Here is a 56,320-nt window from a genome sequence, read left to right as displayed (position 1 = left end):
TTGCAAAGGTAGTTTCTGAGGGACTGCACTGGACACTTGTTAAAAACATGAGACAGATTTTATTGTATGTACTACAATAGGCAAGAGAGGCCACCAGAGAACTGAGCTCAACCTCAAATACAGCAGGAGAAGTTGAAGATTATAGCCAATTGGCAAGATAAGAAAGTCAGTGGATGGAAAATTACTAAGAGGAACTTGATAAGCTATCAAAAGTGGTTAGGAGGACTCTTGCTAAACTAGACTCAACAGTATTCTTTTCTAAAACTGGACTTGGCAGGCCAAGAACTAACAAAGAAAAGGGCTCAGAGGAAATTACTAAGGTGTGGTGAAAGATGGAGTCCTTGTGAACTCTACACTGAAGCTTCTGCAAATAAACAAAGACCAACCAAATAGAAAAAAGCAAAGGCTATTTATTCCGAGCTTGCTATAGCAGGGAGTCAGTCACTGTGACTTGTGTTTTGGCAGAGACTTGAAGGCAGTCAGAAGGGTGGGAAAGCTTTTTAAAAAGAAAGACTTCAGGTAAGCTTGGACTGCAGGCTGTCAGCATGGTGAAGCTGTAGATAGATGAAGGAAATAAAAATATTTTATCCCAGAATGTATTTCTTTGGCATATTTTAAGATGGCTGTCAGAGAGCCAGCAAACAGAAGTAACTCTGCAAAACTGTCTGTTGTAGGGAAATTTACACCTGCAGAGAATCTGTATTAATCTAGCCTTACCTTGTCAGGATTGAGAAACAAAAATAAGCCCTAGGCCCTACAACCAACTGAACAGACTCCCTCTTGGCTGACAGTACCGCAGAGAAACCTTGAAAGCTGTTTCTGGCTGTGGCAGGCTAGGAGGTCGCACATGCCCCCTAAAAACCCCTCCCTCACTAACTGCCATTATGAGGCAGGAGAACAGCAGAGGGAATTGGAAGTTGGATAAAAGGCAGAATGAGTAAAAGCAGAAACAGAAGCAAGGTGATGGGGTGGGAGAGCAAGAAGCAAGATAAAAGGAGGAAGTTGAGCAGCCAAAACAAAAAGTAAGATTAAAGAAAGCAAGCAAGCCCGGGCTCGGTGGCTCACGCCTGTAATCCTAGCACTTTGAGAGGCCAAGGCGGACAGATCACCTGAGGTCAGCAGTTTGAGACCAGCCTGGAAAACATGGCAAAACCCCATCTCCATTAAAAATACAAAAAATTATCTGTGCATGGTGGAGCACTCCTGTACTCCTAGCTACTTGGGGTTCAAGGAGCATCGCTTGAACCCGGGAGGCAGAGGTTGCAGTGAGCCGAGGTTGCACCACTGCACTCCACACTGGGCAACAGGGCAAGACTCTGTCTCAAAAAGCAAGTAAACAAACAAAAAAACAGCAAGCAAGGACCCCATGGCCGGCAAGTTCCAAACCAGTAAAAGGGCAGCTCCTGAGAGTCAGGCATTGAGAAAAAAGTATCCTTAAGATGACTCCATATGATAATCAACTCATTACAACTCATGCATATGGACTGCATATCATGCATGTACTTAAAAGTATGAGACGGAGGCAACCTGCAAGCACACAAGGGCCAAAGTAACTAAGCAACCGACCTATCAGTCAAAAGACAAACACTGGCTAATGATTGGGCATCCCTGTGAAGAGAAGAAAAACAACCACACATAAAAAGACTCAAAGTACACCAAACTCATACGGATCTCATCTCCCAGAGGCCAGCCCACTCTCCCCAGTCCCGGAGTGTTACTGTGCTTAATAAACTTTTGCTTTGCTTTGCTGCTTTGTGTGTGTCACATACAGTTCTTTTTGGGACACCAAGAGCCTGGAAATGCACGGCACCATCTGGTAAGAATTAGGATGTTTTTCCTAAGGGTTAACAAACCAAGCCTTTGAAAAGACTTGCTTCACTACTGTTATCAACCAACAGCCTGATGCTTTCCCTCCCTTTCGTGGTTTTGACAACACAAGCAAGCAGCATTCCCTCCTAAGAGGCTGTTGACCTAGGAATGATTCTAGCTAGACTACAGAGGATGTACAGTGAAGGTTTTCATGTCCTCTACTTCAGCTTTTGACGTCAGAGGGCCACAAACTCCACTCTCAGATGATTGCTAATGCCACCATTTTATGAACATGGGCCCCACGGAGAGGCACGAAGCTCAACTGCACATCTGCACATTGTTCCTCTTATAAATATTCATATTGCGATATGATTTGGTGCTGCTCCCTTGAAAGATGCATTTGCAGAATGGACTCAAATTAGAAGCATTGTAAGCACTATAATGTAGCAATGGCGCACCCAGCTCTCTACACTATAGAAAGATCTGTGGTGTAGACATTTCCACAATGACACAAGATATGTGTACAAGAATGGTGACTGCAGCATTCTTTGTAATCCTAAAACCATGAAACCAACCTCATCTCAAAAACAATTTTTTTTTTTTTTTTTTAGATGGAATCTCGCTCTGGAGTCCGCTCCAGGCTGGAGTGTAGTGGTGCGATCTCAGCTCACTGCAGCCTCCGCCTCCCGAGTTCAAACAATTCTCCTGCCTCAGCCTCCCAAGTAGCTGGGATTACAGGTGTGTGTCACCATGCCTGGCTAACAAAAACATTTTGAAAAGGGTTAAATAAATCCTGCACAAACTGAGGAATAATACTGTTTTCAAAAATGATGGAGAGGATCCCTATCATGATGAATGATTCCACTGGTCACATTATTGATAGAGCAATCAGGAAATCCAGGCACGTCCTGGAGGTAATACTGGACTCCTACTACTAAAATATGAAAAAATGGAGGCATGTAAATTACTCGTTTAAGCGTATAACAGACTGAATTAGAATTTTATCACACCAGAAGTGGGTTCCTAGGTCTCTGTTTCAGGATTCCTGAGTTACAGCGGTATAAACCCGGTATTTCAGGAGATACCCGGTTAAGAATCTGGTCGGGGAGGTGGGCTGGGCCTTGACATGGATCAGTAAAAAATGAGTGTCTTGGGACTCCGGGAAGATAAAATCCTCTCCATTTGTTTAGTGACTGACAATGCGTGAATGCTTTAAAAGTTCCAAGAGTCGTCCCTGGGTGGGCTCGAACCACCAACCTTTCGGTTAACAGCCGAACGCGCTAACCGATTGCGCCACAGAGACAACCGCTCCCGACTTTACTGGGCGATACAGGAAGGGCCACTCACTAAACTTGCTCCTTTCCATCCGTTCTCAGGGCCTGCCGGGCAGGACGACTGAGCAAGCCCTTGGAAAACTAGAGAGATGAGAGCGGTGAGTCGCGCTGGTCACGTTGGACACCTCCGCGTTAGGAGATTCTGGAGCCGGAGGAACAGCCGAATGGCCTTCGCCCGCCCTGCCCCTCGCCTGCTTCAGGAGCTTCCGAAAACTCCCCGGTGGGCGACCCAGCCCGAGCCGCCTGGGGGCTCAAGGGAAGGTGAACGCCCGGTGGGCTCCCGCGATGGTTCTTCCCGTTCTTTGCGCCGCCTTCACCCAGTGAAGGAGCCTGTGCCCACCCTGCCTAGTCGCTTTCGGGGCTGCTGAGGAGCTTCCGCTGCCATCTTCGGATCCTGTGTTCCGCACGGGGGCTCCACCAGGGCAGGGATGGTGGTGAGGGTCGCTCGTGGGTCCCCTCGCGGGGAGCAGGGTCTGGCACTCGCCAGGGCGCACGACTAGGACATGTCGAATGAATTCATCGTCGCCTTTAGCTTTCAGTCCTTTGAAGAACCCTGAGAGTGGAAATCAAGAGATTTTTTTCCATGGGGAGGTTCTTTTTACAAAGCGTTGATGTCTGGGCACCCCGCAGGGCGGGCAACTGGCAGGGCCTCCGGCGCATCTTCTTCGCGGTGGAACCGCGGGGGCTCAGCTGGGCAGTGGTCGGGCCGTGGGGCGGCAGGGCGAGAGCAGGGGAAGGGAAAAGCAAAAGCTGGGAAAGAAGCCGGGGAGCGGTGGACCAGACATCCAGACCTCCTGAAAGGCTCGTGCAGAGGCACCAGCGGGATCTTCTGGAAGTGAGAATTGTTTTTGTTTATTGTAGTAGAATCGGGAAATGGAGAGAGAGCCTGAAAAAGCCCCAAACTCGAGGACCTACTGCTCCCCGAGAGTAACATCTTCCAGAAGAACTAGACAGAAAACTAGGCATCTGGGAACCCTGAAATCCCTGGAGTAGAAGCATCATCATGACCCTCTGTGTTCCTTTTGGCAAAGGACTTGCTTCCATTGTTTGTTCAATTATCTGTTTGTTAAATAAATAAAACTCTTTTCATATATCTTTAAAATTACCTTGGTCATATTATTTTATGATTACAAATAATGCTGCAGTCATCATTCTACAAGCATGCTTCTCATTGGCCAGTGGTGTGGAGGCCTGGAGAGTAGTTGTTCCAGCACAGTGTTTACATAGCTTTTATTTCATTCCGTTTTCTCTCCTTTGTTGCTTTATTAGGTATAACCCTTTTCTTATTTCAGAAGCTGCTTTAGGGTTTCTGGGATACGTCTTTAATTTATCGTGGTCTGCTTTCAAGTGTCATTTTACCTGCCTTTCTGGCCTTTATCCTAGTGTTACGTATTTTTACTTTATACAGTATAAGCTTTCTGATTCATTATTATTACTTTTACTTTTAGGCGATCCTCCTGCCTCAGCCTCCTGAGTAGCTGGGACTACAGGTGCCCGACACTACGCGCAGGTAATTTTTTTTTTTTGTATTTTTAATAGAGACGGGGTTTCACCGTGTTAGCCAGGATGGTCTCGATCTCCTGACCTCGTGATCCGCCCGTCTCCGCCTCCCAAAGTGCTGGGATTACAGGCATGAGCCACCGCGCCAGGCCTAGGTCAAAATTTTTTTTAAAGATTTAAATTGTCGGCCGGGCGTGGCCTCCCAAAGTGCTGGGATTACAGGCGTGAGCCACTGGATCCGCGGAAGCATTGTCATTTAAAATATCATCTTTCTTTCCTATGTTTGTAAATATGGCATAAAGCCGGTGTCTTGTGCTGCTTATACAATTTTCAGAATGTGTATTTAAATTTAAAATATTAAATTTTACTAAAAAGCTAAAAATAATAATCATGAATGTCCTAGATTCATCTTAAGTTCCAACAGTCCACTTAAAATGTGCCCAACCTGAGGGTCAAACCTACCTGCTGATGTGTAATTTGTGTTTGTGAGACATTCTCAACAGCATTTACTTTCCCCAGCCTAGTGATTTTCCTCACATCTGAATGTCTTCAGTGCAAAAAGAAACATTTTTCTTTGCAAAAATACTTTAAAATATTCTTCCTTCAAGTAAGTGCATTAAAAACAAATTTCCCAGTTGCATCCCTGAAATGCATCGAAAGCGCGGGAGAGACAATCAAGTGCTTCAGGATCAAGAGCTAAACAGGGGAGGACAAAGGTGGCTTCTTCACTAGGAGTCAAGCCAAAGTCAACTGATTTGGTCTCCAATGGAGACCGGAACTCGGTTCACCTGCGTCGTGAGGAGGCGCTCCAGCGGAGGCGGGACTTTCTCTTCATGGTGCCTTCAGATAGGAAATCTCCTAGGATTTCCTTCTTTCCCTTTGATCTACTTCCAACTGTCCCTTTCTACTTCTTCAAGACGTTTTTGGGATCCCTACTGCGAAGGGCCTAAGGGGCCGGTGCCCTTCCCTACTGGTCCCTCCCTGACTGGGTGTCTTCGGAGCCCAAGCTCACCCGGAACATTACTGCCCGCTTGAGACAGCGAGAGGACCAAGGAGGGCGGCGGGTGTGCTGGAAACCACAGAGTCACCGCGCACCTGCGCCTCGTGGGCTCCTAACAAATTGAATAAATGCCCCCTGAAGCTTCTCTGCAGGTCAGAGGGAAGGGGAGGGTGGCTGCCCACCCGGCGGGAGAAGCTTCAAGAAGCGTCGGGAGGACCTGGCCCTGCCCCTGGGCCTTGAGGCTGATTTTGACGGGTAGGCCCCCAAAAAATGTTCAAGGGCGGCCCAAACCCCGACCCCGAGATTAAGGCTCTGAAATGTCTGACGGGTTTGAGAATCCTCAGTCGAATCGATCCCGCCTGTATCTATCAGGAGACTCCTTTGCCAAAATTCAGAGACCAAGAAAGAGAAAGATTGGGCAGATCAAAGTCTGTAATTAACCAAACAGGAAACATAATTTTTCTGACACATTGGATGTGTGCTGTGAGAAAAAGACTAACCTCAAGGAGAATCTGTTTTTCTGGCTTGAGTGTAGGGAAGAATGGAGTTGCCACCAACAATGGTGCGTTGAAACGGCAGGTGCATCAGGCTGTAGATGTGAAGGAATTAAAAATATTTTACCCCAAAATACATTTCTTTGACGTATTTTGAGATGTCTGTTCAGAAAGCCAGCTGCAGAAGTAGCCCTGCAAAGTTGTCTTTTGGTGGGGAGATTTGCATCTGTAGGGAATCTGCATTGACACAGCCAAGTCTTTCCTTGCCCAGATTTAGGGAAGATTAACTGAGAGTCTGACACCTGTAAAGGTCTGAAAGAAACTTTGAGGGTTTATTCTCTCTGAGAGCTGCTACCGGTAAGGTTTCATTTACATATTACATATCAACAAAAACAGAATACACTTCTTCTCGAGTATACATAGGACATTCTATAGGATAGAGCATATGCTAGCCCTTAAAATAAACCTGAATAAACTTAAAAGGACTAAAATCATATAGTTTCTGATACAACTCACAAACTAATACTATCACAGAGTCTAGTTTCAGGTTACCATGTAGGATATGCAGTTTGTTGGTCTCCTCCCTTCTGTTTGTCATGAGTGTGGAGGTGACCATCGTTACACATGTGTAGGCCAGCCAGGAGCCCAGGAAAGATCAGGCAGCTGAAGGGAAAGGACAGATATTCCATAAGAGTCTCCCTATCTCAGTCTCACAAAACCGAAGAATTGATACATAGGAAGTGAAGAGGAATATCAAGGGATCACTTCTCTTCTGCCTATGTATGCCTGTCTTTAAAACTTCAGTTTCTCTCCAACTAAACCCCTTTGCACAGGAATGCTGTCGATCACCACCAACCAGCACAGACTCATGACATTGATTTTTACTATGCTCTGTCTGAGAATATATCCTCAGGCCAATGACTTTGGCTCAGTGCAAATCATTAGTGTTCCATAAAAACTGCTTCAAACATAGAGTAACATTTTATAAGTCATTCCAAATTGGGTGGCCCGTACGTGTATTTAAAGAGACATACCTAAGTTATTTCAGTGATTGTGACAAATTGGAAAGAAAACCTGTGGAGTTAGAATGAAAATCATAAGTGACAAGGACAAAATATGTATATAGAGATTATAACACAAAGCAACCCACACATAGAAGAGGAGAGTGGGGTTAGGAGTTATGAATATCAAACTTGTCCTCAAGTTAAGTGAAAAGCCAACTTTTCACTTAAAAGTTGCAGGTGTGGTGGCTTACACCTGTAATTCCAATATTTTGGGAGGCCAAAGTGTGAGAATAACTTGGGCCCAGGAGTTTGAGACCAGCCTGGGCAACATAGTGAGACTCCATCTACACACACACACAGACACACACACACACACAATAGCTGAGTGTGGTGACATGTGCCTGTAGTCCTGGCTATTCAGGAGGCTGACGCAGGAGGATCCCCTGAGCCTGGGAGTTTGAGGCTACAGTGAGCTCTGATCACGCCATCGCACTCCATGTTGAGCAGCAGAGCTAGACCCTGTCTAAAAAGAAACAAACAAACAAAAACTAATGTGCCTTCCCAGTGGGGGAAAAGATGCCAGTATAACATTGGTTTACAGCAAGAAGTATATTAAGACATTGACCAAAATCCTTTTATTATTTATTTTGTTTTTATTCTTTGAGACAGGGTCTCACTTGGTCATCCAGAATGGAGTGCAGTGGCATGATCTTAGTTCACTGCAGCAACAAACTCCTAGACCCAAGTGACCCTCCCATCTCCCAAGTGATCCTCCCGAGTAGCTGGGATTACAGGCGTGTGCCTCCATGCCCAGCTAATTTTCATATTTTTCGTAGAGACAGGGTTTCACCATGTTGGCTGGGCTGGTCTTGAACTCCTAGCCTCAGGTGACCCGCCCACCTTGGACTCCCAAAGTGCTGGGATTACAAGCATGAGCCACTGCACCCAGCCTAGCTTCTTTAATACAAGGAAAATAGTTATATTTGTTTCAATGTCCTTGTCTACAACTCTGTCATCTGTGTCCTTTCTAATGTTTTTTAATCCTCATCTGACGTGTCCTTACTACGTCAGTTTAAGTAGATTGATTTTTTCCCCCTGTCTCAGCATGGATTATAGTTTTTCTGTCTCTGCATTCTTAACATTATTTGATTTGGTGTTAGACATTGCAAATTGTAACTTATTGAGTGCTGGATTTTTTGCATTTTGTGTTAAAATTCTTTTAGCTTTGTTTTGGTATACAATAAAGTTACTTAAAAACATTTGCATCTTTTCAAGCTGGATTTTTAATTTTTTTAGGCAAGATAAGAGCAGCTATTAGTCAACAGCTATCTTTTTCATACTATTAAAGACGTGAGCCACTGCGCCCAGCCTTTCTGAAATATTCTTGATAATTGTAGTTCTTGAACAGTTTTCCCAAGCTGTTCTAGCCATCCCAAGAATGTTGGCAGGCTTGTCCGTATGTTTGAAGGTGCAATTGTAATGGTTCCTGGGTTTGAAGCTCCAGTCTCCATCTCCCCTCAGGTGCTTGCTTTCCCATAATTCCATCTGGCTACGAGAATATCAGGGGATTTCTATAGAGACAAGACTTTGATCTTGGCAACCTTTTGGAAATAGCCAGGGTTCTCAATCTTTGTGCAGAACTAAAGTATTTTTAAGATCTTCGTTAGTTTAGTCTCAATGTTGTAATTCAATCCACACAAACAGCGAGGCTATCTGCTAGAGAAAAGGCTGAATCTAACAGCAATGCCACCAGCATGCTCTTTTCCCAGAAGAACTCCACGCTGGCCATTGGAGCTTCTCCAGGTATATAAGAGCCTTTGGGTTGGTAGCGTCACTGATGTGTGTGTAGATTAAAACCTTGACCTATATCTCCTGTCTCTTACTTGAATGTTTGACTTTGGGGGCAAAAGTTTGGATTATTAGGGGACTATATGCCTTACATACTCTTCTAGGCAATAGGAGGAGACTATATTAATTCATTCACTGAGTTTTCATGTAATATAAACCATATTAGGCTTGTCATTTTGTCAGTGATGGGTATAAGTATGTGGCTTTTATTACTCATACCATCCTCTGACAAATGCATCCTTATTTCTCTTTCGAATTTCACCATAAGGTGCAGAAGAAGGTCTTTCCCATCCGTAAAGGATGTTCAGGGCCGGGCACGATGGCTCACACCTGTAATCCCAGCACACTGGGGCCTAGGTAGGTGGATCACTTGAGGTCAGGAGTTCGAGACCAGCCTGGCCAACATGGGGAAACCCCGTCTCTACTAAAAATGCAAAAATTAGCCTAGCATGGTGGTGCATGCCTGTAGTCTCAGCTACTAAGGAGGCTGAGGCATGAGAATCCTTTGAACCTGGGAGACGGAGGTTGCAGTGAGCCAAGATGGTGACTCTGCACTCCAGCCTGGGTGACAGAATGATGCTCTGTCAAACAACAACAAAAGACGTTCAGGAGAGATATTTTATAGAGAGGAAGATACTCCCTAGTACCTATAAGTCAGCTCAAGGAGGTGCTCCCACCTTTCCTAATGCTAGAAAAGCCCTACTCAGAGACCTTCTGAGTTTCCCCGCCTCCTGTCAACCTGCCTTATACTTCCCATATCTTCATGTGGGAGGCATCCCTGTGGAGTTTGCTCAGCACTTGGCCCTGCTTTGTTTGAAACTGTAAGAGCTCTTAAAGTTGCCTCATGTTCCCCGATGAGAAGATGAAGTTGGTAAAAGAATGGTGAAAGGCAGGGATCTTGATGAGAGGCCCCTGACTACCGCTTTAGTGACTGACATTCTTCATTTCCCATCTCATTCCATGTCTGTGGAAGCCCTGTGGCCTTCCCTTGAGGTGCTACAAATTGAACTGCAGCCTGTTATTGGGAAAGTAAGTCTCTTCCCAGTAAAGGAAGAAGGCACTCAACAAGAAGTAAAAATCTGTGGGAAAACATATGGTTCCCATAGTGCAACTAAAGGAATGGGTGAATCTCCTAGCTTTTAGCTGGTCATCTATCCTCATTACAGTACAGGAGTGGGAAGACAGTGACCGCAAGAACTAAATCAGAACTGAGAAGGTGGTTCTCATATCCAATAACTCAATATTTTTACCCACCATGTCAAGAGTTACCCAAGGCTCTTTTGCAGAGATGGTAAGGGGTCCGTTAGAAGCTTTGGGGACCTTGGGCCCTGTGAGTCCTCTGTTCTCCTAGCCAACAGGGGTCCAGGGAGCTCAGACTCCCTTTGGAGCCTGAGGCAGTCTTTCCTGCAGTGGCCCTCTTGCTGACAGAAGGCACACTGATTCCGGGCCAGGGGCTGACGCGCTGGCTTTTGTCTGGGCATCCCAAAGCCACTCTTGCAACACTTTCCCACGATGGGTAGCTCAAAAGCAGTAAGAGGCTGAAAGCAGCTGCTAACAATTGCACTTTTTGGCTATTTCTTTGAGTTTTCTCCTCTTTCTCTGCCCTGTCCCTATTGTTGTAAACTCCAAAGGCCACGTTTAAAGTTGGCTGCTGGAGGTTGGGGCCCTATTCCTGCCTTTTGTAACTTCCTCCTTATGTCAAGGGTAGATTGAGTAATAAAATGCATGCCCAGAAGAGCCCGCCCTTCTGGGCTGTCTAGGTCGACGTTAGTATATTTCCTGAGTGCCTCAACCAAGCAGCCCTAAAACAGAATGGGAGTTTCATCCTTCCACTGAGTTACTTCTCTATCCTTGTCATAATTAACTGGCTTAATCACACACCTTTTCATACTTTCTATTAAACAAGTTAGCATGTGATTTCTACATTCAAGTTCTTGGGAACCCTTCTGATAATCCCACTGAGGGTCTCTATGTGGAAGTGCATCTCCTCCTACATAAATGGCATGGCCTTGGATATGAGCAGCTACTCTATCTGTACAGTCACCGGCCAGTACCCAGAATCCTTTGCGTCTCCTCTATAGTACAGCAAGTGGACAATAATATTTGAAAGTTGTGCCAAGTTAAATCAAAGGACACGATCAACTAACAAACTGCTCTATAAACTTCCTTGGAGCCTTCAAAAACCAGCCAAATTTCTCCTTGAATAAAGCCAATTTGGACATCGGAAATGGCACATATACTGTGATTGTTTCCCTATCTCTGCTAGCTACCTCCCACAGGGGACACAGATTCGATTTCAGGGGCTGATGCCACTCCTGGTGGTAGTGGTTGGGCTTACTTCCCTTGAGCAGTGGGGGATATAGGTTGGAGCTAGCTGAATAAAAGGGAGGGGTTCCTGATGACATTGGGGTGGAATCCTGCACTGGAGAACTGGCAGGACTCCTCTCAGAACTGGGGGACTGAGAAGACCCTGGGGAGGGCATGGGTGTTCCAGGGGGTTCCACTAGGAAGGGAGCATCGCGGATATCCCACGCAGTTTCTTGGTGCGTGACATGAGCCAGACACATCCTGCAGTTGGAAGTAACATGAGCCAGACACATCCTGCAGTTGACTCTTAAATCGGATTCCTGGTAGGGGCCCATAAAAGCCTGTACATAAGGAAATTCTCCCCACTTTCCTTCCTTTTTACTGAATAAGTCCAATTGTAAAATAGTATTAAAATGTAAAGAACCAGTTTCAGGCCAAATTTCTTGTTTTCCCAAGAAAATGTGTTTCCTTTTCTTTGAGCCATCTAATTTGAGTTTGCTCCAATTGCTTTAAAGACACCCAAGTGAGGAGTCCTTTGGGATGCTTGCCATTGTCCCCACATCTAACAAGGATCCCTTCTACACCCAGGTTTTCTAAGTCTAGCAAAACTTCAGTTACTTTTCCTTTCAAATTCCCACCTCCTGCAGAGAAGATGTAAGTACAGGTAGCAAAGTGTTATGAAACTAACATTCCTGTGTAGCACGGGGCACTCGGGGCTCCGTCGCTCAAAACCCACCAGCTCCTGAAGCTTCTGGGAACCAGAGAGAGTCAGCCATGAGAATCCCACACACGGGCACTCAGTTCCTGGAAACCCTGCATAAGATGCGGGATCCCGAAGCCAGACTGGGGGTCCCTAGGGACCTGGCTTTGGGTTAGGCGTGGAACCATAAATGAGGGTTCAGCCTCTCTGCCTGTGTTTCCTGGCGTCTTTTTCACTCAAATTTTGAAAAGCAGTCACATTTCTTATATTGGAAACTCTAGTAGTTAAAAACAGCAGACGTTAACATTTTCAGGAATACGTCTTGTGCCGGGAACTGGGAGGGTCTGTGTCGTGTAGTGAGTACATGTTCGCTTCACGTGTCAAAGGTCCCCGGTTTGAAATCGGGCAGCAACACCTTGGCTTTTCTGAAGGTTGGAAAGACGTAGGTGATTCTAAAGAAACATGAAAGGAATGCCATTACTAATCAACAAATCTGCTCCCAGCGAACCACACCTTGGTCTGCTAGTCAGAGTGGTGAGGAGGGAAGTGCACATTTGTCAGCGGGCCATCATTTCAGCAAGGGAGGTTGAGGGTAACACAACAATGTAGAGTTTTAGATCAGGAAATCTCACAACGTTCTCTTCATTCTCTTCTAACGCCTGAATTTCTCCACGGGCTGACAGTGAATAAGTGATTACCTCTCTGAAAGCTCAGGAGTTATTTCCTGGGGGTGCTGCTTGGCTGCCCTCCCTCTCAGAGCACAGCTGTGGAACAGGTTGATTTGCCTGAGAAAACCAATCTGAAGCTGCATCTGGACCTCAAGCCAAGGGTGTGGAGTCTATATTCCATATTCATACCAAGTAAGAATAGATAGAGTGTTTTTTTTTTTTTTTTTTTTTTTTTGAGATGCAATCTTGCTGTTGCCCAGGCTGGAGTGCAGTGGTACCATCTCGGCTCACTGCAACCTCCACCTCCCACGTTCAAGTGATTCTCCTGCCTCAGCCTCCCGAGTAGCTGGGATTACAGGTGTGCACCAACACGCTCAGCTAATTTTTGTAATTTTAGGAGAGATGGGAGTTTCACCATGTTATTCAGGCTGGTTTCGAACTCCATACCTCAGGTGATCCACCCACTTCAGCCTCAGAAAGCACTGGGATTACAAGTGTGAGCCACTGTGCCCCACATAAGTAATATTTTTTGGCCGGGCTGTGCAGCTCACGCCTGTATCCCAGCATTTTGGGAGATGCAGGTGGGCGGATCATTTGAGGTCAAGAGTTTGAGACCAGCCAGGCCAACATGGTGAAACACTGTCTCTACTAAAAATACAAAAATTAGCCAGGCATGGTGGTGTGTGCCTGTAATCCCAGCTACTCCAGAGGCTGAGGCAGGAGAATCACTTGAACCCAGGAGGGAGAGGTTGTGGTGAGCTGAGATCACGCCACTGCACTCCAGCCTGGGTGACACAGCCAGACTCTGTCTCAAATATTTTTATATTAACAATGCATACCTTTCCCTACCCCCAAATAATCTTTCTCAGAAAACTGTAATTGCCCAACCCACCCTCCAGAGGCTTCAGGAACCAACAGTTTTAACAGACACAATTCCTGATGTGTGGTGTACAGGTCCCGGAAGGCTCTCACCCACTTTCTCACCCTTTTCTCCGGCTTTTGCCTTCTATTCTCCTTGACAGGTTTGGGGTCACTGCATCCAGGGCTTGCTTTGCCTTCTATTCTCTGGAGGGAGCGCTTAGGCACTTGGGCGCCAGAGTGCTGCTTGGAACCACTGAGTGGCCAGCACTGCTGTAGCTGCCAGCCAAGGCATCTGAATCCTCAGGGACCTGCCCTTGACCCAGGTCAAAGGTCCAAGGGCTCTCCTTTCAGCTTTCTACCAGCCCACTTCAGATATACATGTCTTCCTGGAGGTTCAGGTTCTGCCCAAGGCCCAGCACAAATGTCATAGATCAACCGTGACTTTATGATTTTTTTTGCCAGGACTTCATGGATCCACCAGGAATACAGAGTAATGTAAAATTATTACTATTTCTAAAGATTATAAACCCATAGAAACACACCGGAACTTACCTCCCACTCTGGAAGGTGAGTGGAGTGGGCTGGAGGGGTTGTTGCTGCACTTCAGGCCAAGCACTAATTCCTCCAGTATCGCAACCCTGCCCCCAAGGCAGACACGTTGATGAGGAGACAATGTATTACCATCTTTTATTCCAAAAACGCCAATGGGACTGGGTACGGTGGCTCATGCCTGTAATCCCAGAACTTTGGGAGGCGGAGGTGGGTGGATCGCCTGAGGTCAGGAGTTCAAGACCAGCCTGGCCAACATGGTGAACCCCTGTGTCTACTAAAAATACAACAATTAGCTGGGCGTGGTGGCGGGTGCCTGTAATCCCAGCTACTGGGGAGGCTGAGGCAGGAGAATTGCTTGAACCTGGGAGGCGGGGGTTGCAGTGAGCTGAGGTTGCAGTGAGCAGAGATCACACCACTGCACTTCAGCCTGAGCGATAGAGTGAGACTCCTCTAAAAAAAAAAAAAAAAAAGCCAATGGGATTTTTCTTTCCCACATTTCCTCAGCTCACTGCGGCCCTGCTCCTGGCTGCTGAATCTCTATGTAGACAAGACTCACCAAGTGAGTAATAAAGACTCCAGCAGATGCAACAAATGAGGTTATGTTGACAGTGAGAAACCAAACCAAACCAAACCAAAACAAACCAAACTACATACTTTGGCCGGAAACTGAACCTAGGGAAGAGGAAGAAATTCCACCTGAATCACTAATGCTGCTAGTTTAAAAAATTCTGCTTAGCTTACGATACATTCACTACTTCTAGATCTGATTTTGTTCACCATTCGCATTAGGCCTAGGGTTCATTTTCCAGACTCTGTTACAGACATGCAAATCAACTGGTTCAAACCGAATGCAATGGCCCAACTGTTTTCAGTTACACTGAACCCTCTCATTTTTCTGGAGTTCAATCTGGGATGGAAGGGAATGACAGCCTGGTGCACAATTGTTTCCAGGCTAGGCACAAAGAAAAGGATCGGTGGCAGACTCTGTGAATTGCGGAAGTGAAGCTAAGTGTCCAGGGAGAGCAAGACAGAGTTCATAGGACAAAGATACAGTGAGAAGAGAACTGAGCAGAGAGAGAATCAGGGCATATGTACAGGTTCTGCCACCAGAGTATTCTGCAGAGCACTAGTTAGTGCATGATTGTGAAAAGAGTAGCTGACTAGTGCCAGGGAAAGAACCACCTAAGAAAATCATGGAACTGTGTCTGGTACTCACACGGTGCAGAAAACAGTATCTGTTCGCACCAGCCAGACTGGAATTATTCCTAATTCTTAATGCTTTCGTAATGGGATATAATCAGCCTGGGACTGAGCACTACTTCTGAACCACGTAAAAGTTCATAAAAGCAGATCCAAAAGATTCAACTGTTTACAGGTCACTTAAGTGCACCCCAGAAAAAATTCAAGACAATTTGTAGGAATTATAAAATATAACTTCCTGGTGGCACGCAAGAAGCTAGTATGCAAGAAGGTAAATTTCACAATGTCCAGTGTCCAATTAAAGAATACCAAGTATGCAAAGAGCCAGGAAACGATAACCCATAAAGAGGGGATATAATCAGTTAATCAAAATTGAACCAGACCTAACATGATGTTAGAATTAACAGAGAGGACAGCCAGGCGCGGTGGCTCACGCCTGTAATCTCAGCACTTTGGGAGGCTGAGGCAGGTGGATCACCTGAAGTCAGGAGTTCGAGACCAGCCTGGTCAGCATGGTGAAACCCTTTCTCCAGTAAAAACACAAAAATTAGCCAGGCATGGTGGTGCATGCCTGTAATCCCAGCTACTCAGGAGGCAGAGGCAGGAGAATTGCTTGAGCTGGGGAGGCAGATGTTGCGGTGAGCTGAGATCGCAGCATTGCACTCCAGCCTGGGCAACAATAGCGAGACTCTGTTCTGAAAAAAAAAAAAAAAAAAGAACACAGAGGACTTTAAAATAATTATTATGACAATATTGTATGGGTCCAAAAAATTAAGCAGAGGTATCGAACATATAAAAATGGCCGGAATCAAACTTTAGAGATTAAAAACTATAACATCTGAGATAATACATTGACTGGATGCAATTAATAGCAGATTAGACACTGCAGAAAAGAAGATTAAGAAACACAAAGCCATGAATTATTGAAACATTTAAAATACAACTCATCAACTCATGGAAACAATTTTTTTTTTTTTTTAATTGAGACAGAGTGTTGCTCTGTCGCCCAGGCTGGAGTGCAGTGGCGCGATCTCGGCTCACTGCAAGCCTTGCCTCCAGGGTTCACGCCATTCTCCTGCCTCAGCCTCCGAAGTAGCTAAGACTACAGGCGCCTGCCACCATGCCCAGCTAATGTTTTGTATTTTTAGTAGAGACGGGGTTTCACTGTGTTAGTTAGGATGGTCTCAATCTCCTGACCTCATGATCCACCCCACTCGGCCTCCCAAAGTGTTGGGATTACAGGCGTGAGCCACTGCGCCCGGCAAACAATTTTTTTTTTAAATGAACACAGCATCAGTGAATGATAGTGCAAGTTTAAGAAATCTAATAGGCAAGTTAAAGGAGTCCTCCAGACAGAAGGAAACTGACACGGGAAGAAAATCTGGATGAAAAAAAAAAAAAAAAACACTAGAAATGACATCTACATAGGCAAATATATAATTTTAACATCTGACTGTTTAGCCGGGCGTGGTGGCTCATGCCTGTAATCCCACCACTTTGGGAGGCTGAGGCGGGCGGGGATCACTTCAGGTCAGGAGTTCGAGACCAGCCTGGCCAATATGGTGAACCCCCTTCTCTACTAAAAGTACAAAAATTAGTCGGATGTGCTGGCCCACGCCTGTAATCTCGGCTACTCAGGAGTCTGAGTCAGGAGAATCGCTTGAACCTGGGAAGCAGAGGTTGCAGTGAGCCAAGATTGTGCCCCTGCACTCCAGCCTGTCTGATAGAGCAAGACGCATCTTACAAACAACAAACAAACAAACAAACAAAACAAAAACACATCTGACTCTAAACAAAAGTAATAAAGATGGATTGGAAGGTTTATAACACGTGTAAAGTAAAATGCATGACAACAGCGTAAAGGCAGGGAGAGGAGTAATGTGAAGCGGTATGGTGCCACTTGAAGGAGACTGTGATGGGTTAATTTTTGTGGAAAGGAAGGCAGAATATTTGAAGTTTCTCTCTTCATATACTTTCAGGTTCCCATGCATACAACCTAGTTTGTTCTGGAGGGATCTTATTTTCTAGGAGGCTCAGAGGGGAACCTTCTGCTTTGTGTCCTCATGGGATGCACAAGACACAAGGGAACAGTCTTTCACTTTTAAATACGGTGATAGGCCTGAGGAGAAACACCTGCAATTTATTATTTTTTAATGAGATGGGATTCTCACTGGTCTTGAATTTCTGAGTTCAAGCGAGGCTTCCCCTAAATCGGCCTCTCAAAGTGTTGGGATTAACAGGCGTGAGCCACCGCCCCTGGCCACAATTACCAACATTTAAAATCACGTCCCTGGGTGGGCTCGAACCACCAACCTTTCGGTTAACAGCCGAACGCGCTCACCGATTGCGCCACAGAGACAACCTCATTTGGGTGATTTCATCTCAACATACATTAAGCAATCACTGAACTTTAAGTGTTGCCGTTCGCTCTCTGCAGGAAAAGTGTGCAGACAATAAGGCTTCAGAAAACCGGAGAGGCTGAGTCGACTCATTGTGTTGTTGCACGTTAGAAACGCGCGCATTGCATCCCTCTGAAGCCAGAAGGGCAGCCGAATGGCCTTCACCCTGCGTTGACCCTCGCCTCCTTCAGAAGCCAGTACCTCTGAAAATACCTGGATCAGCGACCCGAGCCTGAGCCTGGTAGGGCGCAGGGGAAGCTGAAGGCCCCGGCGGCTCTCTTAATAGCTCTTTCTGTTTTTGTTTTTGTTTTGTTTTTTTGCGCCGCCTTCAGGCAATCATCTGCTCCGCTTGCTCTCCCCTCACTCATCTCGGCTTCAATAGATGGGGTCGGTGGGGCTGGAGCGAGAAAGAGGCAGGGGAGTCAAAAGGGAAAAAGTGAAAAGGAGGAGGGAGAAGCAGGGGAGACCAGGAAGAGACAATGGGACAGCCCAAGATGCCCGGGCACAGGGGACAGGCTGGATGCAGAGAAGACGGGACATGTATCAGAATGGAGAAGGGGAAACGGGGAGAACACTGAGAAAATCACAAGAACCTGTAGCTGCCCAAGAACAAAGAAGTAAAAATCGCATAATGTTTTTACATTAAAAAAAAAAATCGGGGAACCAGGCGCGGTGGCTCACGCCTGTAATCCCAGCACTTTGGGAGGCCGAAGTGGGTGGATCACTCACTTCAAGTCAGGAGTTCGAGACCAGCCGGGCCAAATGGTGAAAGCCCGTCTCTACGAAAAATACAAAAATTAGCTGGGCGTGGTGGCACATGCTTGTAGTGCCAGCTACTAGGGAGGCTGAGGCAGGACAATCGCTTGAACCTGAGAGGCGGAGCCAAGATGGCGCCACTGTCCTCCAGCGTGGGCGACAAAGCGAAATTCTCTCTCTCAAAAAAAATATGTAAATAAATAAAAGAGGGGTGGGGAAGCAAAATGACGAGCAGTAAGTGTGGGGCGCACTGGGATTCTACAGTGGTTAATACTCTGCGTTGTACCTGCAGCAACCTCTGTTCCAGCCCGAATCCTGCTACAGTCAGACTCTATCTTGGACCCACTGGGGCGAACCCACGTGTCTTCTGGTTTGCTTTTAATTCCTGCACCAGCTGCGGCCTTTATCTGCAGCCAGAAAGCCAGAAAGCCAGAAAGCAGGGTTTACCGCTGGCCCCACAGCGCCATACTGTCTGGGGAAAAGAAGGAAACCCAATAGTACACAAACAACGGCCCAAAGAGGAACCTTCCGAGGTGCCCTATGCCTCACCGTTTAGCAGAAAATATCAAGCAACTCTCAACCTAGCTGGTCTGTAGCTTCCACGAATAAAATAATGTATTGCAGTCTTTCTGGTTGAGATATTTCAAATATTTGGTGGAGCTTTTAATGAGCGAGAGAGACTCGAGTGTGGAAGAAAAAAATGACGGGGTGTGAGGATGAGGCGACTTTAGGACAGAAAAAAAAAAAAAGACAAGGAAGCCACGTAAACGTTTTAGGGTGGGCGTGAGGCGATGTCAGTCTTGAATTCCGTTATGTTGGGTAAATAGCGCAGCCCTCTTCTAGCACAAACACCGTTTCCCACATTGAGGAAATCACAGGATCAGCAACTCTAGAGCGCGATGAAGAAGCTTCACTCTGGGAGAACCCCCTTCGTGACCACGGTCTCTCCCCCGCCAGGTAAGTGGGAATTAGCCCGTGCCCTGCCGGGACAGCACAGCCCCCTCGCCCGGGCCGGACGCTCAGGGTCAACACCCTCCCCACTGCCGCCCCTCGCCATTCTTCCAAACCGCTCTCCGCCCAGGATTCCACCGACAGATTCCACCGACAGATTCCACACGACAACCCAGGCCGCCTTTCAGCAGCGGCTCCCGCCCCGCAGCCACCGCGCCCTCTCACCCGCGCGGTTCTACCCGCCGCCTCTGCCCAGTCTGTGCACTTCACCTCCCTGGCTCCCGCTCCCCCCTGAGCTTACAGTGGACGCGGGGTTCTCCGAACCCCTCTTGCGAGCACTGAATGGAAAAGGGGGAGCGTGCGCAAGTTCTTGGTAGAGTGTAGACATTGTGGGATTTGACTGTTTTACCATTGCTTCGACGTCCTAGTGCTGATTTCTACACCTGCCTTCTGCTTAGGGCACCGGCAACAGTTTCCCATTTGTGCCTACTCCACCTGCTGTCGTTGTTGGGTCAGCGAACATCGCCTCCCTCTACCGCTCAATCATAAAACCGGACCGCCCTCGAGGACCTCACCCGCCGCTCACCCGCCTCCCAACTTCGCGGGCATCGCCTCCGGTCGCCTCTTCCGAAGGCCTAACGAGCACGTTAGCTGCGAATGAAGGTGAGGAGGCTCTGCTGACTGGCCGGTGCCCGTGTCCAGGGCTTGCACAAACGCCAGACTTGGCTCGGCCTCTCTCTTAGTTATTCGCAGTCCAGGCCAAGAAAGTGGGCTTATTGGGTGCAGCTCCATGGGGGCTGGCATCTCTGCACGGCTGTGTACACTTCAGAGAGACGCTCAGTCGCTCTCTTTAGTGCAGATGACGGACACGGAGATAAATAGGGGTGGTGTGCCCTGAGAGGTGGTCTACCAGGACTTGCGCTTCTTCGCCCGGGTTTGCCCCTCGCTGCGGAAAAGGCTCTGCATCCAGCCCTTGGAGCTGAGAGTGTAGTAAAGTAACATTTCTGTGGGAGGGCGGCCAGTGCAAAACAATTCCCTGACGGGGACGCAAACCCGGGCCGCGGCGGTGAAAGCGCCGAATCCTAGCCACTAGACCACCAGGGACATAGGGAAAGCTCCTTGCTCACTCTTCTTTGCTCTGAAGCCACAGTTTCCCTGTGCTTTGGGAGGACTTGGGCCTTGTGAGGGTCGCTCTTTGCTTCTGGAGTCCTATCACAAGGCTCTTCCCTCCCTGCTTTCTTCAAAACAGAGAGCCTGCAGGCGACACACCGAGGGCTCCGCGAGGGTCACCAAGGCTAGGAGTCCCAAGTCCTGCAGCGAGTTGCAGCGACCCGGCCGCAGCTTACCACTGAACTAGAGATGCGCCTTTGCGAGGAGGCAGTAAATGACCAGACGGTCGCGGGTCGCCAGGTCCGGAGCCGCGCACCAGATTGCCAGGAGGCGGTGGGAGCCGGGAGGCGCCGGGGGTAAGACGGGGGCACCCTCTCTATCGTAAAGGACCCAGAACCCGGCACCCTCAACATCATAAGGAACCCGACGGATGCGGAAACCGAGACGGGCTGGATGGGAAAGTCTTTCCAGGAAGGCTCCGGGGCCCTCAGCTGGTCTCCGACCTTCCGCTGTAACCTGTGACACCTGCCATTTTCCCATCTTCGGCGAAGGCAAAGCCACCCTTGCGTTTGCTCCAGACAAAACTTCCAGAGTTCCCTCTGACGCTGTAGTTTTATCCTCAGATCCGAGATCCAATTGGTCACCCATTCGTGAGTTCCCATCGGCCAAGTGCGTGGGCATTGATCTACACGCGAGTTTCTCCTCCTCTGCCGAATGGCTACTTCGGGGCGGGGGAGGGGCCCTCCCGCGGTGGATTGTAAGGTGTTTAGCAGCATCCGTCCCTTGGCTGACTAGCTACATGCCGGTGGTTAACATTGTCCCTCCCCGCTTCCCCCAGTCGTGGCCTAGTGTCCCAGCGAGGATGGGAGAGGCGTGTAAGGGCGAAGTTGCCTCCTCTTGAGAACCATTGCTGCGGGTTGCCGTGCTCTCTGAACTTGTGCAGAGGACTCTCCAGATGAAGGCTCAGGGCTCCATCCAGCTCGAGACACCCTCGCTCCCTCCCCGGCACAGTCGGACCTTAGGATCGGAGGCTTTTAACATCTCCAAATCATGAGATTCGAAACCTTTAGGTCTTTTCTTCCGTTCTGTCCTCCAAATCCGCCACTTCCGAGCCTGTTGACCAGGGCCAGCCAGGCAGAGGGCTGGGTTCGCTCAACGAGGCTCCTCTCGCCCGTCTTGAAGCTTCAGGCCTCTTTCGGTTGCAGAGAAATTTTATGGGCCACTTCCTTCGGCATCCCCGGGGGCAGGTGCGCGGTGCGTGGGGAAGAACAGGGTTTGACTGCGGTTCTCGACCCCCGGCGCCGAACCTCCACCGCGGTGCGCGCGCTCTTCCAGGCTCCTGTTGGTCTCACTCGCCAGGAGTTAGGTCTCGGGTCAGCCTGAGCTCCCGAGACGCCCAGGCCCGGAAGGACACGTAGGGGAAACCGGCTGTTCACTTCGGTCCTTTCCCTTTTCTGATGGGAAAGAGAGGCGGTGTCCTGTCCTGTCCTGTTGGGTAGGCGGAAGAGAGATCACAGGGAGGACAAGAAAAATCCTGTGTGGTTTCAGGATCTAAAGTTACCAGAAAGTCGACCTAACCTCCTCGGGAGGTCCTCCGGGTCCTCCCGTGGCTGGCGAAGGTGAATCGAGTTTCTGTCTCCAGTTTGCCAAGGCGGACAAAGTCGACACAATGGGCCTGTCCACTATCTTCTTTCATATGCACAAAAAGTCAGCTCTTCCTGTTTCTAACTGGCAACATCCTGCCTGATCACCAGCTTAGCAAATTAGAGACCCTCCATGGGATTCCATCTCTGTGTCAGTTCGGCCTTCTATAACAATGTACCGTAAACTGGGTGACTAATTCACAACAGAAATTTATTTCTCACAGTTCTGGAGGTTGGTCCGACATCAAGGTGATAACATGGTAGGGTTATGGTGAGGGACTTTTTTTCTGGTTGTAGACTGCCACCTTCTCATTGTATCCTCAGGGGGCAGAAAGAGGGTGAGAGAGCTCCCCGGGGTCCCTTTTATATAAAGGCATTAGTCCCATTCAGACTAATGGGATTAAATCCACACTCTGCGCTGAGTGTTGTGGATTTTTTGTGTGTTCATTCTCCCAGCAGACAACTGGAGATGTATTGTCCCCAGAGGGTACAATAGAGAATCTTCCATCACAAGTCAGCAACCAGCATATGTGAGTGAGAGCATGTGTCTGACTCCGAAATGAGAGTGTATTAGTCTGTTTTCACGCTGCTGACAAATCATACCAGAGTCTGGGAAGAAAAAGAGCTTTAATTGGACTTACATTTCCACATGGCTGGGGAGGCCTCAGAATCATGGCGGGAGGCAAAAGGCACTTCTTACATGGCAGCAGCAAGAGAAAATGAGGAAGCAGCAAAAACAGAAACCCCTGATAAACCCATCAAATAGTGAGACTTATTCACTACCAGGAGAATAGCACCGGAGAGACCCACCCCTATGATTCAATTACCTCCTCCTAGGTCCCTCCCACAACACATGGGAATTCTGGGAGATGCAATTCAAGTGGAGATTTGGATGAGGGCACAGCCACACTATATCAGAAAGGGATGAAGTGACAGCATATCCTGGTGTGTGTGATGGTTTTATGAGTTATTACCTTTTTCAAAATGTATTGCAATGTGGGAAAAAGAACAAGGACTTGTACTATCAGACTTTAAGGCTTCCTATAAGCTATTATAGACAAGGCATCAGGAGTGACAAATAGATAAACAGACTGAGTTAAGAGACCTGAAACTGATCCACAGCTAGACGGTCAATAAATGGGTCTTCAATAAAAGCAGTTCAATAGAGGAAAATAAATCATTTCAATTAATAGACTTTCATATGGAGGTGGGGGAGGCCAACAATGTTATTCTCCCTCACACTACACATAAAAGTAATTTGAGGTGCATTATACACCAAAACTTCAAAGGTAAACATATAAAGCTTTTCAAAGATTAGCCTACCAACAAGTAAGACACAGAAAAGACAGATATAAAAGAAAGACATGATCAACTGGACTTCATCAACATTAGCCATACTTTCTCATTAAAAGATACCACGAAGAAAGTGAGAAGGCAAGCCAGCCACAGACAGAGAGAAAATGGTCACAAAATATATCTGACCTCCACACCCTGTACTTATAATTATAGTGGTCTGATACACTGCACCCAGTTTCTGCTGGAGTATTTTCTGGGTGTCCCTAATGAGTAAGAGAGCCAGGCGCGGTGGCTCAAGCCTGTAATCCCAGCACTTTGGGAGGCCGAGACGGGCGGATCACGAGGTCAGGAGATCGAGACCATCCTGGCTAACATGGTGAAACCCCGTCTCTACTAAAAAATACAAAAAACGAGCCGGGCAAGGTGGCAGGTGCCTATAGTCCTAGCTACTTGGGAGGCTGAGGCAGGAGAATGGCGTAAACGCGGGAGGCGGAGCTTGCAGTGAGCCAAGATCTGGCCACTGCACTCCAGCCTGGGCAACAGAGCAAGACTCCATCTCAAAAAAAAAAAATGAGTAAGAGAGAGTCCCATGGGATATTCCTACAGTTCCCAGATGCACAGTGGGAAAGACCCCATGTTGATCAACCCCAGGGGCCTGAAAACCCAGGTCTTCAAGGAGAGTGGAGGATACCTGGACCCTGCCCAGACGGCTGGATGGGCTGTGCCAAGAGACCCAGCAAGGGAAGGGATTTCCTCCTGCCTCAGGTTCTCTGTTGTTCTGTGTTTAGACGACCTGAACCCAACTCCCTCCCTAAGCACTGCAGATGGGGCTTTTCCAAGGGCTGGGGATGTTGCTGTCCTAAGGACAGCTGAGCAAGGGGGTTGAGGAGGAGACTGGGTGGTGGAGGAGAGGAAACCAGGTAAGATGCGTGAAGCAGTCAGTTATACCAGGCCCAGAGAGGACCCGCTGGGACATAAGAGCCTGCATGTGAAGCCAGGCCTTGGGCCACCTTGTTCCTCAAAGGAGTGCCTATGTCCATGAGGTCTTCAAAGGGACTATGGAGAGGCCTTCAGCCCACATCTCTGAATGCTCTTCCACCACAGCATGCCCTGTGGCCTTTATCCTGCTGGTGTGGAACAGTCAGACCCCTGAGGGCTGCAGAGCCTCTGTACCGGGCGGCATCCCAGCCTGAGTGCCAGAGCTCAGTGGGCAGGCCCCTAAGCAAGTAGAGAGGAGGCCACCTTTTGGACAGAATGTGTGGGACGAGAGCGACAGCTCATCCATTCAGGTTCCTCACAAAATGAGAGTCAGGAAGATCAGGGCGCAGACCTGATTTTCCACTCAGGGCTGAAAGCAGACAACCCAAGGGAGAGCAGCACCTGGGCCAATGAGGTAGAAGGCAGAAGACTACAGGTACTCCTGCCCTCAACCTCAGCCCCTCCCACCCACATCCTCCACGCCCCCTGACCACCTTCCTCAGAAGTGTAATAGGAATCCAGATTCCCCCTGGCCTGGTTGCTGCGAGAGGTACAGTGGCCTGATGGAGCCTGAGGCAGGTGTGGCAAGGTGTGGATTGTCTAACTGGAGGCTGGGAGTCCCGGGTGCAGAAGGAGAAGCTTGGAGTGCAGCATTTGGTGGTATGTGTGTGGCAGTAGGCAAAAGAAAGAGACAACTAAGCCACTTGAAATACCTTGAGAATTCAAATTTAGAAAATTCCCGGGGAAGTATGCATGCAGGCATTCATGAGATCCAGAAAACTGCTGCTGCATAACTGCATGTTGCAAGCAAGCCCTAAATTGCTGATTTTTAAACAGCCTGATGCGTTCACAAAGACAATTTATCAATCGTCTTAAGAGCAGAGGTGCACTAAAACCACTGTGCCCTGCAGCCCAGGATCCCAGTAAGTTCTTTAAGGACCATTTAAGGAAGATTTTTGGAGTTGTCCTTGATAACCCCCAAGAATGTTTTGATTAGGAGTAGAATTTTAGATGTCATCAATTTAAAAATTAAAACTAAAACTCTGGAACTCATAGAGAAAATTAAGAGAATACATTCACTATCCTGAGTAGAAAGATTTCTTATAGAACATAAGAGGCTTTAAAAATAAAGGAAAAAAGGCCGGGCGCGGTGGCTCAACCCTGTAATCCCAGCACTTTGGGAGGCTGAGACGGGTGGATCACGAGGTCAGGAGATCGAGACCATCCTGGCTAACACGGTGAAACCCCGTCTCTACTAAAAATACAAAAAAAAACTAGCCGGGCGAGGTGGCGGGCGCCTGTAGTCCCAGCTACTCCGGAGGCTGAGGCAGGAGAATGGCGTGAACCCGGGAGGCGGAGCTTGCAGTGAGCTGAGATCCGGCCACTGCACTTCAGCCTGGGGGACAGAGCGAGACTCCGTCTCAAAAAAAAAAAAAAAAGGAAAAAAATGGCAACATTTCATCAAATTAAATGCTTTGAGAAGTAAAATTAAAATCCGAAGCCACCCAACCAACTGGACAGACCCCTTCTTGGCCAGGGAGACCCCAGGGAAGTCTTGAATACTGAGTTCCTGGCCTGTATTGGGAAGCTCAGACCCCTGTCCTTATACTCTCTCCCTTTGGTTTAGACACAACTGACCAGCATTATTGTTAAAATAGAGGTCATAAGACTGACAGAACAGACTCCTTACAGTAGTAAGATACCACATTATAAACAAGACCTAAGGCCATGCCAGGCAAGGTTAAGTCATGCACCCCTCAGTTTAAAGAATAAACTATGTTCTAATTGCCACAGGTTTTTTTTTTCTTCCTTTCTTTTTCTCTACCTAAACAAGCACAGGCCTTCAGATAAGCAATGCTGAAGCACTTGCAGCTCACCCATTACCATAAACTGACTGAGCCCTCCCAACACAAGCCATCACTACAGCTTTGATTGGACAAGACACTGATTTCAGTAACTTTCTCTTGGTAAGAGACCACTGGCTGTGGACTGGTTCTGGACAGTGCACAGAGGCTGTGCTCTTGATTGCCTTTGTGTCCCTGTTTCACCTTTTGAAGCACAGGACCTTATTATAATGTACTTAAATGTTGTCTCCACCCTAAAGTGAACAGGGGTTGCATGTAACAGTCATGTTTACTCAGCATGCATGCATGTTGAGCGAGTCTGGCTGTGTCGCCCAGGCTGGAGTGTAGTAGCGTGACCTTGGCTCACTGAACCTCTGCCTCCTGGGTTCAAGCGAGTCTCCTGTTTCAACCTCCCAAGTAGCTGAAATAGCAGGTGCATGCCACCACGTTCGGCTAATTTTTGTATTTTTAGTAAAGACGGGATTACTCCATGTTAGGCAGGCTGGTCTTGAACTCTTGACCTCATGAGATCCATTCGCTTCGGCCTCACAAAGTGTTGTGATTACAGGCGTGAGCCACCGTGCCCGGCCAAATTTCAGGCCAACACCTGTTGACACACATTACCACACACACACACACACACACACACGGAATCCCTCACGGAACACCCATGGGCCCACAAAACACGCGGAGGCCACAGTGGCTAACGATGTTAGCAAATTTGGCTAACGGTATCTGGCGTACAGCCCTAAGGGTCCACTGTCCACTTTTGCGGAAGGACCAGTCGCCACCGGTACCCTCATCTCCACGCAGATTCTTCCCCGCACAACTCCCCTTTCTTTGGGCCACTGATGCCTCTTGGACCTCTGAGGTGACTGCCCCACCCGCAGCTTCTCTCCTTCCAGGAGCTTCTCCATAGTGGCTCAGTGGTAAGCCCCAGGTCTAGCACGCGATGGAACCTAATGGTTCTTTGTGTTCGCAGGGATCTTCATAGGGTATAGATGAAAGTAACAGGTACCAATATCAAAACTGCAATGACTCACCAGAAACCACTTGTGCTTTCCTCAGGTAGCTAAGCGGTTCATTTGAGTCCAACTGCACTGGCCGGGAATTGAACCCGGGTCTCCCGCGTGGGAGGCGAGAATTCTACCACTGAACCACCAGTGCCTCTCTTTTGCTCCTGACTGGAAGATAAATGAAAAGAGTAACCACAAAGACTTAGCAACTGTTCCAAGCGGCTTTTTCTAGAGACGACTAAAAGCTAATAAAGACATCCAAACCAAATGTTTTTGTAGGAAACTTTTACCAGACAAAGTTATAAATATCAAAGTAGTTCATCTGTCAGATCAAACTCTTCACTCTGAACAAGGTCTTTCTACCTGCATTACAAACCCCTACAATCAAACATCAGAAATTCATTCATGTTTCTTTCTTCTCATCCTAAATCTTCAATTGTCAACCTCAAACTGCTGCCTTACAGGTTCTGAGAAGGTAACCTAACTGGTAGTTTAGGGAAGTAAAGTTCGAATCCAGGGAGGAAATAAGAAGCAGAAGCAGAATTAGAAGAAAGACGAAATAAAAGGACAGAATCAAAGTAGAGATAATGAAGAAACAAAGCTTGGTCCACTGAGTTAGTCTTTTGTCGCTGGGTTTTTTGGCAACAGAGTAATGATCGGTCTCATCATCATTATACTATTATTTGTCTGCTTGAAGATATATAAAGCATTGGAAGGAAAAGTGACATAAAAAGATTAATAATGCTTGCAGTCAATGTTTCATTGTTTGGGAGAATCCAATTTCCTAAGTCAGTATGCTTTGATGTATTAGCTGTGTAAGGAGTAGACTAGTTTAAGGAAATATTGACGGTACAAATATTAACATATTAGTCTTTTGAGGAAGTTCAAATAGTAGACAGATTTCTTTCCTCAATTTTCCCTGGAGACATTAAACTGAAGAGAAAAATCCAGCATTTTCCCCACGTGTTGGGTCTGGGAGTCATTATGACTTTTTCAAAGACAGGAGCTGTGACATGGAATCATCCTTCTTCTCTAGCTGAGACGCCAAGGTAGGTCCAGGCTGAGTCATAAACTTTAGCCCAACAAGGAAATCACCCTTCACATTGACCTTGCCGAGCTTTGGCTGTTCTCTGTTCTTTGCCCAACACCCAAGACACAGACCAGCTCTGGCCAACAAACCTTAACATATTATTTATATCAACCAGAGCTACATTTATTCCCAAATCTCCTTCTAAAATACAAACCTGTACTTCCTACTCTCAACTTCTACATTTACAAAGGCCTCATATGCATCTCAGAGTCACAGATGCTAAAACTCAACACACCAGTCAGTTCTCTGTCAAAAAACTGACAAAAAACTGGACTCCCAGTCAGGCACACTGGCTCATGCCTGTAATACTAGCACTTTGGGAGGTCAAGGCGGACGGATCACAAGATCAGGAGATTGAGACCATCATGACTAACACGGTGAAACCTCATCTCTACTAAAACTACAACAACAACAAAAAAATTAGCTGAGTGTGGTGGCACCCGCCTGTAGTCCCAGCTACTTGGGAGGCTGAGGCAGGAGAATAGCTTGAACTCAGGAGGTAGAGGTTGCAGTGAGCTGAGATCACACCATTGCACTCCAGCCTGGACAAAAGAGCAAGACTCCATCTCAAAATAAACAAACAGACAAACAAAAACAAACAAACAACAACAACAAAAAAACCTGGACTCCCTACAGCCAGTGGAGTATGCACCATTCACTTGCCACACTGTATGCTGAGTGACCCTTCCACACCTTCAATCTGCACATAACTTCAGCCTGAAACCATGTAATGTCCCTTTATTTCTTCAGTACAATGATTAATACCTTATTTCTGTACTCTGCTTCCCTCTATGCTCATCATTCTGATAGCTCTTGCCAATACTCAAATCCAGGAGCAGCAAACCACTTGACATGTCACAAACTTTTCACGCCAGTGGATTCCCCAGTGAACCAGCTCTCTTAACTCAGGCTTCCATAACAAAATACCACAGACTGGATGGCTTAAACACGAGGAATTTCTTTCTCATAGTTTGAGAGGCTGAGAAGTCCAAGACCAAACTGCCAGCCGATTCAGTTCCCCGGTGAGGGCTCTCTCCCTGGCTTGCAGACTGCTACCTTCTCCTTCTGTGCTCACGTGGTGGAGAGAGAGAGAGAGCGCACTTTGGTTGTTCATCTATTTCTTATCATGACACTGATCTCATCATGGAGATCCCATGGTCATGACCTCATCTAAACCTGATTACCTCCCAAAGGCCCTACCTCCAAAATACCTTCACATTGGGGGTTAAGGCTTCAACATATAATTTGAAGGGGACACAAACATCCATTCCATTACACTAGCACCTGCCTTTGCAATCCAGCCTCTGGGCCAGGCTTAGCAGTGGAGAGCCCAAGGCTTCAATTGACAGGATTTTTATGCTGTCAGGCTCTGGCTCCTTGGCTCTGGAAGCTTCTAGAAGCAGTAGGGTGATACATCTTTTAGCAACTATAAAGGTGTAAAACACACGGTGGGTAAGAGTGCCCTATTAAGTATTTTGGTGATGCCCCCATTAGTGTGCTTGGCTCAACCTATTAATAGGAAGTAGTGATTGGCATCCACCTCAGTACCACCCCCTGAAGTCATCCTGTCAGTTTCCATTCCATTCTCCTACCCTTGGCTTGCTCGTTCAATAGTCTTAAGTGATGTACTCCTGGGGCTCTCCTTTTTCCTTCAGAGATATCTTGTGATTTCTTTGATTCTCTCCACCTTTACAGGTTAATAAGTCTAATTTTAAAAAAATGTGTAGATGGATGTTGGGAAGCTGTGGGGAGAACCCTTGGGCTTTTTGCCTGGGTAAAGTGCAGATTCCTGAGGATTCTGGGCCTTGGTCTCCAGCTGCACTAGTGCTGGCCACTTAACTGTTCTCAGCAGCGTCACCTGGCGCAATGGTGCTGAAGCGCACTGCCAAGAGGCCAGAAGGCAAAGCGAGAGCCGGTGGCTATGGCCTGGAACCCATTTAGGCAAAATTGAGGGTGCGCGGGGACAAAGCAATAGAGAAGGGTGGGCAATACAGGATCTGTACGCCACGTATTAGGAATTGTATTTATTAAATTGTTGATTACCTAAGACTCTGGAGAGTAGTTTGAACATTTAACCGGTTTTCTGAGGATTATTTGGGGAAGAGGTGTGCATTCAAATGTATATACATAATTCGTGTGATTTCAGAATATTGACTCTCCGAGTTCCAGATGCAGATTTAGAACCTTTTTAAAAATATTTGTTTTTGTTTTCTCGCAAATCAGCCAGATCTGCAGCTTATCAGAGTAAAGCGACGTAAAGCGGGACCCTTAGGAAATGCGCTAAGACGTCACCCACTTTCATTGTCAGCCTATGAACATTCAGGCGATAGAAGAGAATGAAGAGAACCTTAAGGAATTTCTGGAACCAAAGCTAATTAATATTAAGCAGGCCTCTTGCTGGCAGACCAGTGGAAATTGTAGCCTGGTCAACAGTCTAGATTGATGAGGTCTTAAATATAGCCACAGGTTCAACTACTTTTCTGTTTGTTTCCCAACCTCAATTAAACTCACTAAATTTATGGACCAAAAAAGAAAAAAGGCCCCAAGTTTGAGCCCAGTCTCGAACTAGGGACATTTCACATGTGAGGCAAACCTGACAACCACTACACTACAGAAACCACATATACACCAGAAAAGGCAGAATACAATCCTGAAAATCATCCATCAGCCATTTCTATTACCGTTTCCAAAGTCAGAAATTCACTTGCATTTCAAAATTCCACTGAAAAAATAAGCACCAGCCATCAAGAAGACTATGGCTCCCAACAGGAACCCCGTCTCTACTAAACATTATTTTTTTAAAAAAATTATTAAAAAAAAAAAAAAAAAAGACTATGGCTCCCGACAGAAACCCTGTCTCTACTAAACATTATCAAAAAAAAAAAAAAAAAAAAAAAATTAGCCAGGCATGGTGGTGGGCGCCTGTAGTCCCAGCTACTGGGGAGGCTGAGGCAGGAGAATGACGTGAACCCAAGAGGCAGAGCTTGCAGTGAGCCGAGATCGTGCCACTGCACTCCAGGCTGGGTGACAGAGAGAGACTCTGTCTCAAAAGAAAAAAAAAGAAAAAGAAGAAATCCTCCTCCTTAGTGGACTGTTCTGGTTCTGTATAGAGCAGTGAAACATATTAGGTAGCAGGGATTCCTTATATGTTTCAGTCGATTAAAAAGAGCAACACTGGTCATGTAACAAGGAGGTTTCCACCATGACTGTCGTATGTATGACTGGCAAATGCACAATAATAGTGGGCATTGTTATACTGAATTAAGACCAGGATTATTTGAATAACAGAAAGTGATTACCATTAGTCAATATTATTTACTTTTACCTAAAGAATTTGTAGAAATATTAATGCATGGAGCCTGGGATATGCACCAAGTAGCCCCTTGGCAGCATGATTGCCTTGGCTGCAGCAAGGCGACACCCTTGGCTGTGGTGCCTCATGACCTGCAAGCTCGTCTCCTCTGGGAAGAATGTCCCACCTGATGTGGGACACTGAGGAGAATCCTGCTTCCTCAGTTTGAGCCTTTAGCTCCTTCAATTCCTCCTCAGCTTTCCTCTTCTCTTCTAAGTGCTGGTGGATCTCAGCCCTCAGGGGGAGCATTTCCCCCTGAAGACACCTGTCACTGTCCCCTCCCATCGGGGAAGGAGGGGACAAAGATGGGTTCTGGGTCTCCACAGTTGCCAGACTTTTCTCCAAAGCTACCTTGACGAGCTAAAAGAAAATCATGGTTTGAAGAAGTTAGGCCATTAAAGAGGACCCAAGAGAAACATGAGATTGCAACGGCAGTTTTCGATGAGAACAAAAACAAAAAAAGCAGATCTAAAATGAACTCCCTAACCAGAACCTCCTTAGTCACGCAATAAGGGCCCTAGGGACTGATTTGGGTGGGAAGGACCCACCAAATGAGCAGGAGGAATTTCCCCATAGAGAAGAGGAGAATCCAGAGATGGTGAGGGAGAGAAGCACATAAGAAATTAAAAACAAATGCAAACAAACGAGGTTGAAACAGGACTGGAGGGTGTGAATGCGGTGATTGTTCTCTTCCTGAGGAGACAGAGTCCTGCAAGTTTTCTCACAAGTCAGGAAGCTTCATCAGCTCTGCAACACTTGAGTCCTGGATGGCGGGAGATGATGGCTTAAGATATCAGGGAGAAAAGCCTAAGGCCCTGCCTGTAATTCTGACTCCCTCAAGGACAGCTGAGAGGGAGGACTCAGGGCACTGGTGAAACAGTCAGCAGACACAGTCACAAAATTAGAATAAGGTGGACCTACAGGGAAGACAACACCAACTATCTTATTGGCAGCAGAAGAATCACACTCTGCAGCTACTGGGAGGTGGAGGTAAAGCCACCCTGCCAAGCAGCCAACCTCACTTTTTGGTTATTATCCTTGTGCCGATGCTGCCAGACAAACTCTCTCTACAAATCTCAGCATGTGGAAGAAACGGAGGCAGGAACCATTGCCCAGCACCTCTCTATTTCTTGAGGACACTCCTGAGGTTATACATCAATGTTTTCATTAAAGCAGATCTTATGCCTTTTCCTCAAATGGGAATTTGTTAAGTTTTAGACTTTGTTATTGTTCATTTTGGGCTCATCTTTGGTCTTTTCCCATGCTCTTAAAAGTGTAGAAATCAAAATCTGAGTATGATAATCTACTTAGCATATGACTAAGTACTTTAGTACAAGGAGTTCCTGCCTGTCTGTCCAATATTAATCTTAATACGTCCCAATGTCACATTGGCTTCTTTTTCTTCTCAGTGGCAGCATTTGGAGCTTTTACTTAACTTCGGGTCAAGTTTGACCTCTGAATTTTCCACCCCTCCCCCACAGCTGTTGCTGAGTCATGTTGTTTTCTTTTATCTCTATAAATATTGTGACTTGTAATTGTCACTTCTAAATTCATTCTGGCTATACTGAATGATTCCCCAATTATCCAAGTCATCCAAATATTTGATGTGCATTTCCACAAATCATGTAGTGGCCCCCTGATTGGGGATGATTTCTAGAATTAATATGATATATTAAAATATAATATAAAAGAATTATATGCTTTATATCTCCATTCAGGTCACCCATACATTGAACAGAGCAGGGCCCGGAACAGCTTACATGGATCAACAATTGACAGAGCTGCCAGGCTTGGCGCAAAGCCACTGACTTTTGCTAAGACAAAGTATGTTCAAACCTAGGTCACAGGTTTGTGGTAGGGTTGATTCACAGTGTACATGTGCAGTGGTGTTCAGTAGCATAGCAGTCGAGGTTATGAAGACATGTGCACCCAGGTCAAAGAAGAAAGATCCTTAGACAGAGCCACTCAATTCCCAGGCACCCAACCGTCCTTGGGCTTTGTGAGCCTGAGATTTGGCAGGCTCTTGGGAACGTCTGTCTCTAAGACTCTGCTGGCAGACTTAATCAGGTTGGTGGCCACCTCCATATGTGCCCCCAGCATTTGTGACAAGATAAAGAAAGGGGAACCCGGCCGGGCGCGGTGGCTCAAGCCTGTAATCCCAGCACTTTGGGAGGCCGAGACGGGCGGATCACGAGATCAGGAGATCGAGACCATCCTGGCTAACCCCGTCTCTACTAAAAAAATACAAAAAACTAGCTGGGTGGGGTGGCGGGCGCCTGTAGTCCCAGCTACTCGGGAGGCTGAGGCAGGAGAATGGCGTGAACCCGGGAGGCAGAGCTTGCAGTGAGCTGAGATCCGGCCACTGCACTCCAGCCTGGGCGACAGAGTGAGACTCCATCTCAAAAAAAAAAAGGGGGAACCCAATAAAACCACTTCTGAAAGCTTATGATCCCACCCCTCATATAAACTATGTGATGTTGTCATTCCATATAAACTCCAAGTAACTGAACTAAAACCCACTTTGCCATTAGTCTTGAGTGTGGGCACAGCATTATTCTTTTCTAGGCCTTAAGGATTCCTTCTGCTTAAAAATAATGTCTAACTTTAATGAAGTTTACCCATTATTAAAGCGCCTTCTGGATATATGTTATCATGTTTTATTGGTTTGAATATACCTATTTTCTTTAAAAAGAAAAAATTATGAACCATGAATGTTAGCACCAGAAAAACCTTAAGGCACATCTGATCTAATTTCCCACTTTAAAGTGAGAAAATCAAACACTGCCTAGGGATCTGATTTTTCCCCAGGGTAATTTGGGTTTTCATATTTCCATCTCAAAGTGGACTTTGTTTGGCTAACTTTAAGTTTTAAATGTAAATGCCTGAAAAGGAACTCAGGATCTAGCTTTTTCATTAGTTTTGATCATGTATGAAAGCAAATATTTCTTTCCCCCAAACGAAACCCCAGGCCTTCCAGGATTTGCAGTGATAGCGTGAATCCATTCGGTCTATTTTCAATTATATCTCTCTTATTGGTTATTTTTTTCACATTTCCTAACTCATTTGTGATATTGCTTCCACATAAGTCAACTTTTTGTGCGCTGGGTTCCCATTTGCCCCACAAAGGCCTATGTGCAAATCTGATATCCTGTTTGAATGACATTGTTTTGTTTTTACCCTATTGCTTCCTGTCTGTCACAATGTTAGGTCAGTTCTCAACATTAAGCCATTAACAAGTCGCTTTTCTCAAATGCTCAGCATCACTAATCATTAGGGAAACGCAAATTAAAACCATAATGAATATCTTCTCACACCTGTTAGAGTGGCATTTATCAAAAAGGTGAATGATGTGTTAGAAATAATGCAGAGAAAAGGAAACACACACATTGTGAATAGGTATGTAAATTAGCACAGCTGATGTGGAAAACAGTATGGAGTTTCCTCAAAAAACTAAAAATAGAATCTACCCTGTGATCCAGCAACCCCATTTCTGGGTATATATCCAAGAGAAGCTTCAGAGAATGCTTTGCTGGGTTTGCTGGAACCTGGCAGGGCTCAAGAATGTGAAGATGCGCGCTGTGAGTCTCTTTCCTCCACGGTGACGGCTCTTCCGGCTCCTGTAGGAAGGAAAAGGCAATGCCCCTTTTGTCTTGTCCATGTGGGACTCCAAAGGGTCCAGACTCGACAGAAAGGCGGCGAATCTTCTCAGAGTGGGCAGGGGAGGAGACAGAATACGGGAATGGGGCAGTAGAGGGGTGGGATTTCATGAAATTTCCTGATTTAAGGCTATCATGAAGTAGGCCTCTTTGGGAGTTCGGCCCTCCAGTCGCTGGTGAGGGTAACATCCCAGCAGTCTCTGGTGAGGTCCAGTCGCCTCCCCCGACTGCAGTTAAAGCCAAAAGCAGAACGAGGCCGGCACTGCGGCCTGACCTCCAGTGACCCAGCGGTCTGTACATTCCCCAGGGTGGAAGCACTTGGACTTCAGGTGTGAAGGCGATGCGGTCACCATTGCAATAAGAAAAGCAACTAGGGAAAATGGCACCTTCTTCTCCAAACTTTTTTTGAGACACTTTGTCACTCTGTCGTCCAGGCCGGAATGCAGTGGCGCGATCTCGGCTCACTGAGACCTCTGCCTCCCGGGTTCAAGCGATTCTCCTGCCTCGGCCTCCAGAGTAGCTAAGTTTTGGCATTGAGAGATAGAGACAGGGAAGGAAGGGGGGTGGGAGGGAGAGAGAGAGAGAGAGAGAGGGAGGAGAGAGAGAGAGATTTTAACGTCTTCAAGCAAAAGGAGACTCTTTTTGCCTATTGGCCGTCTGCTGAGATGTGAACGTGAAAATCCATCCAGACGCTTTCTGTGAAAACCGTCTTTACCTCTTTGCCCACTTAGGTTAAAATCCGCACTCCATGACCCTATTGAAAAGGAAAATTACAAAAAGCAAACATAAGACGTTTCAGTTTTGTAAAGGGTAAAATGAAACTGCCCTTCAAGAAGAATCGGAAGACCGACGAGGGAGAGAAGAGCGATCGTGAAATCTAAGTGGGTTATCCCCGGGTCTTCCAGGGTTTTATACTCGGCCTCATGAAGGCGTGGCTTGGCCTGAGTTGATGTGCCCATATTTTCAAACAGCCGAGTGTCCTGAGACATAGCCTTTGCTTTGGCACCAGCTAAAATCGGAAAATGTGATCAACTATGACTTAAATTGAGTTGGGCAGACTAAGAGACAGCAGCAGTGAAGGATGCCCTTTGGGAGGAAGACGTCCAGGCGCTGAGGCCAAAGGGTCCGCGAGGAAAGAGCGCGCAGCTCACTCCCCTCGGCCTGCGGAAGGGAGGGCAAGGAGGGTCCTAGGGTTCCTGGAAGGACGCCAAGAGCCAAGAGCCCAGATGGCCGGCGCCAGGGAAAAGTCCCCGAGTAGGGGTCCGCATCCCTGGAAGGGCGGCGTCCACACTGCTGTGCGGCGCGGGGCGCCCGGGTCTCGGGTGCGCAAAACCCGCCGGCTCCTGCAGCTTCTGGGAGCCGGAGAGTGTTAGCCGGGAGGATCCCGCAGACGGCGCTTAATTCTGGAAGTGGATACCCCGCGGGAGGATGCGGGATCCCCTGAGGCCCGGGCATGGGTCCCCATGGTCTTCGTTTTGGGGGTAGGCGCGGAATGCTAAGCCTGGGCCTATTGGGAGCCATAGTCTTCTTGATGGCTGGTGCTTATTTTTTCAGTGGAATTTCGAAATGCAAGTGAATTTCTGACTTTGGAAACGATAATAGAAATGGCTGATGGACGATTTTCAGGATTGTATTTTGCCTTTTTCGTTGGCCATGTGGTTTCTGTAGCGTAGTGGCTTTCGGGTTTGCCTCACATGGGCAGGGTCCCTGGTTCGAGACCGACTGTGGATGCGTGGCGTTTTATTTCTTTTTTTTGGTCCCTAAATTTAGTGAGTTTAATCGAGGTTGGGAAACAAACAGAAAAGTAGTTGAACCTGTGGCTGCATTTTCGACCTCATCAATGTAGACTGATTGTTGACCAGGCTACAATTTCCACTGGTCTGCCAGCAAGAGGCCTGCTTAATATTAATTAGCTTTGGTTCCAGAAATTCCTTAAGGTTCTCTTCATTCTCTTCTATCGCCGGAATGTTCACAGGCTGACACTGAAAGTGGGTGACGTCTTAGCACATTTCCTAAGGGTCCCGCTTTACGTCGCTTTACTCTGATAAGCTGCAGATCTGGCTGATTTGCGAGATGACAAAAACAAAATTTTTTAAAAAAGGTTCTAAATCTGCATCTGGAACTCGGAGAGTCAATATTCTGAAATCACATGAATTATGTATGTACATTTGAATGCATACCTCTTCCCCAAATAATCCTCTGAAAACCGGTTAAGTGTCCAAACTACTCTCCGGAGTCTTAGGTAATCAACAATTTAATAAATACAATTCCTAATACGTGGTGTACAGAGCCTGTATTGCCCACCCTTCTCTATTGCTTTGTCCCCGCGCGCCCTCAATTTTGCCTAAATGGGTTCCAGGCCATAGCCACCGGCTCTCGCTTTGCCTTCTGGCCTCTTGGCAGTGCGCTTCAACATCATTGCGCCAGGTGACGCTGCTGAGAACAGCTAAGTGGCCAGCACTAGTGCAGCCGGAGACCAAGGCCCAGAATCCTCAGGAATCTGCACTTTACCCAGGCAAAAAGCCCAAGGGTTCTCCCCACAGCTTCCCAACATCCATCTACACATTTTTTTAAAATTAGACTTATTAACCTGTAAAGGTGGAGAGAATCAAAGAAATCACAAGATATCTCTGAAGGAAAAAGGAGAGCCCCAGGAGTACATCACTTAAGACTATTGAACGAGCAAGCCAAGGGTAGGAGAATGGAATGGAAACTGACGGGATGACTTCAGGGGGTGGTACTGAGGTGGATGCCAATCACTACTTCCTATTAATAGGTTGAGCCAAGCACACTAATGGGGGCATCACCAAAATACTTAATAGGGCACTCTTACCCACCGTGTGTTTTACACCTTTATAGTTGCTAAAAGATGTATCACCCTACTGCTTCTAGAAGCTTCCAGGGCCAAGGAGCCAGAGCCTGACAGCATAAAAACCCTGTCAATTGAAGCCTTGGGCTCTCCACTGCTAAGCCTGGCCCAGAGGCTGGATTGCAAAGGCAGGTGCTAGTGTAATGGAATGGATGTTTGTGTCCCCTTCAAATTATATGTTGAAGCCTTAACCCCCAATGTGAAGGTATTTTGGAGGTAGGGCCTTTGGGAGGTAATCAGGTTTAGATGAGGTCATGACCATGGGATCTCCATGATGAGATCAGTGTCATGATAAGAAATAGATGAACAACCAAAGTGCTCTCTCTCTCTCTACCACGTGAGCACAGAAGGAGAAGGTAGCAGTCTGCAAGCCAGGGAGAGAGCCCTCACCGGGGAACTGAATCGGCTGGCAGTTTGGTCATGGACTTCTCAGCCTCTCAAACTATGAGAAAGAAATTCCTCATGTTTAAGCCATCCAGTCTGTGGTATTTTGTTATGGAAGCCTGAGTTAAGAGAGCTGGTTCACTGGGGAATCCACTGGCATGAACCTGTGAAAAGTTTGTGACATGTCAAGTAGTTTGCTGCTGGATGGAGTCTTGCTCTTTTGCCCAGGCTGGAGTGCAATGGTGTGATCTCAGCTCACTGCAACCTCCACCTCCTGGGTTCAAGCGATTCTCCTGCCTCAGCCTCCCAAGTAGCTGGGACTACAGGCGGGTGCCACCACACTTGGCTAATTTTTTTTTTTTTTTGTAGTTTTAGTAGAGATGAAGTTTCTCCGTGTTAGTCACGATGGTCTCAATCTGTGACCTCATGATCCATCCACCTTGACCTCCCAAAGTGCTAGTATTACAGGCATGAGCAAGTGTGCCCGGCCAGGAGTCCAGTTTTTTGACAGAGAACTTACTGGTGTGATGTTTTAGCATCTGTGACTCTGAGATGCATATGAGGCCTTTGTAAATGTAGAAGTTGAGAGTAGAAAGTACAGGTTTATATTTTAGAAGGAGATTTGGGAATAAATGTAGCTCTGGTTGATACAGATAATATGTTAAGGTTTGTTGGCCAGAGCTGGTGTGTGTCTTGAGTGTTGGGCAAAGAACAGAGAACAGCCAAAGCTCAGCAAGGTCAACGTGAAGGGTGATTTCCTTGTTGGGCTCAAGTTTATGACTCAGCCTGGACCTAACTTGGCATCTCAGCCAGAGAAGGATGATTCCATGTCACAGCTCCTATCTTTGAAAAAGTCGGCCGGGCGCGGTGGCTCAAGCCTGTAATCCCGGCACTTTGGGAGGCCGAGACGGGCGGATCACGAGGTCAGGAGATCTAGACCATCCTGGCTAACATGGTGGAACCCCGTCTCTACTAAAAAATACAAAAAACTAGCCGGGCGCGGTGGCGGGCGCCTGTAGTCCCAGCTACTCGGGAGGCTGAGGCAGGAGAATGGCGTAAACCTGGGAGGCGGAGCTTGCAGTGAGCTGAGATCCGGCCACTGCACTCCAGCCTGGGCTACAGAGCAAGACTCTGTCTCGAAAAAAAAAAGAAAAAAAAAGAAAAAGTCATAGTGGCTCCCAGACCCAACACGTGGGGAAAATGCTGGATTTTTCTCTTCAGTTTAATGTCTCCAGGGAAATTTGAGGAAAGAAATCTGTCTACTATTTGAACTTTATCAAAAGACTATTATGTTAATATTCTGACGGTCAATATTTCCTTAAACTAGTCTACTCCTTACACATCAAAGCGTACTGACTTAGGAAATTGGATTCTCCCAAACAATGAAACATTGACTGCAAGCATTATTAATCTTTTTATATCAGTTTTCCTTCAAATGCTTTAAATATCTTCAAGCAGACAAATAATAGTATTATAATGATGATGAGACCGATCATTACTCTGTTGCCAAAAAAACCAGCGACAAAAGACTAACTCAGTGGACCAAGCTTTGTTTCTTCATTATCTCTACCTTGATTCTGTCCTTTTATTTCGTCTTTCTTCTAATTCTGCTTCTGCTTCTTATTTCCTCCCTGGATTTGAACTTTACTTCCCTAAACTACCAGTTAGGTTACCTTCTCAGAACCTGTAAGGCAGCAGTTTGAGGTTGACAATTGAAGATTTAGGATTAGAAGAAAGAAACATGAATGAATTTCTGTTTGATGGTAGGAGTTTGTAATGCAGGTAGAAAGACCTTGTTCAGAGTCTGACAGATGAACTACTTTGATATTTATAACTTTGTCTAGTAGAAGTTCCTATAAAAACATTTGGTTTGGATGTCTTTGTTAGCTTTTAGTCGAGTCTAGAAAAAGCCGCTTGGAACAGTTGCTAAGTCTTTGTGGATACTCCTTTATCCTCTAGTTCGCAGCTAAGGAGAGGCCCTGGTGGTTCAGTGGTAGAATTCTCGCCTCCCACGCGGGAGACCCGGGTTCAATTCCCGGCCAGTGCAAGAGTCTGTTGGACTCAAGTAAACCACTTAGCAAAGTGGTAAGCACGAAGTGTTTACGTTCAGTGACTACGGTTTTTATATTGGTACTTGTTACTTTCATCTATTCCCTAGGCGGATCCCTGCAATCACAAAGAACCATCAGGTTCCTGATTCGCCTGCTGGACCTTGGGCTTACCGCTGAGCCACTACGGAGAACCTCCTGGAAGCAGAGAAGCTGCGGGCGGGGCAGTCACCTCAGAGGTCCAAGAGGCGTCAGCAGCCCAAAGAAAAGGGAGGTGTGTTTGGAAGAATCTGCGTGGAGACTGGTCCTTGTGCGGAGGTGGACAGTGGACCCTCAGGGCTGTACGTCAGACACTGACCCGAATTTGCTAACATCGTCAGCCACTGCCGCCTCAGCGTGTTTTGTGGGCCCATCGGCGTTCCTCGAGTGATTCCGTTTATGTGTGTGGTAACGTGTGTCAACAGGTGTTGGCTTGAAATTTGGCGGGGCACGGTGGCTCATGCCTGTAATTCCAACACTTCTTGAGGCCGAAGCGAATGGATCTCATGAGCTCAAGAGTTCAAGACCAGCCTGGCTAACATGGAGTAATCCCGTCTTTACTAAAAATACAAAAATTAGCCGAACGTGGTGGCATGCACCTGCTATTCCAGCTACTTGGGAGGTTGAAACAGGAGACTCGCTTGAACCCAGGAGGCAGAGGTTCAGTGAGCCAAGATCACGCTACTGCATTCCAGCCTGGGCGACAGAGCCAGACTCCCTCAACATGCATGCATGCTGAGTAAACATGACTGTTACATGCAACCCCTCTTCACTTTGGGGTGGAGACAACATTTAAGTACATTATAATAAGGTCCTGTGCTTCAAAAGGTGAAGCAGGGACACAAAGGCAATCAAGAGCACAGCCTCTGTGCACTGTCCAGAACCAGTCCACAGCCAGTGGTCTCTTATCAAGAGAAAGTTACTGAAATCAGTGTCTTGTCCAATCAAAGCTGTAGTGATGGCTTGTGTTGGGAGGGCTCAGTCAGTTTATGGTAATGGGTGAGCTGCAAGTGCTTCAGCATTGCTTATCTGAAGGCCTGTGCTTGTTTAGGTAGAGAAAAAGAAAGGAAGAAAAAAAACACCTGTGGCAATTAGAACATAGTTTATTCTTTAAACTGAGGGGTGCATGACTTAACCTTGCCTGGCATGGCCTCAGGTCTTGTTTATAATGTGGTATCTTACTACTGTAAGGAGTCTGTTCTGTCAGTCTTATGACCTCTATTTTAACAATAATGCTGGTCAGTTGTGTCTAAACCACAAAAGGGAGAGAGTATAAGGACAGGGGTCTGAGCTTCCAAATTCTGGCCAGGAACTCAGTATTCAAGACTTCCCTGGGGTCTCCCTGGCCAAGAAGGGATCTGTCCAGTTGGTTGGGTGGCTTCGGATTTTAATTTTACTTCTCAAAGCATTTAATTTGATGAAATGTTGCCAATTTTTTTCTTTATTTTTAAAGACTCATGGTTTTTTTTTTTTTTTTTTTTTTTGAGACGGAGTCTTGCTCTGTCGCCCAGGCTGCAGTGCAGTGGCCGGATCTCAGCTCCCTGCAAGCTCTGCCTCCCGAGTTTACGCCATTCTCCTGCCTCAGCCTCCCGAGTAGCTGGGACTACAGGCGCCGGCCACCACGCCCGGTTAGGGTTTTTTTTGTATTTTTTAGTAGAGACGGGGTTTCACCGTGTTAGCCAGGATGGTCTCTATCTCCTGATCTCATGATCCGCCCGTCTGGGCCTCCCGAAGTGCTGGGATTACAGGCTTGAGCCACCGCGCCCAGCCAAGCCTCTTATGTTCTATAAGAAATCTTTCTACTCAGGATAGTGAATGTATTCTCTTAATTTTCTCTATGAGTTCCAGAGTTTTAGTTTTAATTTTTAAATTGATGACATCTAAAATTCTACTCCTAATCAAAACATTCTTGAGGGTTACCAAGGACAACTCCAAAAATCTTCCTTAAATGGTCCTTAAAGAACTTACTGGGATCCTGGGCTGCAGGGCACAGTGGTTTTAGTGCACCTCTGCTCTTAAGACGATTGATAAATTGTCTTTGTGAACGCATCAGGCTGTTTAAAAATCAGCAATTTAGGGCTTGCTTGCAACATGCAGTTATGCAGCAGCAGTTTTCTGGATCTCATGAATGCCTGCATGCATACTTCCCCGGGAATTTTCTAAATTTGAATTCTCAAGGTATTTCAAGTGTCTTAGTTGTCTTTCTTTTGCCTACTGCCACACACATACCACCAAATGCTGCACTCCAAGCTTCTCCTTCTGCACCCGGGACTCCCAGCCTCCAGTTAGACAATCTACATCTTCCCACACGTGCCTGAGGCTCCATCAGGTCACGTGCTCTCACTCACCTATGCTGCTTGCTGACTTGTGACAGAAGATTCTCTATTGTACCTTCTGGGGACAATACATCTCCAGTTGTCTGCTGGGAGGATGAACATGCGAAAAATACACAACACTCAGCGCAGAGTGTGGATTTAATCCCATTAGTCTGAATGGGACTAATGCCCTTATAAAAGGGACCCCGGGGAGCTCTCTCGCCCTCTTTCTGCCCCCTGAGGATACAATGAGAAGGTGGCAGTCTACAACCAGAAAAAAAGTCCCTCACCATAACCCTACCATGTTATCACCTTGATGTCGGACCAACCTCCAGAACTGTGAGAAATAAATTTCTGTTGTGAATTAGTCACCCAGTTTACGGTACATTGTTATAGAAGGCTGAACTAACACAGAGATGGAACCCCATGGAGGGTCTCTAATTTGCTAAGCTAGTCATCAGGCAGGATGTTGCCAGTTAGAAACAGGAAGAGCTGACTTTTTGTGCATATGAAAGAAGATAGTGGACAGGCCCATTGTGTCGACTTTGTCCGCCTTGGCAAACTGGAGACAGAAACTCGATTCACCTTCGCCAGCCACGGGAGGACCCGGAGGACCTCCCGAGGAGGTTAGGTCGACTTTCTGGTAACTTTAGATCCTGAAACCACACAGGATTTTTCTTGTCCTCCCTGTGATCTCTCTTCCGCCTACCCAACAGGACAGGACAGGACACCGCCTCTCTTTCCCATCAGAAAAGGGAAAGGACCGAAGTGAACAGCCGGTTTCCCCTACGTGTCCTTCCGGGCCTGGGCGTCTCGGGAGCTCAGGCTGACCCGAGACCTAACTCCTGGCGAGTGGGACCAACAGGAGCCTGGAAGAGCGCGCGCACCGCGGTGGAGGTTCGGCGCCGGGGGTCGAGAACCGCAGTCAAACCCTGTTCTTCCCCACGCACCGCGCACCTGCCCCCGGGGATGCCGAAGGAAGTGGCCCATAAGACTTCTCTACAACCGAAAGAGGCCTGAAGCTCCAGGACGGGCGAGAGGAGCCTCGTTGAGCGAACCCAGCCCTCTGCCTGGCTGGCCCTGGTCAACAGGCTCGGAAGTGGCGGATTTGGAGGACAGAACGGAAGAAAAGACCTAAGGTTTCGAATCTCATGATTTGGAGATGTTAAAAGCCTCCGATCCTAAGGTCCGACTGTGCCGGGGAGGGAGCGAGGGTGTCTCGAGCTGGATGGAGCCCTGAGCCTTCATCTGGAGAGTCCTCTGCACAAGTTCAGAGAGCACGGCAACCCGCAGCAATGGTTCTCAAGAGGAGGCAACTTCGCCCTTACACGCCTCTCCCATCCTCGCTGAGACACTAGGCCAAGACTGGGGGAAGCGGGGAGGGACATTGTTAACCCCCAGCTTGTATCTAGTCAGCCGAGGGACGGATGCTGCTAAACACCTTACAATCCACCGCGGGAGGGCCCCTCCCCCGCCCCGAAGTAGCCATTCGGCAGAGGAGGAGAAACTCGCGTGTAGATCAATGCCCACGCACTTGGCCGATGGGAACTCACGAATGGGTGACCAATTGGATCTCGGATCTGAGGATAAAACTCCAGCGTCAGAGGCAACTCTGGAAGTTTTGTCCGGAGCAAACGCAACGGTGGCGTTGCCTTCGCGGAAGATGGGAAAATGGCAGGTGTCACAGGTTGCAGGGGAAGGTCGGAGACCAGCTGAGGGCCCCGGAGCCTTCCTGGAAAGACTTTCCCATCCAGCCCGTCTCGGTTTCCGCATCCGTCTGATTCCTTATGATGTTGAGGGTGCCGGGTTCTGGGTCCTTTATGATGCAGAGGGTGCCCCCGTCTCACCCCCGGCACCTCCCGGCTCCCGCCGCCTCCTGGCAATCTGGTGCGCGGCTCCGGACCTGGCGACCCGCGACCGTCTGGTCATTTACTGCCTCCTCGCAAAGGCGCATCTCTAGTTCAGTGGTGAGCTGCGGCCAGGTCGCTGCAACTCGCTGCAGGACTTGGGACTCCTGGCTTTGATGTCCGTCTCGGAGCCCTCGGTGTGTCGCCTGCAGGCTCTCTGTTTTGAAGAAAGCAGGGAGGGAAGAGCCTTGTGAGACGACTCCAGGAGTAAAGAGCGACCCTCACAAGGCCCAAGTCCTCCCAGAGCACAGGGAAACTGTGGCTTCAGAGCAAAGATGGGAGAGCAAGCACCCTCCCTTGTGTCCCTGGTGGTCTAGTGGCTAGGATTCGGCGCTTTCACCGCCGCGGCCCGGGTTCGATTCCCGGTCAGGGAATTGTTTTGCACTGGCCGCCCTCCCGCAGGAATCTTCCTTTACTACGCGGTCAGCTCCAAGGACTGGATGCAGAGCCCTCTCCGCAGCGAAGGGCAAACCCAGGCGAAGAAGCGCAAGTCCTGGTAGACCACCTCACATGGCACACCGCTCATATTTATCTCCGTGTCCGTCATCCGCAGAAGCGGCTTTAGAAAGCGACTGAGCGTCTCGCTCAAGTGTACACAGCCGTTCAGAGATGCCAGCCCCCATGGAGCTGCACCCAATAAGCCCTCTTTCTTTGCCGTAGCCGCTCTGGAGGCGCCTAACGGGCTGGGCTGCGAATAACTGAGAGGCCAAGCCAAGTCTAGCTTTTGTGCAAGCCCTGGACACGGGCACTGGCCAGTCAGCGGAGCCTCCTCACCTTCATTCGCAGCTAACGTGCTCGTTAGGCCTTCGGAAGAGGCGACCGGAGGCGATGCCCGCGAAGTTGGGAGGCGGGTGAGCGGCGGGTGAGGTCCTCGAGGGCGGTCCGGTTTGCTGATTGAGCGGTAGAGGGAGGCGATGTTCGCTGACCCAACAACGACAGCAGGTGGAGTAGGCACAAATGGAAAACTGTTGCCGGTGCCCTAAGCAGAAGGCAGGTGTAGAAATCAGCACTAGGACGTCGAAGCAATGGTAAAACAGTCAAATCCCACAATGTCTACACTCTACCAAGAACTTGCGCACGCTCCCCCTTTTCCATTCAGTGCTCGCAAGAGGGGTTCGGAGAACCCCACGTCCACTGTAAGCTCAGGGGGAAGCGGGAGCCAGGGAGGTGAAGTGCACAGACTGGGCAGAGGCGGCGGGCAGAACCGCGGGGGTGAGAGGGCGCGGTGGCTGCGGGGCGGGAGCCGCTGCTGAAAGGCGGCCTGGGTTGTCGTGTGGGGTGACTGTCGGTGGAATCTTTGGCGGAGAGCGGTTTGGAAGAATGGCGAGGGGCGGCAGTGGGGAGGGTGTTGACCCTGAGCGTCCGGCCCGGGCGAGGGGGCTGTGCTGTCCCGGCAGGGCATGGGCTAATTCCCACTTACCTGGCGGGGGAGAGACCGTGGTCACGAAGGGGGTTCTCCCAGAGTGAAGCTTCTTCATCGCGCTCTAGAGTTGCTGATCCTGTGATTTCCTCAACGTGGGAAACGGTGTTTGTGCTAGAAAAGGGCGGCGCTCTTTACCTAACGTAACGGGATTCAAGACTGACATCGCCTCACGCCCACCCTAAAACGTTTACGTGGCTTCCTTGTCTTTTTTTTTTCCCTGTCCTAAAGTCGCCTCATCCTCACACCCCGTCATTTTTTTCTTCCACACTCGAGTCTCTCTCTCTCATTAAAAGCTCCACCAAATATTTGAAATATCTCAACCAGAAAGACTGCAATACATTATTTTATTCGTGGAAGCTACAGACCAGCTAGGTTGAGAGTTGCTTGATATTTTCTGCTAAACGGTGAGGCATAGGGCACCTCGGAAGGTTCCTCTTTGGGCCGTTGTTTGTGTACTATTGGGTTTCCTTCTTTTCCCCAGACAGTATGGCGCTGTGGGGCCAGCGGTAAACCCTGCTTTCTGGCTTTCTGGCTTTCTGGCTGCAGATAAAGGCCGCAGCTGGTGCAGGAATTAAAAGCAAACCAGAAGACACGTGCGTTCGCCCCAGTGGGTCCAAGATAGAGTCTGACTGTAGCAGGATTCGGGCTGGAACAGAGGTTGCTGCAGGTACAACGCAGAGTATTAACCACTGTAGAATCCCAGTGCGCCCCACACTTACTGCTCGTGGTTTTGCTTCCCCACCCCTCTTTTATTTATTTATATGTTTGTTTGAGAGACAGAATTTCACTTTGTTGCCCAGGCTGGAGTGCAGTGGCGCGATCTCGGCTCACTGCTACCTCAGCCTCTCAGGTTCAAGCGATTGTCCTGCCTCAGCCTCCCTAGTAGCTGGCACTACAAGCATGCGCCACGAAGCCCAGCTAATTTTTGTATTTTTCGTAGAGACGGGCTTTCACCATGTTGGCCCGGCTGGTCTCCAACTCCTAACTTGAAGTGACTGATCCACCCACTTCGGCCTCCCAAAGTGCTGGGATTACAGGCGTGAGCCACCTCGCCTGGTCCCCCGATTTTTTTTTTAATGTAAAAACATTATGCGATTTTTACTTCTTTATTCTTGGGCAGCTACAAGTTCTCCTGATTTTCTCACGTGTTCTTCCCGTTTCCCGCTCTCCATTCTGATGCATGTCCCATCTTCTCTGCATCCAGCCGGTGCCCTCTGTACGGGCATCCTGGGCTGTCCCATTGTCTCGTCCTGGTCTCCCCTGCTTCTCCCTCCTCTTTTTCACTTTTTGCCTTTTGAATCCCCTGCCTCTTGCCCGCTCCCGCCCCACCAACCCCATCTACTGAAGCCGAGTTGAGTGAGGGGAGAGCAAGCGGAGCAGATGATTGCCTGAAGGCGGCGCAAAAAGACAGCTATCATGAGAGCCGTCGGGGCCTTCAACTTCCCCGGGGCCCTATCAGGCCCAGGCTAGGGTCGCAGATCCAGGTATTTTCAGAGGCACTGGCTTCTGAAGTAGGCGAGGGTCAACGCAGGGTGAAGGCCATTCGGCCGCCCTTCTGGCTTCAGAGGGATGCAATGCGCGCGTTTCTAACGTGCAACAACACAATGAGTCGACTCAGCCTCTCCGGTTTTCTGAAGCTTTGTTGTCTGCACACTTTTCCTGCAGAGAGCGAACAGCAACCGTTAAACTTCAGTGATTGCTTAATCTATGGTGAGATGAAAGCGTCCAACGGACGTTGTCTCTGTGGCGCAATCGGTGAGCGCGTTCGGCTGTTAACCGAAAGGTTGGTGGTTCGAGCCCACCCAGGGACGTGATTTTAAATGTTGGCAGTTGTGGCCAGGCGCGGTGGCTCAGGCTTATTAATCTCAACACTTTGAGAGACCAAGGTAGGAGAAGCCTCACTTGAACTCAGAAGTTCAAGACCAGTGAGAATCCCATCTCATTAGAATAATAATAATAAATTGCAGTTATTTCTCCTCAGGCCTTGCACTGTATTTAAAAGTGAAAGACCAGTCGCTTGTGTCATGTGCATTCCATGAGGACACAAAGCAGAAGGTTCCCCTCTGAGCCTCCTAGAAAATACGATCCCTCCAGAACAAACTAGGTTGTATGCATGGGAACCTGAAAGTATATGAAGAGAGAAACCTCAAAAATTTTGCCTTGCTTTCCACAAAAATTAACCCATCACAGTCTCCTTCAAGTGGCATCATACCTCTTCACATTACTCCTCTCCCTGCCTTTATGCTGTTGTCATGCATTTTACTTTACACGTGTTATAAACCTTCCAATCCATCTTTATTACTTTTGTTTAAAGAGTCAGATGTGTTTTTGTTTTGTTTGTTTGTTTGTTGTTTGTAAGATAAGTCTTGCTCTATCAGACAGGCTGGAGTGCAGGGGCACAATCTTGGCTCACTGCAACCTCTGCTTCCCGGGTTCAAGCGATTCTCCTGACTCAGACTCCTGAGTAGCAGAGATTACAGGCATGGGTCACCACACCTGACTAACTTTTGTACTTTTAGTAGAGAAGGGGGTTCACCATATTGGCCAAGCTGGTCTCCAACTCCTGACCTGAAATGATCCTTGCCCGCCTCGGCCTCCCAAAGTGGTGGGATTACAGGCATGAACCACCACGCCTGGCTAAACAGTCAGATGTTAAAATTATATATTTGCCTATGTAGATGTCATTTCTAGTGGGTTTGTGTGTGTGTGTGTGTTTGTGTGTACATCCAGATTTTCTTCCGGTGTCAGTTTCCTTCTGTCTGGAGGACTCCTTTAACTTGCCTATGAGATGTCTTAAACTTGCACTATCATTCACTGATGCTCTGGGAAAAAAAAAAAAATTTGTTTTTTTTTTTTTTTTTTTTTTTTTTTACGCGGTGGCTCACGCCTGTAATCCCAACACTTTGGGAGGCTGAGGCGGGTGGATCACGAGGTCAGGAGATTGAGACCATCCTAGCTAACACAGTGAAACGCTGTCTCTACTAAAAATACAAAAAATTAGCCAGGCCTGGTGGCGGGCGCCTGTAGTCTCAGCTACTCAGGAGGCTGAGGCAGGAGAATGGTGTGAACCTGGGAGGCTGAGCTTGCAGTGAGCTGAGATCGCGCCACTGCACTCCAGCCTGGGTGACAGAGTGAGACTCCGTCTCAAAAAACAAAAAATTGTTTCCATGAGTTGATGAGTTGTATTTTAGATGTTTCAATAATTCGTGGCTTTGTGTTTCTTAATCTTTTTTTCTGCAGTGTCTAATCTGCTATTAATTGTATCCAGTCAATTTATTATCTCAGGTGTTATTGTTTTTAATCTCTAAAGTTTGATTCCGACCATTTTTATATGTTCGATACCTCTGCTTGATTCTTTGGACCCACAAAATATTGTCATAATAACTGTTTTAAAGTCCTCTGTGTTCTTTTGTTTTTTTTTTTGTTTGTTTGTTTCTTTTTTTTTTTAGGACGGAGTCTCACTATTCTTTCCAGGCTGGAGTGCAATGCTGCGATCTCAGCTCACCACAACATCTGCCCCCCTAGCTCAAGCAATTCTCCTGCCTCTGTCTCCCGAGTAGCTGGGATTACAGGCATGCACCACCATGCCTGGCTAATTTTTGTGTTTTTACTGGAGAAAGGGTTTCACCATGCTGACCAGGCTGGTCTCGAACTCCTGACCTCAGGTGATCCGCCTGCCTCAGCTTCCCAAAGTGCTGAGATTACAGGCATGAGCCACCACGCCTGGCTGTCCTCTCTGTTAATTCTAACATCATGTTAGGTCTGGTTCAATTTTGATTAACTGATTATTTCCCCTCTTTATGGGTTATCGTTTCCTGGCTCTTTGCATACTTGGTATTCTTTAATTGGATACTGGACATTGTGAAGTTTACCTTCTTGCCTACTAGCTATTTTTAAATTCCTTTTTTTCCCTTGCCAGCAGGAAGTTATATTTTATAATTCCTACAAATTGTCTTGAATTTTTTCTGGGGTGCACTTAAGTGACCTGTAAACAGTTGAATCTTTTGGATCTGCTTTTATGAACTTTTACGTGGTTCAGAAGTAGTGCTCAGTCCCAGGCTGATTATATCCCATTACGAAAGCATTAAGAATTATGAATAATTCCAGTCTGGCTGGTGCGAACAGATACTGTTTTCTGCACCGTGTGAGTACCAGACACAGTTCCATGATTTTCTTAGGTGGTTCTTTCCCTGGCACTAGTCAGCTACTCTTTTCACAATCATGCACTAACTAGTGCTCTGCAGAATACTCTGGTGGCAGAACCTGTACATATGCCCTGATTCTCTCTCTGCTCAGTTCTCTTCTCACTGTATCTTTGTCCTATGAACTCTGTCTTGCTCTCCCTGGACACTTAGCTTCACTTCCTCAATTCAGGGAGTCTGCCACCGATCCTTTTCATTGTGCCTAGCCTGGAAACAATTGTGCACCAGACTGTCATTCCCTTCCATCCCAGATTGAACTCCAGAAAAATGAGAGGGTTCAGTGTAAGTGAAAACAGTTGGGCCATTGCATTCCATTTGAACCAGTTGATTTGCATGTCTGTAAAGGAGTCTGGAAAATGAACCCTAGGCCTAATGTGAATGGTGAACAAAATCAGATCTAGAAGTAGTGAATGTATCGTAAGCTAAGCAGAATTTTTTAAACTAGCAGCATTAGTGATTCAGGTGGAATTTCTTCCTCTTCCCTAGGTTCAGTTTCTGGCCAAAGCATGTAGTTTGGTTTGTTTTGGTTTGGTTTGGTTTCTCACTGTCAACATAACCTCATTTGTTACATCTGCTGGAGTCTTTATTACTCACTTGGTGAGTCTTGTCTAAATAGAGATTCAGCAGCCAGGAGCATGGCCACTGTGAGCTGAGGAAATGTGGGGAAAAAAAATTCCATTGGCTTTTTTTTTTTTTTTTTTTGAGAGGGAGTCTCAGTCTGTTGCCCAGGTTGGAGTGCAGTGGTGCGATCTGGGCTCACTGCAAGCTCCGTCTCCGAGGTTCAAACCATTCTCCTGCCTCAGTCTCCCAAGCAGCTGAGACTACAGGTGCCCGCCACCTCCCCCGGCTAATTTTTTTGTATTTTTTAGTAGAGACGGGGTTTTACTGTGTTAGCCAGGATGGTCTCGATCTCCTGACCTCGTGATCCACCCGTCTCGGCCTCCCAAAGTGCTGGGATTACAGGCTTGAGCCACCGCACCCGGCCGGCTTTTTTTTTTTTTTTTTTAGAGGAGTCTCACTCTATTGCTCAGGCTGAAGTGCAGTGGTGTGATCTCTGCTCACTGCAACCTCAGCTCACTGCAACCCCCGCCTCCCAGGTTCAAGCGATTCTCCTGCCTCAGTCCCCCCAGTAGCTGAGATTACAGGCATCCGCCACCGTTCCCCACTAATTTTTGTATTTTTAGTAGACACAGGGGTTCACCATGTTGGCCAGGCTGGTCTTGAACTCCTGACCTCAGGCCATCCACCCACCTCCGCCTCCCAAAGTTCTGGGATTACAGGCATGAGCCACCGTACCCAGCCCCATTGGCGTTTTTGGAATAAAAGATGGTAATACATTGTCTCCTCATCAACGTGTCTGCCATGGGGGCAGGGTTGCGATACTGGAGGAATTAGTGCTTGGCCTGAAGTGTAGCAACAACCCCTCCAGCCCACTCAACTCACCTTCCAGAGAGGGAGGTAAGTTCTGGTGTGTTTCTATGGGTTTATAACCTTTAGAACTAGTAACCTTTTCACATTAGTCTGTATTCCTGGTGGATCCATGAAGTCCTGGCAAAAAAAATCATACAGTCACGGTTGATCCATGACATTTGTGCTGGGCCTTGGGCAGAAACTGAACCTCCAGGAAGACGTGTATATCTGAAGTGGGCTGGTAGAAAGCTGAAAGGAGAGCCCTTGGACCTTTGACCTGGGTCAAGGGCAGGTCCCTGAGGATTCAGATGCCTTGGCTTGCAGCTACACCAGTGCTGGCCACTCAGTGGTTCCAAGCAGCATTCTGGCGCCCAAGTGCCTAGGGGCTCCCTCCAGAGAATAGAAGGCAAAGCAAGCCCTGGATGCAGTGACCCCAAACCTGTCAAGGAGAATAGAAGGCAAAAGCCGGAGAAAAGGGTGAGAAAGTGGGTGAGAGCCTTCCGGGACCTGTACACCACACATCGGGAATTGTGTCTATTAAAACTGTTGGTTCCTGAAGCCTCTGGAGGGTGGGTTGGGCAATTACAGTTTTCTGAGAAAGATTATTTGGGGGTAGGGAAAGGTATGCATTGTTAATATAAAAATATTTGAGACAGAGTCTGGCTGTGTCACCCAGGCTGGAGTGCAGTGGCGTGATCTCAGCTCACCACAACCTCTCCCTCCTGGGTTCAAGTGATTCTCCTGCCTCAGCTCTGGAGTAGCAGGGATTACAGGCACACACCACCATGCCTGGCTAATTTTTGTATTTTTAGTAAAGACAGTGTTTCACTATGTTGGCCAGGCTGGTCTCAAACTCTTGATCTCAAATGATCCGCCCACCTCCATCTCCCAAAATGCTGGGGTTACAGGCATGAGCTGCAGAGCCCGGCCAAAAAATATTACTTTTGTGGGACACAGTGGCTCACACTTGTAATCCCAGTTATTTGTGAGGCTGAAGTGGGTGGATCACCTGAGGTATAGAGTTCGAGACCAGCCTGAATAACATGGTGAAACTCCCATCTCTCCTAAAAATACAAAAATTAACCGAGCGTGTTGGTGCACACCTATAATCCCAGCTATCGGGAGGCTGAGGCAGGAGAATCACTTGAACGTGGGAGGTGGAGGTTGCAGTGAGCCGAGATGGCCCCACTGCACTCCAGCCTGGGCAACAGCGAGATTCCATCTCAAAAAAAAAAAAAAAAAAAAAAAAAATCTATCTATCTATCTATCTGTCTATCTATCTATCTATCCGTCTATTCTTAGTTGGTATGAATATGGAATATTGACTCCACACCCTTGGCTTGAGGTCCAGATGCAGCTTCAGATTGGTTTTCTCAGGCAAATCAACCTGTTCCACAGCTGTGCTCTGAGAGGGAGGGCAGCCAAGCAGCACCCCCAGGAAATAACTCCTGAGCTTTCAGAGAGGTAATCACTTATTCACTGTCAGCCCGTGGAGAAATTCAGGCGTTAGAAGAGAATGAAGAGAACGTTGTGAGATTTCCTGATCTAAAACTCTACATTGTTGTATCACCCTCAACCTCCCTTGCTGAAATGATGGCCCGCTGACAAATGTGCACTTCCCTCCTCACCACTCTGACTAGCAGACCAAGGTGTGGTTTGCTGGGAGCAGATTTGTTGATTAGTAATGGCATTCCTTTCATGTTTCTTTAGAATCACCTACGTATTTCCAACCTTCAGAAAAGCCAAGGTGTTGCTGCCCGATTTCAAACCGGGGACCTTTGACACGTGAAGCGAACATGTACTCACTACACGACACAAACCCTCCCAGTTCCCGGCACAAGACGTATTCCTGAAAATGTTAACGTCTGCTGTTTTTAACTATTAGAGTTTCCAATATAAGAAATGCGACGGCTTTTCAAAATTTGAGTGAAAAAGACGCCAGGAAACACAGGCAGACAGGCTGAACCCTCATTTATGGTTCCACACCTAACCCAAAACCAAGACCCTAGGGACCCCCAGTCTGGCTTCGGGATCCCGCATCTTATGCAGGGTTTCCAGGAACTGAGTGCCTGTGTGTGGGATTCTCATGGCTGACTCTCTCTGGCTCCCAGAAGCTTCAGGAACTGATGAGTTTTGAGCGACGGAGCCCCGAGTGCCCCGTGCTACACAGGAGTGTTACTTTCATAACACTTTGCTACCTGTACTTACATCTTCTCTGCAGGAGGTGGGAATTTGAAAGGAAAAGTAACTGAAGTTTTGCTAGACTTAGAAAACCTTCTGGGTGTAGTAGAGATCCTTGTTAGACGTGGGGACAATGGCAAGCATCCCAAAGGGCTCCTCACTAGGGTGTCTGTAAAGCAATTGGAGCAAATTCAAATTAGATGGCTCAAAGAAAAGGAAACATTTTCCTGGGAAAACAAGAAATTTGGCCTGAAACTGGTTCTTTACATTTTAATACTGTTTTACAATTGGACTTATTCAGTAAAAAGGAAGGAAAGTGGGAAGAATGTCCTTACGTACAGGCTTTTATGGCCCCTACCAGGAATCTAACGTAAGAGTCACTGCAGGATGTGTCTGGCTCATGTCACGCACCAAGAAACTACGTGGGATATCCCCGATGCTCCCTTCCTAGCGGCACCCCCTGGAACACCCATGCCCTCCCCTGGGTCTTCTCAGTCCCCCAGTTCTGAAAGGGGTCCTGCCAGTTCTCCAGTGCAGGATTCCACCCCAGTGTCATCAGGAACCCCTCCCTTTTATTCAGCTAGCTCCAGCCTATATCCCCCACTGCTCAAGGGAAGTAAGCCCAACCACTACCACCAGGAGTGGAACTCTGTATCAGCCCCTGAAATCGAATCTGTGTTCATTGTGGGAGGTAGCTAGCAGAGATAAGGGAACAATCACAGTATATGTGCCATTTCCTATGTCCAAATTGGCTTTATACAAGGAGAAATTTGGCTGGTTTTTGAAGGCTCCAAGGAAGTTTATAGAGGAGTTTGTTAGGTTGATCGTGTCCTTTGATTTAACTTGGCACAACTTTCAAATATTATTGTCCACTTGCTGTACTATAGAGGAGACGCAAAGGATTCTGGGTACTGGCCTGTGACTGTACAGATAGAGTAGCTGCTCATATCCAAGGCCATGCCATTTATGTAGGAGGAGATGCACTTCCACATAGAGACCCTCAGTGGGATTATCAGAAGGGTTCCCAAGAACTTGAATGTAGAAATCACATGCTAACTTGTTTAATAGAAAGTATGAAAAGGTGTGTGATTAAGTCAGTTAATTATGACAAGGATAGAGAAGTAACACAGTGGAAGGATGAAACTCCCATTCTGTTTTAGGGCTGCTTGGTTGAGGCACTCAGGAAATATACTAATGTAGACCTAGACACCCCGGAAGGGCGGGCTCTTCTGGGCATGCATTTTATTACTCAATCTACCCTTGACATAAGGAGGAAGTTACAAAAGGCAGGAATAGGACCCCAAGCTCCAGCAGCCAACTCTTAAACGTGGCCTTTGGAGTTTATAACAATAGGGACAGGGTAGAGGAAGAGGAGAAAACTCAAAGAAATAGCCAAACATTGCAATTGTTCACAGCTGCTTTCAGCCTCCTACTCCTTTTGAGCTACCCGTCGTGGGAAAGTGTTGCAAGAGTGGCTTTGGGATGCCCAGACAAAAGCCAGCTCGTCAGCCCCTGGGCCGGAATCAGTGTGCCTTCTGTCAGTAAGAGGGCCACTGCAGGAAAGACTGCCTCAGGCTCCAAACGGAGTCTGAGCTCCCTGGACCCCTGTTGGCTAAGAGAACACAGGACTGACAGGGCCCAAGGTCCCCAAAGCTTCTACCGGACACCTTACTATATCTACAGAAGAGCCTCAGGTAACTCTTGACATGGTGGGTAAAAATATTGAGTTATTGGATATGGGAACCACCTTCTCAGTTCTGACCTAGTCCTTGGGGCCACTGTCTTCCCACTCCTGTACTGTAATGAGGATAGATGACCAGCTAAAAGCTAGGAGATTCACCCATTGCTTTAGTTGCGCTGTGGGGAACCATATGTTTTCCCACAGATTTTTGCTGCTGCTTGAGTGCCTTTTTCCTTTACTGGGATGAGACTTACTTTCCCAATAACAGGCTGCAGTTCAATTTGTAGCACCGCAAGGGAAGGCCACAGGGCTTCCACAGACATGGAATGAGATGGGAAATGAAGAATGCCAATCACTAAAGCGGTAGTCAGGGGCCTCTCATCAAGATCCCTGCCTTTCACCATTCTTTTACCAACTTCATCTTCTTATTGGGGAACATGAGGCAACTTTAAGAGCTCTTACGGTTTCAAACAAAGCAGGGCCAAGTGCTAAG

At 47.5% G+C, this 56,320-nt stretch overlaps 6 non-coding genes and 2 pseudogenes across 6 annotated transcripts; 5 read left to right on the top strand and 3 right to left on the bottom strand.

Moving 5' to 3' along the window:
- Positions 1-3,038: 3,038 nt before the first annotated feature.
- On the bottom strand, positions 3,039-3,112 carry TRNAN-GUU (transfer RNA asparagine (anticodon GUU)). The gene has a single exon. It is a non-coding gene; the product is annotated as a tRNA-Asn (tRNA).
- Positions 3,113-17,562: 14,450 nt separating this feature from the next.
- Positions 17,563-17,636, bottom strand: TRNAN-GUU (transfer RNA asparagine (anticodon GUU)). The gene has a single exon. It is a non-coding gene; the product is annotated as a tRNA-Asn (tRNA).
- A 4,794-nt stretch (positions 17,637-22,430) lies between these two features.
- LOC135967164 (putative protein FAM231BP) lies at positions 22,431-25,239 on the top strand (annotated as a pseudogene).
- A 2,111-nt stretch (positions 25,240-27,350) lies between these two features.
- Positions 27,351-27,421, bottom strand: TRNAG-CCC (transfer RNA glycine (anticodon CCC)). Its single transcript has one exon. It is a non-coding gene; the product is annotated as a tRNA-Gly (tRNA).
- Positions 27,422-40,597: 13,176 nt separating this feature from the next.
- TRNAG-CCC (transfer RNA glycine (anticodon CCC)) lies at positions 40,598-40,668 on the top strand. Its single transcript has one exon. It is a non-coding gene; the product is annotated as a tRNA-Gly (tRNA).
- A 1,967-nt stretch (positions 40,669-42,635) lies between these two features.
- LOC135967161 (uncharacterized) lies at positions 42,636-47,033 on the top strand (annotated as a pseudogene).
- TRNAE-UUC (transfer RNA glutamic acid (anticodon UUC)) lies at positions 45,233-45,304 on the top strand. Its single transcript has one exon. It is a non-coding gene; the product is annotated as a tRNA-Glu (tRNA).
- A 1,057-nt stretch (positions 47,034-48,090) lies between the features above and the next one.
- On the top strand, positions 48,091-48,164 carry TRNAN-GUU (transfer RNA asparagine (anticodon GUU)). Its single transcript has one exon. It is a non-coding gene; the product is annotated as a tRNA-Asn (tRNA).
- Positions 48,165-56,320: the final 8,156 nt, after the last annotated feature.

Source organism: Macaca fascicularis, chromosome 1 (genome assembly GCF_037993035.2).
Source record: "Macaca fascicularis isolate 582-1 chromosome 1, T2T-MFA8v1.1".
Lineage (NCBI taxonomy): Eukaryota > Metazoa > Chordata > Mammalia > Primates > Cercopithecidae > Macaca > Macaca fascicularis.
Note: the sequence above shows the minus strand (reverse complement) of the source record. Positions and strands in the feature narration are given on the sequence as shown.